Genomic DNA, 71,026 nt, shown 5'->3' with positions numbered 1-71,026 from the left:
GATGACAAAGTGAAATTGGCAAACAGTCCAAAAATCAGAAGTCATTCACTGTCCAGTTACAGTGGTCATGAATTACCAGCATTCACTCAGAGTGTTTATGTGTTGTGGGGGGAGAAAGGAGGGTGAAGGGGAACCTGGGAAGCAGCGAGGAGCTAATAATAATCACTGTGGCATCTGTTAAACTCTTACTATGGCCAGGAACTGTACTAAGTGCTGGGGTAGCTACAAGATAATTAGGTTGGACATAGTCCCTGTCTCACATAGGGCTCACAGTCTTTAATCCCCATTTGACAGATGAGGGAACTGAGGCCCAGAGAAGTGAGGTGACTTGCCCAAGGTCACACAGCAGACAAGTGGCGGAACCTGGATTAGAACCCAGGTCCTTCTGACTCCCAGGCCCAAGCTCTATCCACTAGGCGACGTTGCTTCTGGCTGTCAATGGTCAGGGGGTGCATGCTTAGACTGGGCCAACCACACCCTTGCATTCAGCCAGCATTCTTTGCAGCCTGCCAAAGTACTAGCCATGTAAGCCCAGTGAGGGCAGGGAATGTGACCGTTTATTGCAGCACTGTACTCACCCAAGCACTTAGTACAATTCTCTTCACTAAGTACTTAATAAATGCTATTGAATAAATGAATGAATGAATGAATCTGCGGGGTTTGGCTGAATGGGACTGCAATCCGTGATAGGTTTTCGGACGTTTGAAACTTGGATGTTTCATTTCTGAGGATTTGCAACAAATTCAAGCAGGGGCAGCAGACAGGCAGATTTATGCTCGTACTTCCATTCCTGGCTCCATTGGCTTCCAGGGTCCACTGGATTGTGAGTTCCTTTAAGGACAGGGATCATTGTCTACTAACTCTATCATATTCTTCCAAGCATAAGCAGCGTTGCCTAGTGGAAAGAGCACAGGCTGGGAGTCCGAGGATTTAGATTCTAATCTCTGCTCCTCCACTTGTCTGCAACCTTGGGCAAGTTACTCCATCAGTCAATCAATGGTATTTACCGAGAGCTTTCTGTGTGCAGTGCACTGTCCTAAGCACTTGGGAGAGTAGCATATGACAGTGGGTAGACATGTTTCCTGCCCACCAGGAGTTTAGAGCCTAGAGGGGCAGACATTAACAGGCATTAACATCAATAAATTAGGGATGAGTAATGCCTTCCCAGACTAAGCCCCCCGACTTTCCTCATCTCCCACTCCCTTCTGCATCACCCTACTTGCTCCCTTTGTTCTGCCCCCTTTCCAGCCCCCAGCACTTATGTATAAATCTGTAATTTATTCGTTTTGATGTCCATCTACCCACCTCTAGACCGTAAGCTCTTTGTGGTCAGGGAATGTGTCTATTATTATATTGTACTCTCTCAAGCGCTTAGTGCTCTGCACACAATAAGCGCTCGATAAATACGATTGAATGAATGAACAACAAACGGACACTTTCCTGCCCACAGTGAGCTCGTAGAGCCCTGCGCTGAGAAAATTCCGAGGAGGAAATTGTGCAGAGTCCCATATAGAATAGTACTGAGGATGTACACATAAATTGGTTCATAAGTGCTAGATTAGGATATTATACATTATTATTATTATTAGGATATTGAGAAATGAATTCGGGAAGGGTTGTTGGAGGAAGGAGAATTTTAGAAGAGCTTTGAATAGGGAGGGGACAGCAGTGTTTCTGATTTGGGGAACAACATGAATAAAGGAATAGAGCAGAAGAATTGAGCGTGAGGTACAGCTAGAAAGTTGGCTTGGACAGGGTGAAGAGAGAAGGAGCTGGGGAACAGGGAGTGAAGAGAGCACATAAATCAGGTAGTGTGAGAACTCAAACTGAGAAAAGTAATCCTTTTTAATGAGATGACACTCTCAGATAAACCTTAATGATGTCAGAGCCAGAAAAGTCCAGAGTTGCTTATTTGGCTAGAGCTTACGTGGAGACAGAAGAGTAGGCTTAGTCACGCTGCGCTGAAACTCACATTGGCCGACCAGGGGAATAATAATAATTATGATGGCATTTGTTAAATGCTTACTGTGGGCCAAGCACTGTTCTAAGTGCTGGGGTAGAGACAAGGTTATCAGGTTGTCCCCCGTGGGGCTCACATCTTAATCCCCATTTTACAGATGAAGTAACTGAGGCACAGAGAAGTGAAGCGATTTGCCCAAAGTCACACAGCTGATAAGTGGCAGAGCCGGCTCTAGAACCCACGACCTAGAAAGGATTGCTATGAGAGGCAAAGGACTAGAAAAGGTGCACTGCTGAAGATTTACGGGTAAAGCGTGCAAGTGCATGAGAGATTCTCAGACCCTCAACCCTCATGGATGCATGCCTGTCATGAGCAGTGTCCCCTTCTAAACCCAAGGCCACCTACCCAGTGAGGATACCTCTGAGGAGCGGTCTAAGAAGAGAAATAGGACCACAGACAATGAAACCATTGAATTTGCCAGCAAAATTGCTTGGATCTTAGACTTCGCCCACTTCAAATACTTATTGAAAGCACATCTCCTCCAAGAAGCCTTCCCTGACTAAGCCCTCCTCTTCTCCCACTCCCTTCTGCGCTGCTTTTACTTGTTCCTTCATTCATCCTCCCTCCCATCCCCACAGTACATATGTATATGTCTGTATGTATGAAGAAGCAGTGTGCCTCAGTGGAAAGAGCCCGGGCTTGGGAATCAGAGGTCATGGGTTTTAATCCTGACTCTGCCACTTAGCTGTGTGACTGTGGGCAAGTCACTTCACCTCTCTGTGCCTCAGTTACCTCATCTGTAAAATGGGGATGAAGACTGTGAGCCCTACGTGGGACAATCTGATGACCCTGTATCTACCCCAGCGCTTAGAACAGTGCTCTGCACATAGTAAGCGCTTAACAAATACCAACATTATTTTTATGTATCTGTCATTTATTTATCTATTTATTTATTTATATTAATGTCTGTCTCCCCCACTAGTCTGTGAGGTTCTCATGGGCAGGAATGTCTATGTTTGCAGTTATACTGTACTCTCCCAAGCGTTTAGTAAGCACTCAATAAACACAAGTGAACAAATGAATGAACTTCCATTCTGCCACAGTTATGAGCATAAATGAATGAATGGGGGGGGGGAGCATTTTTCAGATTATAGCTACCCAAGAACAAAGATGTGCTTTTAGCTACTTAATGGCAGGTAAGCTTTTTGGAGCTCAGAATTTCTCCCCCTGGCTGTGTACAAATCTGCTGTCATCAGCGTTCTGCTTTCTCCATTCATCATTCAGCAGAATTGCAGAGCCATGGGGTTTTCACATGGGGGCTGTTTTTTTTGCTTTCCTTAGGATTTGGTCCCTCCAACCACAATTTGCTTTGGGTGTGGAGGAGGAGAATTCTCTGAGTCACTTTACTTGACTCTGAGCTGATGAAGAGGCTAACCTCAAACCCAGGAAAGGGAAAGAGTGGAAGCAGGCCACGTTTCACTACTGACCTCACCGCAGAACTTACGTGCCCCTCTCCTCGTAAATTTGTGTGAGAGATGGGCGTGGGTCTAGAATTCCAAGACAGGTGTTGCTCCGAATTCTAATTTTGGACTTCCCACCGAATCGACTATATGACTATTAACTGTGCCCTCTTATCCTCTCCTTGGGAAAGGGAGGGAGATAGAGTCTAAATTGAGGTTAATCAGCCATGGTATTTACTGGGCGCTTACTGTAACAATAATAATAATAATAATGTTGGTATTTGTTAAGCGCTTACTGTGTGCAGAGCACTGTTGGAAACGCTGGGGTAGCTACAGGGTAATCAGGTTGTCCCACGTGAGGCTCACAGTCCTAATCCCCATTTTACAGATGAGGTAACTGAGGCATAGAGAAGTGAAGTGACTTGCCCACAGTCACACAGCTGACAAGTGGTAGAGGCAGGATTCAAACCCATGACCACTGACTCCCAAGCCCGTGCTCTTTCCACTGAATTATGCTGCTTCTCTAAATGTGCTCAGTACTATATGAAGCTCATGCAAGAGTACGGTACAGGTTTTTTATAGAATCAGTTTTTTAGAGAAGCAGCGAGGCTTAGTGGAAAGAGCACGGGCTTGGGAGTCAGAGAACATGGGTTCTAATTCTGGCTCAACCACTTGTTTGCTGTGTGACCTTGGGCAAGCCGCTTAACTTCTCTGCGCTTCGGTTACCTCATCTGTAAAACGGGGCTTAAGGCTGCGAGCCCCATGTGGGACAACCTGATTACCTTGGATCTACCCCAGTGTTTAGAACAGTGTTTGGAACATAGTAAGCGCTTAACAAATATCAAAAATATTATCATTATTTATATGGTATTTGTTATAGCCTTACTCCATTCCAGGCACTGTACTAATCACCGGACACAAATCCTGTCCCACATAAGACTCCCAGTCTTAATCCCCATTTTACAGATGAGAGAACTGAGGCACAGAGAAGTGAAGTGGCTTGCCCAAGGTCACACAGCAGACAAGAGGCAGAGCCAGGATTAGAACCCAGGTGCTTCTGACTCCCAGCCCCTTGCTTTATTCACTAGGCCATGCTGCTTCTCTCTACAGTCTGTTCCCGCAACCATCTTACAGTGTAATGGGCGGGAAAGGAGGACGTTCTCATTAGAAAACGATGTGAGGGAAGACAAAGGGCTTTGTTACCTAGGTGTAAACGCTGTTTGTGATCTTGGAATCACTGTACGATCTTGGACAATACATCTCCCCTACAATGGGCCTCAGTTTTTCCATCTCAAATGAGAAGACTAATAGCCATCCTCCCAGCTTGTGAAGGAATCTTAAGAATAAATGAGAAAGATTTGGGAAGGGCTGAAAACAAATATAACTGTAAATACAAAGGAATAAAAGGAGGGGGGTCGAGATCTTCATTTTGGGTATTTCAGCCTGAAGCGTTTTGCAAGATCTTCTTTAGACAGGCAGTTTCATTTTTTTTGAAATTACTATCTGGAGAGAGAAAGTAACCTCTCTCTCTATACATGTAATATTAGCTGTTTAATATTTGGGGTGTGGGATTAATAAATTTTCGTCTGTGAACTTACTGAGCTGGCTGGCTAAGGATTCTTTTTCTCCCCAAATACTCCCCAAATACTTCAATCATTTGAAATTGATTCCTGAAAACATCCCAAAGTACCATCAGCAGGAGAGCTGAAGTCAAACAGAAGTCAAACAGCCTTATTTCTAAGTCGTCACAAGAAGATAAATGATTACTTGAAAGACACAGATTGCATTGTCTCATGAAAAAAATGCATTGTTCACTCTTTCTCTTAACTGTGTTGACTTCTCACCTGTGTAGTTTCTCCAGTCCTTTAATTCAGTTTTCTGTAATCCATAAGAACTTAATGAATGCTATTACTACTTCTGTAGTCAGTGTATTTCTTTTCAAAAGGCCTCTGGATGACTAAAATGGATCCTGTTTAAAAATGAGGCGTCTTTGGACAATGTATGTCATCAACACTTCTTTAGAGAGCATGTGAATTCAATAGTCACTCCAAGTATTGCTTTTGCGAACTGTATTTCATATTACATTCTATGAATTCCTGCAATCATGCTCTTCGTTTTGAACCCTTTGAGAAGCAGCGTGGCCTAGTGGGTAGGGCACGGGCTTGGGAGTCAGAAGGACCTGGGTTCTAATCCGGATCCTCTGTTTATCCGCTGTGTGACCTTGGGCAAGTCACAGCGAGGCTTAATGGAAAGAGCACGGGCTTGGGAGTCAGATGTTGAGGGTTCTAATCCCGGCTCTGCCACTTACCAGTTGTGTGACTTTGGGCCAGTCACAACTTCTCTGTGCCTCAGTTCCCTCATCTATAAAATAGGGATTAGGACTGTGAGCCCATGTGGGACAACTTGATTACCCCAGTGCTTAGAAGAGTGCTTTGCACATAGTAAGCACTTAACAAATAACATCATCATCATCCTCTGTGCCTTAGTTACCTCATCAGTAAAAGGGGGATTAAGACTGTGGGCCCCATGTTGGCCACAGACTGTGTCCAACTGATTATCTTGCATCTAACCCAGAACTTAGTATAGTGCTTGGCACATACTAAGCGCCTAACAAAATACCATTTAAAAAAACCCAAAAGGAAGAGCAGCAACAACAACAACAAAAAAACCCTGTAATTGCCTCTGGCCGAGGGGAAAGCACACAGAATGTCAGGAGACCTGGGTTCTAATCCATGCTCTGTCACTGGAGTGCTGTGTGACTTTGGGCAAGTCACTTAACCTCTCTGTGCCTGAGCTCTCTCATCTGTATAACGAGGGAAGCAGATAAGTAGCAGAGCTGGGATTAGAACCCAGGTTTTCTGATTTCCCTGGGTGCTCTTTCTACTAAACCAAGAGTCCTTCTCCCCCTCTACATTTAGACTGTGAGCCCCACATGGGACAGGGACTGAATCGGATCTGATTATCTTGTATCTACTCTGAGCGTTTGTCACAGAGTAAGTGCTTATTTCACAGCATACCAAGCAATAGTTGTAAATGTTTTATTCAGAAATAGATTTATTTTACACCTTTAGCCAAAAGTTCACTGCATTTAGTATTTGGATATTGGACATATTACTATTTGTCTCTGGCTTTGATTCAAAAAAGTTCCTGGTTTGAAAATCCAGAACTGGAACAGGGAAGTCAAAGGACCTGACTGAAATAGTGGCTGCTTCCACCCTACCTGAGAGGCTACCCTGATAATAATAATTATGGTACTTGCTTTGTGCTTACTATATGCCAAGCACCGTTCTAAGCACTGGGGTCGATACATGGTAGTCAGGTTGGACACAATCCCTGTCCCACATAGGACTCACACTTTGAATCCCCATTTTACAGATGAAGTAACTGAGGCCCAAAGAGTTAAGTGACTTACCCAAGGTCTCACAGCAGACATGTGACAGAGCCAGGATTAGAACCCATGACCTTCTGACTCCCAGGCCCATGCTCTAGCCACTAGGCCATGCTTCTTCTCCACGTCCTTTTTCCCCAGGGACCCGCTCCAATCTTGCTTTTATCTCTGAACACAGGCTACTTTTGAAGAGGGAAGTAGCATGACTTAATGGAGAGAGCCGAGGCTTGGGCATCAGAGGATCTGGGTTCTAATCTAGACTACGCCACTTGCCTGCTGTGTGACCTTGGGCAAGTCACTTCACTTCTCCATAAAATGGGGATTAAATCACATTCCCTCCTATTTAGACTGTGAGCCCCTTGCGGGACAGGGACTGCGTTCAAACTGATTAGCTTGTATCTACCACAGCGCTTAGTACAGCGCTTGGCACAAGGGGGAAAAAAAAAGTCACATACAGAGAAAAGTCCACAGTCTGTATTTTAGCCGTTTGGGATGCCCTCCCACTGCTGTCTCAGTCTTCTTTTCCAAGGTGTGGACCATGTGGTAGGGAAATGGGGCGGACACTTTCCCCCACCCCCACTCCATTTGGTTCTGACTGTCTGGGAAAAGGCAATCTTTCTGTTTCTGCCTTCCTGTGGGCTACAGAAGTCCTTCAGGAATGCACAGAGCAAACAGAACACAAGTAAAGGAAAGTTTACCCAAGACTAATATTGATCATAAAAGAAACATTGAGCTGGAGCAGGGCAGCTCCAAGGGAGAGAGAAACAGCCAGACGCTCTCGGGGACTGCCTCGCCTCACTAAAAAACGAACTGTTTATCAAGAGGACTGTCAGACGGGCGATGGGGCATCTGCATTGGCAATAGGAGGATGGGGGGCTCTTCTGCAGCCTGTTGGGGGCCCTTGCCTTTGAAAAGCACTTAGTACAGTGCTTGACACACAGTAAGCGCTCCATAAATATGATGAAATGCCTAGATTCTTCGGCTCCATTGGGATCCATTGCCTCCAAGGATTTGGCACCGAAGGTGCGAATTCCACGGTCCCAGAAGCACCGCTGCTGAGACCTGTCCCGAGTTTACCCCTACTCGCAAAATGAAACATCGGCTTCCCCGCCTTAACTTCCCCTGCAGTGCTTGCTTCAAGTTTGTGAAATATGTGTAGTAAGGTGATATCTGGGGGCGGGGCTCAAAGCAGGATGGGAGGGAGGCCTGTGAGGGAAAGAGGAAAAGGCCAAGGGGAGTGAAAGAAAAGAGAAGGTGTTGAGAGAGGAAGAGAGGGGAAAAGGGAAGCTCCTGGGACAATGTGGGGGAGGGAGCAGGCAGAGAGGGGTCTTAGATGTGCCCTCCATCCTTGCCATTGCTTGCTGTCACATAGGCAGCAGTGAATGGCAGCAGCTGAATGCAAACGGCAAATGACAGGCTGCTAAGGCTTTCTGGCTGCTCAGTTGATGATGATGATATTTGTTAAGCACTTACTATGTGTCAAGAACTGGTCTAAGGGTAGATTCAAGCTAGTCAGGTTGGACAGGGTCCATGTCCCACATGGGGCTCACAGTCTTAATCCCCGTTTTAGAGATGAGGGGACTGAGGCACCGAGAGGTTAAGTGACTTACCCAAGGTCACCCAGCACACAAGTGGAAGAGGCGGCATTAGAATGCAGGTCCTTCTGACCCGCAGGCCTGTGCTCTACCCATTAGGCCATACTGCTTGAAAACGGTCTCCTTCAAGGAACGGGTAGGCCACGTCCAGCATGACCCAGCATTGCATTTCGGCATCATGGGAAATTCCCATCCCTCATCCAAAAGAGCAATTTCAATCATTAATCAATTGTATTTATTGAGCACTTACTATGTGCAGAGTGCTGTGCGGAGCACTTGGGAGAGCACAATACAACAGAATTAGCAAACATGTTCCCTCCCCATGTCGAGCTCACAGTCTAGAGAGTCTACAGTCATAATAATAATTATGAGATTTGTTAAGCACGTATTATGTACCAAGTGCTGTACTAAGTGCTGGGGTGAATACAAGATAAACTGGACACAATTCTTGTCCCATATGGAGCTCCTTTTCTGGTTGGATGGAGGAGAATTCAATCCTTATGTGACAGAAGTTAAGGGACTTGCCCAAGGTCACAGGGCACGCGGGTAGAAGAGCTGGGATTAGAGCCCAGGTCCTCTGAGTCCTAGGCCCGTGCTCTTTCCACTAAGCTTCCACTAGAAGCAGCATGGCATAGTGTATAATTCTCGGGCCTGGGAGTCAGAAGGTCATGAGTTTTAATACCAGCCCTGCCACTTGTCTTCGATGTGACCTTGGGCAAGTCGCTCCACTTCTCTATATCTCAGTTACCTCAACTCACAAATGGGGGTTGAGACTGTGAGCCCCATGTGGGACAGAGACTGTGACCAACCAGCACTGTGCCTCGATCTCGCCTGTCTCGCCATCGACCCCTGGCCCACGTCCTGCCTCTGGCCTCCTCAAATCCTTCAGACAATTACTCTCACCTCCCCCTTCAAAGCCTTTCTGAAGGCACATCTCCTCCAAGAGGCCTTCCCAGACTAAGCCCCATTTTTCCTCATCTCCCACCCCTTCTGCATCGCCCTGACTGGCTCCCTTTGCCCTTCCACCGCTGTCCCCAGTCCCACAGCACTTATGTATATATCTGTACTTTTATTTATTTGTATTGATGTCTGTCTCCCCCCATCTAGACTGCGAGCTCACTGTGGGCAGGGAAAGTCACTGTTTATTGCTGTATTGTACTTTCTCAAGCGCTTAGTACTGTGCTCTGCGCACAGTAAGCACTTCATAAATACAATTTAATGAATGATTGAATTTGCTTGGATCCACCCCAGCACAGTGCCTGGCACGTAGTAAGTACTTAAATACCACAATTATATTAATAAACTAAGCTGCTTCTCAGTCATGATGAAGGGCAAAGCGAGGGACTCTTAATAGATCCTGCCTTGGGCCTTTTGAGGGGCAGGCGGAGGTCCAAAGAGCAGGACCCAAATCTTGTTCTCTTTACGTGTGGCTTGGTTGTGACGTGTTAAGGGAGCAGGTTCTAAGCCCTGGGACAACAATTACCAGCAACAACTGTGGACTTTTTGGTCACGGTGGACTTTACCTCTCGCTCTCCCATGATTGAGACAAGACAAACATCTTGAACCCTGAGGATTCAGAGATTATGGAGACTTTTTTTCTGAGAGCTAGTATTTATGCTAGGGTAATAGTATAACTGCATTACCCTACACTGTAAGTTCATTGTATATTGGGACTGTGCCTATCTACCAGCTCTGTTATATTGCACTCTGCCAAGTACAGTTCTCTACGCACAGTAAGTGCTTGATAGAGAAGCGGCACGGCTTAGTGGCACAAGCCCGGGTTTGGGAGTCAGAGGTCGTGGGTTCTAATCCCCGCTCCGCCACTTGTCTGCTGTGTGACCTTGGGCCCCTTAACTTCTCTGTGTCTCAGTTACCTCATCTGTAAAATGAGGATTAAGACCGTAAGCCCCACGAGGGACAACCTGATTACCTTGTATCAGCCCTAGCGCTTAGAACTGTGCTTGGCACAGAGTAAGCGCGTAACAAATACCATCATCATTATTATTATGACTAATAGGTAATAATCATCACCGGTTTCAGAATTTGTTGAGGGCCTATTTTGGACACAGAGTACTGTAGTAGGGATCTGAGAGCATAAAAGAAGTCAAAAAGACTAGGAAGACTCCTGCTTCCTCCTGGAGTCCAAAAGTTCTTCTCCCCTGATGGATCAGGAGGGAGTGGATGGTTGAGTAGGGAAGTTGGTCTTGGAAGTATTTTGGATAATGGCCAAATTATAAAACTGTCTCTTCACCAGGTCAGGATGCCAGGGGAGAACTGCAGACACACCAAGCCGCAATAGGGGCTGCTCAGACTCCGAGGTCTGGAAGGGACCTCGAAAGACTAGCTAATCCATTCCCCTGTCTCTGTGTGGGAAAAATCAATCATTGGCATTTACTGAGCGCTTACTATGTGCACAGGACTGTACTAAGCAGTGGGAGAGTACAGCACAACAAAGTTGGCAAACATGTTCCCTGCCCACAATGAGCTCGCAGTCTAAAGGGGGAGACAGACGTTAATGTGAGTAATTTTTAATCTAATTTAAAGATCTGTGCATACATGGCTGAAAATCTTCCCAAGGAGGGACTATGTCCTTCAAACCTCGCACACTAGTTAAATTCTTCCTGAAGCCTAAGATCTGGGAAGGAGAAATTTGTAACTCAAGAAGTAATTGTCTTTTTCTTACCTGCCGGGCACTGTACTAAGCGCTGGGGTAGATACAGTCAATAGGACTGAACGAATGAAAGCAGAACCATCGGATGGGTCGCAGGGACTGTGTGTCAATCACTGTCTTAATCCCCATTTTACAGATGACATAACTGAGGTACGGAGGAGTTAAGTGACGTGCCCAAAGTCACAGAGCAGACAAGCGGTGGAGCTGGACTTAGAACTCAGGTCTTCTGACTCCCAGGCCCGGGCTCATTAGGCAACCCTGCTCTGCGGAAAGACAGCGTGGGTTCGGGATAGTGGGGAAGCCTCTTGGCCTTTCTTGATCACTTCTTCCTCCGCAGGCAGAGGTGAACCCTCAAAACAAATACGCCCTAAACATTCCCTTTCTAAATCTTTGTTTCAACAGCCTCCCCGCCCCGGGGGCCTTACGCAAGGCGTGTGCTAATGAAATGGGCTTCGTTTTCACCACTGGCCTTGCACAAATTGTTCCTCTGGGCCGGAGGCAGAATGGGTACAAAACTGCCGAGGTGGAGAGACCTTTGCCAAGGCGTGGGAAACTGTCAGCTAAACTTTAAGCAATAATAATAATAATGTTGGTATTTGTTAAGCGCTTATTCCGTGCAGAGCACTGTTCTAAGCGCTGGGGTAATAATAATAATGTTGGTATTTGTTAAGCGCTTACTATGTGCCGAGCACTGTTCTAAGCGCTGGGTTAGACATAGGGGAATCAGGTTGTCCCACGTGGGGCTCAGAGTCTTAATCCCCATTTTACAGATGAGGGAACTGAGGCACAGAGAAGTTAAGTGACTTGCCCACAGTCACACAGCCGACAAGTGGCAGAGCTGGGATTCGAACTCATGAGCCCTGACTCCAAAGCCCATGCTCTTTCCACTGGGCCACGCTAGATACATGGTAATCAGGTTGTCCCATGTGAAGCTCATAGTTAATCCCCATTTTACAGATGAGGTAACTGAGGCCCAGAGAATAATAATAATGTTGGTATTTGTTAAGCGCTTACTATGTGCAGGGCACTGTTCTAAGCGCTGGGGGAGATACAGGGTAATCAGGTCGTCCCACGTGAGGCTCACAGTTAATCCCTATTTTACAGATGAGGTAACTGAGGCCCAGAGAAGTTAAGTGACTTGCCCACACTCACACAGTTGACAAGTGGCAGAGCCAGGAGCGAACCCATGATCTCTGACTCTGAAGCCCAGGCTCTTTCCACTGAGCCACGAAGTGACTTGCCCACAGTCACACAGCTGACAAGTGGCAGAGCCGGGAGTGGAACCCATGAATTCTGAAGCCGAGGCTCTTTCCACTGAGCCATGAAGCAAGAGGAGCAGCGTGGCACAGAGGAGCAGCGTGGCTCAGTGGAAAGAGCATGGGCTTGGGAGTCAGAGGTCATGGGTTCTAATCCCGGCTCTGCCACTTGTCAGCTGTGTGACTCTGGGCAAGTCACTTCACTTCTCTGTGCCTCAGTTCCCTCATCTGTAAAATGGGGATTAAGACTGTGAGCCCCATGTGGGACAACGTGATTAGCCTGTATCTCCCCCAGCGCTTAGAACAATGCTCCACACATAGTAAGCGCTTAACTAATACCAACATTATTAAGAGGGAGGCCTGCTTTCCCAGGTGCAGACGAGCAGCACACATGGCCACCGCCCTTCTCCACCCCTGTCAACAAGGGCTGCTATGTGCCAACTGCAGGGCAACAGGATGATGAAACGAGCAGCGGAGTCTGCACCAGCCTGCACCCGCCCAGCTGCAGTGACCAGGTGCCCTGTGGCTCAGTGGAAAGAGCACAGGCTTGGGTGACCGAGGTCATGAGTTTGAATCCTGGACCTGTGTGACTGTGGGCAAGTCACTTCACTTCTCTGTGCCTCAGTGACCTCATCTGTAAAATGGGGATTAACAGTGAGCCTCAACCTGATGACCCTGTATCTACCCCAGCGCTTAGAACAGTGGTCTGCACATAGTTAGCGCTTAACAAATACCAACATTATGAGATGTTCATCCCCCCTTGATTCTATTTATTGCTATTGTTCTTGTCTGTCCGTCTCTCCCGATTAGACTGTAAGCCCATCAATGGGCAGAGACTGTCTCTATCTGTTACCAATTTGTCCATTCCAAGCGCTTAGTGCAGTGCTCTGCACCTAGTAAGCGCTCAATAAATACTACTGAAGCAGCGTGGCTCAGTGGAAAGAGCCCGGGCTTGGGAGTCCGAGGTCATGGGTTCGAATCCCGGCTCTGCCTCTTGTCAGCTGTGTGACTGTGGGCAAGTCACTTAACTTATTTGGGCCCCAGTGACCTCATCTGTAAAATGGGGATTAACTGTGAGCCTCATGTGGGGCAACCTGATTCCCCTGTATCTCCCCCAGCGCTTAGAACAGTGCTCTGCACATAGTAAGCGCTTAACAAATACCAACATTATTATTACCCAAAGCGCTGCGCATCCATGCCTTCTATTTATTGCCATTGTTCTTGTCTGTCCGTCTCCCCCGATTAGACTGTAAGCCCGTCAATGGGCAGGGACTGTCTCTATCTGTTACCGATTTGTCCATTCCAAGCGCTTAGTCCAGTGCTCTGCACCTAGTAAGCGCTCAATAAATCCTATTGAATGAATGAATGAAAAGGGCAGGACCTGAGACAGGCTGGGAGGGCCGCTACCAACTCAGTCGTAGGGGGGGGGACAGGCTGGACGGGACGGCTCCCCTGCTGCCCGGATAATGGTCCCGCCCCCGCGTGGCCCGATGGGAGTTGTAGTCCTTTCCGCCCTTCGCCCCCGCGCCGACAGGGGGCGGGGGAACTACGAGTCCCAGGGGGCGGCGCGGGGACCAGCTGGGGGATGCAGTTGCCGCTGGCGACGGAGCAGGGCTGAGCTGGTGGAGCAGAGCGTGGTGCAGCTGCCCCGCTCCGAGCATGAGGGTCGAGCCGGCCGCCGGGCGCTGACCGGCTCGGAGATGCTCGGGGTGCACGGAGGCTTGCAGAAGACAGGCGGCTCCCCGCTGGCCCCCGTCTGCTCATTGCATTCTCTGCGGATCTTGCAGCCGAGCTCGTCGCCCGCGGGATGCACCGAGCCGCGGCGCTGGGCGGGCGGCTGCCCCGGGCGCTGCCCCGCCTGCGGGGTCGGGAGCGGAGCGGCGCGGCGGCCAAGCTGGGCCGGGAGCGCATCCTCACCCCCGAGTCCATGAACCCGCAGGTCAAGGCGGTGGAGTACGCCGTCCGCGGGCCCATCGTCCTCAAAGCCGGCGAGATCGAGCTGGAGCTGCAGCGGGTGAGGCCCCGCCGCGCTTTCTTTTCTCCCCCCCCCCGCAGCCGGGAACGGGAAAGCCGGGCGGCCTGGGCTCAGCGAGCTCATTTATTGTGTGCGGAGCACTGGGCTAAGCCCTGGGGATGGACGGCTCGGCCACCGGTCCTGCCCAGCGACGCGCTCGCAGTCTGAGCGGGGGGGAGACAGCCAAGCCAAAGAGAAGAAAGCAAGCCTCGTCGACGTAAATAGAATCAAGGACATCTCCATCTCATTAGCAAAATATATAGGTTAATAAATCATATGTACAAATGAGCACAGAGCTGGAGGGAAGAGGAAAAGGGGGAAGACAATATCTAGGGTGATAAATCATATATACGAATGAGCACAGAATGGAGGGGAGCAGCGCGTTGCATTCTCCCCAGCGCTTAGGACAGGGTGATGAGCCTCTCACTGGGCAGGGATTATCGCTATCAGTTGCCCGATTGGCCATTCCAAGCGCTTAGTACAGTGCTCTGCACAGAGCGCTCAGTAAATACTATTGAATGATGAAGGGAGGTCAGCGCTCGATGAGGGATCCATCCCCCAGAGCCCTGCTCGGGGTCGACCCCGGAGAAGATGCTTTTTCCTCCATCACACCCTGCCTTCCTTGCTTCAGTCGTATTTATTGGGCGCTGACTGTGTGCAGAGCACTGGGCTAAGCCCTTGGGATGAGCAGCTCGGCGACTGGTCCTGCCCAGCGAAGGGCTCACAGTCTAAGCCGGCGGGGGGAGACAGACAGCCAAGCCAAAGAGAACGAAACAAGCCTCGTCAACGTAATTAGAAGCAAGGACATCTACATCTCATTAGCAAAATATCTAGGATGATAAATCATATAAATCATATATACAAATGAGCACAGAGCTGGAGGGAAGGGGGAAGAGCAGAGGGCGGGGGGAGCAGTGCATTGCATTCTCCCCAGTGCTTAGGACAGGACGGTGAGCCCCTCATTGGGCAGGGATTCTCTCTATCTGTTGCCCAATTGTCCATTCCGAGCGCTTAGTACAGTGCTCTGCACATAGTAAGCGCTCGATAAATACTATAGAATGAAGGGAGGTCAGCGTTCAGTGAGCCATCCATCCCCCAGAGCCCTCCTCGGGGTGGACTCCGGAGAAAATGCTTTTTCCTCCATCACACCCTTCCTGCCTTCAGTTGTATTTATTGAGCGCTGACTGTGCAGAGCACTATACCAAGCACTTGGAAAGTACAATTCGGCAACAATTCCTACCCAACCACGGACTCACAGTCTAGAAGGGGGGAGACAGACAACAAAACAAGGAGACAGGCATCAGTAGAATAGACAGGCATCACTGGGAATTTTTGGTGCAGTGATCCATATCTGTGTTCCTAGGTGGAGGATGATGATATTGATGGTATTTATTAAGCGCTTACCATAATAGTAACATTGGTATTTGTTACCAAAGGGCCCAAAACTGTTCTAAACACTGGGGTAGATACAAGGTAATGAGATTGTCCCACATAGGGCTCACTGTCTTCATCCCCATTTTACAGATGAGGTAACTGAGACACAGAGAAGTTGAGTGACTTGCCCAAGGTCACACAGCCGACAAGGGGCGGAGCAGGGATTAGAACCCTTGACCTCTGACTCCCAAGCCCGGGCTCTTGGCAGTAAGCCATCCTGCTTTTACTATGTGCCCAGCAACCGTTCTAAGCGCTTCTTTGGAGGCTCAGATGGAAAACCACCCTCTCCTTCTGGCAGGACCGATTTGGTTTCCAGCTCACTTTGCCCCATTTTATCCTGATCCCACCTTTCCACCCTCTCATTCATTCATTCATTCGAGTTTAGTGAGTGCTTACTGAGTGCAGAGTGCTGTATTACTAATAATAATGGTATTTGTTAAGCATTTAGTATGTGCCAAGCACTCTTCTAAGCCCTGGGGTAATAATAATAGTTACAGGGTGATCAGGTTGACCCACTTAGGGCTCACAGTCTTAATCCCCATTTTACAAGTGAGAAAACTGAGGCACAGAGAAGTTAAGTGACTGCCCAAAGTCACCAGATCCCTTTTCCCCAATTTATCCTGATCCCACCTTTCCACATTCTCATTCATTGTCATGTTTAGTAAGTGCTTACTGAGTGCAGAGCACTGTACTATTCATAATGATAATGATGGTATATGTTAAGCACTTACTATGTGCCGAGCACTGTTCTAAGCACTGGGGTAAATATAAGGTAATCAGGTTGTCCCACTTGGGGCTCACGGTCTTCATCCCCATTTTACAGATGAGGGAATTGAGGCATAGAGAAGTGAAGTGACTTGCCCAAAGTCACACAGCTGGTGAGTGGCGGAGCTGGAATTAGAACCCACAACCTCTGACTCCCAAGCCTGGGCTCTTGACACTAAGACATGCTGCTGCTTTTTTTATTAAGCGCTCGGAAAGTATAATACAGCAAGAAAGAGAGACAGCACCTGCCCACAATGGGTATACAGTGTAGAGGGGGGAGACAGACAACAAAGCAAGTAAACAGGCAGGATCTCCTGCCGGGATCAATTTAGTTTCCAGCTCGTGTCTCCTTTTACCCCATTTCATCCCAATCCCACTTTTTTCAGGTGGGTCGGTTGGTTGGCTGATAAAAGGTTCCAAGCATGCAACCTGTGGGAGTGTTGGCCTGAGTTTCTTTTCTTCAGGGGACAGGCAGCAGGACTAGCACCTCAAAAAGTTGGCTAGTCCTGAACCATCTGCTAAAACTCAAACAGTCCCACTAGCCCAGAACGATCCGCTCCAAAAGGATTCCCATTTTAGAGTTTCTTTCGTCCGGAAACGGGGGCCAATAGGCACAGGGTGTACAGCTTCCCGTTCTGTTTTCTTGCTCCCCAAAACTGGGGTCGATAGGAGTGGATTCAGTCATATTTATTGAGCGTTTACTGTGTGCAAAGCTCTGTAGGAAGCGTTTGGGAGAGTACACTCTAGCAGTAGGCACATTCCCTGCTTACAACGCGCTTACTGTCTACAGAGAGAATATAGCCTCCCTCCTATTTCAGTAGTTCTCCACTCCCAACTTTTCCCATTCCCTCCTATTTTTTGATTCTTAACTTCCCGGTACACCCAGTCCCCAGGGAAAAGTATCCCATATTGCTCCTTGGGATGATAAAAACGGAGGCTGGATGTCCTGTAATCAGTCAGTGGTATTGACTGATCATTTACCCTGTGCAGAGTGCCCTACTAAACACATGGGATAGTACAATATAGCAGAGACTGTAGACACTCCCTGCGCTCAGGGAGTCTAAATGGGTGTGGGGGGACAGACGTTGAAATAAATTACAGAAATGCCGAGGGGTTGAGTGCAAGGGTGATGCAGGAGGGAGTTGAGGAAATGAAGGCTTAGTGGGGAAAAGCTTCTTGGAGGAGATGTGATTTTAATACAGCTGTAAATCGGTGATTCTTAACTCCCTTCCTCCTCGGGCTAGTGAGATGGTGATTCCAGAGGTGTCAGGAAGTTACACTCTTCCAAGTGAAGGAAGTATCCACAGTGAAGTCAGTTTTGCTCCTTGGGAGGTCTAGGTTCATGGCTCAGTGGAAAGAGCACGGGCTTTGGAGTCAGGGTTCATGAGTTCGAATCCCAGCTCTGCCACTTGGCAGCTGTGTGACTGTGGGCAAGTCACTTAACTTCTCTGTGCCTCAGTTCCCGCATCTGTAAAATGGGGATTAAGACTGTGAGCCCCACGTGGGACAACTTGATTCCCCTGTGTCTACCCCAGCGCTTAGAACAGTGCTCAGCACATAGTAAGCGCTTAACAAATACCAACATTATTATTATTATTATTAGGTTGTAAGCTCCTCAAAGATAGGAAACCTTGTCTTTTTATCCTGTTGCATGTTCCCGTGCACCCAGGACAGTGCCCTGCACACAGTTGGTACTCAGTACATGCCCTTGATGGTGATAATGGGTTCCCCTGTTCTTACCTGTGGGCTTTAGGGAAGATCGGATCCTGGTGTTGGTGGGGCTGGGTAGAGATGAGTGCATTGCACCGGCCACACCTCTTCTTTCAAAACTCAGGAACTTCTGTTGAGTACAAATGGATATTCAAATGTTTTGTGAGATTGGGTTTTGTTTTTCCCTCCCACCGCACTCAGATGATGTAATCTCCTTCTGGGCAGGGAATGGGTCTACCAACTCTGTTATGTTCTCCCAGGCGTTTAGTTCAGTGCTCTTCACACAGTAAAGGCTCAGTAAATACCACCAATTGCTGTTGGAAGAGTTCCCTGGATTGGAGCCAGTCCCAAAGTAAAGATAAATTAATGCTAGGGACAACCTAAGAGACAGCATTTTGCATTTTCACAGGCTTCAGGACCACTGGCTCTTAGAAAGAGGTAGGAGGTTGAGACAGAGGGTGCTTAAAGCACCCTAGCCCTCAGTCTATCAATCCTATTTATTGAGCTCTTACTGTCAGCACAGCCCTGTACTAAGCTCCTGGGAGAGTACAATGCATTAAAATTGGTAAACATGATCCCTGCCCTCAGGCAGCTTACAAACATTAAAATAAATCACATTCATTCATTCATTCAGTAGTATTTATTGAGCGCTTACATGCAGAGCACTGTACTAAGCGCTTGGAATGTACAAATCGGCAACAGATAGAGACAGGCCCTGCCCATTGATGGGTTTACAGTCTAATCGGGGGAGGCAGACAAAAACAATAGCAATAAATAGAATCAAGGGGATGTACATCTCATTAAAACAATAGCAATAAATAGAATCAAGGTGATGTACATCTCATTAACAAAATAAATAGGGTGATAAAAATATATACAATTGAGTGGAGGAGCACCAGTGTGGAGGGGAAGGGAGAGGGGGAGAAGCAGAGGAAAGGGGACTTAGCTGAGGGGAGGTGAAGGGGGGGTGGAGGGGCAGCAGAGGGAGCAGAGGGAAAAGGGGAAGCTCAGTCCTGGAAGGCCTCTTGGAGGAGGTGAGCTCTAAGTAGGGCTTTGAAGAGGGGAAGAGAATGAATTTGGCAGAGGTGAGGAGGGAGGGCATTCCAGGGCAGCGAGAGGACGTGGCCCAGGGGTCGACGGTGGGATAGGCGAAAAAGGGGGACGGTGAGGAGCTGTGTGGCAGAGGAGCGGAGACTACAGGGTGGGCAGTAGAAGGAGAGAAGGGAGGAGAGGTAGGAGGGGGCAAGGTGATGGAGAGCCTCGAGGCCTAGAGTGAGAAGTTTTTGTTTCGTGCGGAGGTTGATAGGCAACCACTGGAGGTTTTTAAGAAGGGGAGTGACATGCCCAGAGTCGGGCAGCGGAATGAAGAATAGTCTGGAGCGGGGAGAGACGGGAGGAAGGGAGATCAGAGAGAAGGCTGACACAATAATCCAGCAGGGATATTATGAGAGCCCATACCAGTAAGGTTGCCGTTTGGGTGGAGAGGAAAGGGTGGATCTTGGCGATATAAAGTTGAGACCGGCAGGTCTCGGTGACGGATCGGATGTGTGGGGTGAACGAGAGAGCCGAGTCAAAGATGACACCGAGGTTGCGGGCCTCAGAGACGGGAAGGATGGTCGTACCATCCACAGTGATAGGGAAGTCAGGAAGAGGACAGGGCTTGGGAGGGAAGATAAGGAGCTCAGTTTTGGCACAGACAGGGGCAGTAGCAGAGTATAAGGATATGTACTTAATACTGTGGGGGTGGGGTGATTATAATAATAATTGTGGTATTTATTAAGCACTTCTTAGATGCCAAGCAGTGTACCCAAGGTCACATAGCAGACAAGTGTCAGAGCTGGATTAGAACCTAGATCCCCTGATTCCCAGGCCTGTGCTCTTTCCACCAGGCTACACAGCTGTATTTATTTATTCAGTCGTATTTATTGAACACTTGCTGTGTGCAGAGCATTGTACTCAGCGCTTGTTGTATCAAAGTACTTGAGGGCTACAGACGCTGCAGATGACAGAACCAGATCAGAAATGAGCTCTAGGGCCAGGACTAGAGCATTGGTTAAATTTGAGAAGCAGCGTGGTGTAGTGGAAAGAGTGAGGGCCTGGGAGTCAGAAGACCTGGGTTCTAATTCTGGCTTTACCACCTGTCTGCTGTGTGGCCTTTGGCAAGTCACTTCACTTCTCTGTGCCTCAGGGGATTAAGTGTGAGAGCCCCAGGTGGGACAGCGACTGGGTCCAGTCTTGTTATCTAGTATCTACCCCAGTGCTTATCACAGTGCCCGGTACAAAGTAAGTGCTTAACAACAACAACTACAAAAAAGTGGGTGGCGGGGAGGAGATCGGGTGTCCAGAGAAAATTTTTTACGCGTAGAAGCCCAGGGAGGCTGTGAAGATTCTGAAACACTGTGGGGAGGGAGGGGGAATGCTTGGAAGAGATTCCCTTTTTCACACTTGGATCAACTGAGTAAACATTTCTAGATTCCCAGGACTGCAGGTTTAAGTCTAGTGAAGAGAAGATGGTGTTTTTGTGAATCGCATCTATTTTTATGTCCTTCTGGACTAGCACAAAGAAACCATTTTCTTCCTCCTTCTCTTTTTCCTCCTCCTCTCCTTCTTTGGAAATTTGGCGTGGCCCAAGCTCTCTAATAGGCCAAGCAATTGCTGATTTTTATCAATCCCTTGGGGAAACTACCACCGACGTGGGTTGGGCCATCCCCGGCCCCAGGGGCTAAAGACCTCCAGAAAACCATCCCATCCTCCAGATATTCAGTGCTCTTTGCCCACTGACAAAAATATGCTGATCATTTATAGAGGGGCAAACTCATTCTTCTTGGAAAGGGATAGGTAGCCAAGCCTCCTGCAGATATTGTCCTTGCTGCTGTTGCCCACAAATAATAATAATAACTATTATTATGGTACTTGTTAAGCCCCTGCTATGTGCCAAGCATTGTTTAAGCACTGGGGTAGATACAAGTTCATCAGGTTGGGCACAGTCCCTGACTTACATGACGCTCACAGTCCAAGTAGGAGGGAGTAGGATTGAATCTCCATTTTACGGATGAGTTAACTGAGGCACAGAGAAAAGTGAAATGATTTGCCAAGGTCACATAGGCACTCGGCAGAGCCGGGATTAGAACCCAGGTCCCCCGTCTCCCAGGCCTGTGCTCTTTCCATTAGGCCATGCTGCTTTTCAAGATGCAGGGAGAAGCACAGCGTGGGCCTTCTGGGGCGACATGAGAAAGTTAAATGGGTCTGAATGGGAGGAGAATTCTCCCTGCCTCTTTGCTTTCTTCCCCACACAAGTTTTATGTAATCCCCACACTGAATCCTTGTTTTCCGCTGATTGCTTTGCAGAAAGGAACTTCTCCAAGTCTTAGCCAGAGTTGCCCTAGGAACTGGGTGAACAGTTGTTCCTCGTAACATGTGGCTTAGCGGAAAGAGCATGGGCCTGGGAGTCAGGGAAACTGGGTTCCAATCTCATCTCTGCTACCTCCCTGCTGTGGGCCCTGGGAGAGTCACTTAACTTCGCTGGGCCTCAGTTTCTTCATCTGTAAAATGGGGATTAAATACCCATTCTTCCCCTTTAGACATTGAGCACCATGTGGAATTGGAACAATATTCCACCTATCTTGTATCTACCCCAAAAAGAAGTACGTGCTTAAGCACTTAAGTACTGTAAAAATAATTTTATTTTTAGGAGCGTCTCTTATTATGGTCATGATTATTTGTTTTAGGAGCTTCTCCTGTTAACAATAATGATAATTATTACTATTATTATCATTGTTAATGAGAAACGCCCAAAGATCTCCCAGTGTGGCCCTTCTCTGAATAGTATCATTTTGGGGGGCTTATTCCATGTGACAGCCAACAGGCTGGGTGAGACAAACACTTGCATATAGGTCAGCCAGAGACTGTGGAAATGATTTGACTTTTTTTTTCTTTCTAAAACTTGAATTCAGTGGAGACACAAAGTCTTTCTGTGTGGCCTAGGCTGGGCTCCACATACCTAAGGAAGCAAGCTTGTCCTGTGCCATTTTTTTCAATCTCAGCTAGAGGTTACCCTACTTTATGGATCTGAGAGGTAACACCTCTCAGAAAGAGTCAAGATGAAACCTTCCTTAGAACTGAGAATAATTTCTCTTGATTTTCCCTCCCCACGTGTCTGAAGCAAACTGGTCTAGGCTCCCAAGCCTTTAGGGAAGTTGCTCAAGCAACAATTGCTCTTGTCTTCCAGGCTGCCGCCCCCTTCCAAATTTGAGGCATGTGCCAGGGTTGCCCCCGCTAACACTCGGCTTCCTGCCCCACCTTCTCTGGGGGCCGAAGTTGGAGGAGGTGCAGCCGTGGTCAAGGTGGAAGTGGAAATGGGCATAGTGAGTGTGGCAGGCCACCCCAGAGGCACTCCACACTGTAGATGATGCTCAGCTAGGTCTCGCCTCAATGGCCCTTTTGCTTTCTGGGGCAGGTCGATTTTCTGGAGAGAGCGATCCCAGTTTGGGGTGCTCAGTGCCCACTGGCCCCTCGATGCCCAGGCCTGTAATCTCCTGCTAATTACCCAAACGGCCTATTGCTGTCATCCTGTCCTGGAGGGGGATTATATAACCAAAGTTTTTGCCTCTCCTTTGATTTGCTTTCTGCTTCTCCACATGTCCAGATTTCTAGGCATATGGGTCCTTGGGCCAGGAGCAGGGGAGTTGAAACAGAAACACTTGAGGGACAGGAGGAGAGTGCATTGGTGAAATAGCTGAAGAGGGATCCCCTCTGGTTGGGTTTGTGAAACAGAAAGGAGTCATTTCCTCGGCCTTCTGCAGTCAGGTCCTGGGAGGATCCTTGCCCTCCCCTCCTCCCCAAACATTTCCCTTCCTGATGTTACCCTCCAGAAGGTCTTAAAACAATCTGGACCTTTTCCTTTCAACTGATCTGAGCCGCCCTCTTTAACCCCACCTCGTTGAGACATCTGCACTGGCGAAGAGACAATTCTGTGTGGGGTTTTCTCTCCCTCCAACCCTAGGTCACCTCCTCAGTTATCTATGGGTCCTTTTAGCCTCTGCTCCGCCACCCAGCATTTACTCATTCATTCAATGTATGTATTGAGCACTTACTGTGTGCAAAGCACTGTGCTAGCATGTGGAAGAGTACAGTATAACATTAGACATATTCCCTGCTCACAGCAAGCTTGCAGTCAGCATTTTTGTCAATCAGTCAGAGAAGCAGCATGGCCTCATGGATAGAGAATGGGCCTGGGAGTCAGAAGGTCATGAGCTCCAATCCTGGCTGTGCCACTTTGCTGTGGGACCGTGGAAAAATCGCTTCACTTCTCTGTGCCTCAGTTACCTCATATTTAAAATGGGGATTGAGAATGCAAGCTCCATGTGAGACAGGGACTATGTCCAACCTGATTTGCTTGTATCCATCCCAACATTTAGTACGGTGCCTAGCACATAGTAAATACTTAACAGAGTCCACAATTATTAATTATTATTCTGGCTTGGCTGCTTGCTCTCTCCATGCCTATGCAAGGCCCATCTTGGAGAAAGCAGAACAAAATTAGATAAATAGGGTAGGAGTCCAGACCGAGTGGAAGAACATGATGTATGTGTCCCAGAGTCTTTTGAACAGGTCAGTATTTCTCTGGAAGGCAACCCTGCTGATCTTGTGTGAGTTAGTCTGTTGCGGCTGCAATTTTGGTGTCATCTTTGAGCTGGACACGGAAGGAAGGAAAGAGCATCGTTAAATATAATTAGCCCGGACCAGGAAATCCAACTGGGTTTGGTCCTGTGTTCCTTTAATTTATGAAGGTGACGTCTTTGCGTTTGGGGGCAAGTTTTGGGATGGAATATTCTTTCCTTTCTCTTCTCCTCCCTCTGTCAAAAAGCAAGTCTGTTGCACACAGTTCTCCCATGACATGGGAATTGCCTTCCTGCAGAATCCCATGTTGAGAAAGCTCCCACAGCTGTTTTTTCTGACCCCCGATTACCTTGTGTCTACCCCAGCGCTTAGTACAGTGCCTGGCAATAGGAAGGGCTTAACAAATACTATTTCTGAAAAAACAAACGAACCCTGAGGCACCAGGCAGACTTGCGAAGTCAGAGGGACCTTCTCTAATTCCCTAACGAGTTCTAGTCAAATCAGGGAGGGAAAAACCCATGCGATAGCAAAATGGACTGTATTTAGGAAAGACAGCCTCTTTGCATCTTGTACCACCCCCTTCCCAAACAGAGCTGGGGCCGCCGAATGGGGAACTTCCTGGCTCATCCCCTGGGGGGGGTCAATGGTGCTTCTGGCCCAGTTGATGACCAGGAGTCAGAATGTCTCGAGGAGCTCTGGACACCAGATAAACAAAAACCTGAAATTCCCAAGATCCTGACAAAGCCGGCCTTTTGAGTTTAAGGAGCAGCGTAGCGTGGTAAACGAACTACAGAAAAAGGAAGGAAAGAAATCGGGGCTTGGGTCCAAGTGTTATTCTTCCTCGAATAATAGGCTTGCAGTGAAGTCCCACAGCTGTGCTTTGGCTCCTTGCTGTCACCGTAGCGACCGGTTTGTTTCTTTCCAGGGAATAGATGGAGTTTGAGCCCCAGCCGTTGGCTTCAGTTGATGGCTCTGGGAGTCGCAGCGAGTCCGTGAGGCTGACAGTGGGCCCTTTATGCCAGGCCTCTGGGCACATTTCCTAGGATCCTTGGGGTGGACGTCTCCATCCCTGTTAACCTCTTCCCTCACGATGGCCTTTGGATCCTGACAGTGTTACTCGGAACATTATATTAATTTATTCATTCATTCAGTCGTATCTATTGAGCTCTTACTATGTGCAAAGCTGGGAGAATATAGTATAACAACAGACACATTCCTGCCCAGAATGAGCTCACAGTCTAAAGGAGACAGACAATAATATAAATAAATGACAGATATATACAGACATATACATACGTGCTGTGGGGTTGGAAGGGAAGATGAATGGAGGAGCAAGTAAGAGCGGCGCAGAAGGGAGTGGGAGAAGAGGAGAAGAGGTCTTAGAGAAGGCTTCTTGGAGGAGAAGTGCCTTCAATAAGGTTTTAAGAGGGAGAGAGCAATTATCTGACTGATATGAGGAGGGAGGATGTTCCAGGCCAGAGGTAGGATGTGGTTGAGAGGTCTGCGGTGAGATAGACGAGATCGAGGTTCAGTGAAAAGGTTAGCATTAGAGAAACGAAGTGTGCGGGCTGGATTGTAGCAGAAGAGTAGTGAGGTGAGGTAGGAGGGAGCAAGGTGATTAAGTACTTTAAAGCCCAAAGCGAGGAATTTTTGTTTGATGCAGAGGTGGATGGGCAACCACTGGACTTTCTTGAGGAGTGGGGAAATATGGTCTGAACGTTTTTGAAGGAAAATGATTTGGGCAGCAGAATGGAGTCTGAGCTGGAGTGGGGAGAGACAGGAGGCAGGGAGGTCAGCAAGGAGACTGATACAGTAATCAAGGGGGAAATAGGACAAGTGCTTGCATTAATGCAGTAGCAGTTTAGATGGAGAGGAAGGGGTGATTTTGGCAATGTGAAGTAGAACTGAGAGGATTTAGTGATGACTCCAATATGTGGGTGGAAAGTGAGAGAGGAGTGAAGGATAATGCCAAGGTTATGGGCTAGTGAGACAGGAAGGATGGTGGTGCCATGAACAGTGATGCAAAAATGAGTTGGAGGACAGGGTTTGGATGGGAAGATAAGTTCAGTTTTAGCCATATTAAGTTTGAGGTGACAGGAAAACATCCAAGTAGAGATGACTTGAAGGCAGGAGGAACTGCAAGGCTGCAGAGTGGGAGAGAGATTGGGGCTGGAGATGTAGATTTGGGTGTCATCAGCATAGAGGCAATAGCTGAATCTGTGTGAGGGAATGAGTTTTCCAAGGGAGTGGGTGTAGATGGAGAAAAGAAGGGCACCCAGAGCTGAACCTTGGGGGACACCCAGAGTTCAGTGATGGGAGGCAGAGGAGGTGCTCTCAAAAGAGACCCAGAAAGAGTGGCCGGAGAGAGAGGAGGAGAACCAGGAGAGGACAGTGTCAGTGAAGCTGAGGTTGGATAATGTTTCCAGGAGAAGGGAATGGTTGACAGTGAAAGGCAGTCGAGAGGTCGAGGAGGGTTAGAATGGAGTAGAAACCGATGGATTTGATTAGGAGGAGATCATTGGTGACCTCTGAGAGGGTGGCTTCTGTGGTGTGAAGTGGACAGAAGCCAGATTGGAGGGGGTCAAGGAGAGAATTGGAGGAGAGGAACTTGAGGCAGCGGGTATAGACAGCTTGTTCAAGGAGTTTGGAGAGGAATGGTAGGAGGGAGATAGGACAGTAGCTGGAGGGAGCCGTGGACTCGAGGGAGGGTTTTTTTAGGATAGACTTTTCCCCTTCGATCAATCAATAATACTTCTTGACCCCTTACTGTGTCAATCAATTGGTGGTATTTATTGAGGGCTTACTGCGTGCAGAGCACTGTACTAAACACTTGGGAAAGTACAGGACAGTACAGTTGGTAAGTGCAGTTCTTTCCCACAAGAAGCTTACAGTTTACAGGGAAAGACAGACATTAAAGTAGATTAGGAATAGGGAAAATAGTAGAGTATAAGGATTTGGACACGTGAGGAACTAGGGTGAGTATCAGAGTGCTTAAGGGGTACACAGACAAGTGCATAGTCGGTGCAGAGGGATAATATTCATTCATTCATTCATTAGTATTTATTTAGTGCTTACTATGTGCAGAGCACTGTACTAAGCGCTTGGAATGAACAAGTCGGCAACAGATAGAGACGGTCCCTGCTGTTTGACGGGCTTACGGTCTAATCGGGGGAGACGGACAGATAAGAACAATGGCAATAATTAGAGTCAAGGGGAAGAACATCTCACAAAAACAATGGCAACTAATAGAATCGAGGCGATGTACAATTCTTTAACAAAATAAATAGGATAATAAATATATACAGTTGAGCAGACGAGTACAGTGCTGAGGGGATGGGAAGGGAGAGGAGGAGGAGCAGAGGGAAATGGGGGGAAAAGAGGGTTAAGCTGCGGAGAGGTGAAGGGGGGGCGGTAGAGGGAGTAGAAGGAGAAGGGGAGCTCAGTCTGGGAAGGCCTCTTGGAGGAGGTGAGTTTTAAGTAGGGTTTTGAAGAGGAGAAGAGAATCAGTTTGGCGGAGGTGAGGAGGGAGGGCGTTCCAGGACCGCGGGAGGACGCGGCCCGGGGGTCGACGGCGCGATGGGCGAGACCGAGGGACGGTGAGGAGGTGGGCGGCGGAGGAGCGGAGCGTGCGGGGTGGGCGGTAGAAAGAGAGAAGGGAGGAGAGGTAGGAAGGGGCAAGGTGATGGAGAGCCTTGAAGCCTAGAGTGAGGAGTTTTTGTTTGGAGCGGAGGTCGATAGGCAACCACTGGAGTTGTTTAAGAAGGGGAGTGACAGGCCTAGATCGTTTCTGCAGGAAGATGAGCCGGGCAGCAGAGTGAAGAATAGACCGGAGCGGGGCGAGAGAGGAGGAAGGGAGGTCAGAGAGAAGGCTGACACGGTAGTCTAGCCGGGATATAACGAGAGCCCGTAGCAGTAAGGTAGCCGTCTGGGTGGAGAGGAAAGGGCGGATCTTGGTGATATCGTAAAGGCAAAACCGGCAGGTCTCGGTAACGGACAGGATGCGTGGGGTGAACGAGAGAGACGAGTCAAGGATGACACCGAGATCGCGGGCCCGAGAGACGGGAAGGATGGTCGTGCCATCCACGGTGATAGGGAAGTCTGGGAGAGGACCGGGTTTGGGAGGGAAGATGAGGAGCTCAGTCTTGCAGATGAGGAGCTCAGTCTTGAGCGCACACTGTGAATTGAGAAAACGTGTGGCCCAATGGATAGAGCAAGGCCCTGGTTCCAATCCCGACCACCACTCATCTGCTGTGTGACCTTGGGTTAGTCGTTTAACTTCTCTGTGCCTCAGTTGCCTCATCTGTAAAATGGGGATTAAGACCGGGAGTCCCATGCGGGACATGTACTGCGTCTAACCCGATTCGCTTGTAACTATCCCAGTGCTTAGTGCAGTGCTTGGCACATAGCGAGGGCTTAACAAATACCATAAAAAATGAAAAAAGTACTTGGGAGAGTGCAATAGAGTTATGACACAGTCCTCAAGAAATTTACAATCTCGCAGAGAGGGCAGGTAGACAAATTATAGGAGGAAGAAGAAACTGGAAAGATGAATATGTGAATGATTAAGTGCTTAGAACATAAGTGCTAGAGCGAATCTATACATCGATTTGTTCAGGAGCGCTTTGAGTTGGGAGTGCAAGAGCGCTGAGCTGATAGCTTTCTGCTGACCTGCAGGTTTGTCTCCTGCCAAATGTCCCCACAAGAGCGACCCACTCTCCCACTTTAGGCGTGCTAAGTGGCTCTGTCTTCTCAGGGAATTTTTGTCATTGTTGTTGGTTTTTGAATTTATTTTTTTAAATAGTATTTAAACCCTTACTATGTGTCAAACACTGTTCTGAGCACTGGGGTAGATACAAGTTAATCGGGCCAGATACAGTCCCTGTCCCACATGGGGTCACAGTCTAAGGAGGAGAGAAAACAGATACCTGTTTTTTAGGTATTGTTTTCTCCATTTTGCAGTTGAGGAAACTGAGACACAGAGAAGCTAAGTGATTTGTCCAAGGTCACACAACAGACAAATGGCAGAGCTAGGATTAGATCTCAGGACCTCCGGCTTCCATGCCGTGCTCTATCCACGAGGTTATGCTGTGCCCCTCTTCTCCTGAGCACCCGTGGATGGGCCGGCCTTCCGACTCCCTGGCGCCTGAAGAACCAAGGAGTGGGTATTTTCACGTCACCGAGTTAGCCAAATTATTGGTGCTATTTATTGAGTGCCTACTGAGCACTATGCACTGGGGGAGGTGCAGCAGAGGTAACAGACATGTTCCCTACTCACAAGGAGTGTACAATCTAATGACCTTTAACGGCAGCCAGAGTTAGAGATGGGAAGAACTTCTGCACTGGCCAGGCTTCTGGGTGGTGGTGGAGATATTTAAGAAGAAAACAGGTGCTTGTCAGTCATGATAGTTTATAGGCAGATGTCTGATTGGAGGCAGGGGACTGGACTCTTGAGATCCTTTCCAACTCCAGGATTCTGGGAACTCCCTTAGGCCTGAAATCTAGTCAACTCTCGTGGGAGATTTTATTCATTCATTCAATAGTATTTATTGAGCGCTTACTATGTGCAGAGCACTGTACTAAGCGCTTGGGATGAACAAGTCGGCAACAGATAGAGACAGTCCCTGCCGTTTGACGGGCTTACAGTCTAATCGGGGGAGACGGACAGACAAGAACAATGGCACTAAACAGCGTCAAGGGGAAGAACATCTCATAAAAACCGATGGCAACTAAATAGAATCAAGGCGATGTACAATTCATTAACAAAATAAATAGGGTAATGAAAATATATACAGTTGAGCGGACGGGTACAGTGCTGTGGGGATGGGAAGGGAGAGGTGGAGGAGCAGAGGGAAAAGGGGAAAATGAGGCTTTAGCTGCGGAGAGGTAAAGGGGGGATGGCAGAGGGAGTAGAGGGGGAAGAGGAGCTCAGTCTGGGAAGGCCTCTTGGAGGAGGTGATTTTTAAGTAAGGTTTTGAAGAGGGAAAGAGAATCAGTTTGGCGGAGGTGAGGAGGGAGGGCGTTCCAGGACCGCGGGAGGACGTGACCCAGGGGTCGACGGCGGGATAGGCGAGACCGAGGGACGGCGAGGAGGTGGGCGGCGGAGGAGCGGAGCGTGCGGGGTGGGCGGTAGAAAGAGAGAAGGGAGGAGAGGTAGGAAGGGGCAAGGTGATGGAGAGCCTTGAAGCCTAGAGTGAGGAGTTTTTGTTTGGAGCGGAGGTCGATAGGCAACCACTGGAGTTGTTTAAGAAGGGGAGTGACAGGCCTAGATCGTTTCTGCAGGAAGATGAGCTGGGCAGCGGAGTGAAGAATAGACCGGAGCGGGGCGAGAGAGGAGGAAGGGAGGTCAGAGAGAAGGCTGACACAGTAGTCTAGCCGGGATATAACGAGAGCCCGTAATAGTAAGGTAGCCGTTTGGGTGGAGAGGAAAGGGCGGATCTTGGCGATATTGTAGAGGTGAAACCGGCAGGTCTCGGTAACGGATAGGATGTGTGGGGTGAACGAGAGGGACGAGTTAAGGATGACACCGAGATTGCGGGCCTGCGGGACGGGAAGGATGGTCGTGCCATCCACGGTGATGGAGAAGTCTGGGAGCGGACCGGGCTTGGGAGGGAAGATGAGGAGCTCAGTCTTGCTCATGTTGAGTTTTAGGTGGCGGGCCGACATACAGGTGGAGACGTCCCGGAGGCAGGAGGAGATGCGAGCCCGAAGGGAGGGGGAGAGGACAGGGGCGGAGATGTAGATCTGCGTGTCATCTGCGTAGAGATGGTAGTCAAAGCCGTGAGAGCGGATGAGTTCACCGAGGGAGTGAGTGTAAATGGAGAACAGAAGAGGGCCAAGAACTGACCCTTGAGGAACTCCAACAGTTAAAGGATGGGAGGGGGAGGAGGCTCCAGCGTAGGAGACCGAGAATGATCGGCCAGAGAGGTAAGAGGAGAACCGGGAGAGGACAGAGTCCGTGAAGCCAAGGTGAGATAAGGTACGGAGGAGGAGGGGATGGTCAACAGTGTCAAAGGCAGCAGAGAGGTCAAGGAGGATCAGAATGGAGTAGGAGCCATTGGATTTGGCAAGAAGGAGGTCATGGGTGACCTTAGAGAGAGCAGTCTCGGTAGAGTGGAGGGGACGGAGCTCTCGTGGGAGATTTTATGGGTGCTGGAAAGAGTCAAGGGAATCTGGAGTGAAAAAGGGCCCGCTCTGCTGTGAGCAGCGAGAAACTTGGAGCAGAGGAGTGTGGTATCCCTTTCCCAACTGACCCCTGCCCTGTTGGAAAATGTCCCTGCTTCTGGTCTGGTGTGTGTCTATCGGCACGTTCCTCTGGCTTGGGCTGAGGAGGCCGTGTATAGGATTCTCATGGCGGAAAGGTAACTTTGCAGCCATCATTCCCCTGCAGCTTATTCAGATATGCTGCTCAGGGGGCCATTTTTTGGGGTGGGGGTTCACTGTTCAGGTACCCCTACGTTGGTGGTCCCTCTTATGAGTAGCTCCTGGGGAGCCAGGGCCCTGGTTGGAGAAACGCACAACGGTCAGATATAGCCTGTTCAATCCTACTGTGGTTTAGAGTACTCTTTCACTCGGGCGGGTAGCCAAGAAACGTCCCCAGAAACGGCTCCCTAAGAAACATTAAGCTGGAGAGTCGGAAGCGCCTTTATTCAAGCAGCGTAGCCCTGCCTGCAGGATAGCAGCTGATGATCAACTTGAAAAATTTCACCGGCAATTTAGTTCCCTTCCTCGGCCTTCTGAGGGTTTCATGGTTTGGGCCTAATATGCCCCCCTCCCACCAGCAACCACTGAACCTCTGCTGAGCCATGCTGATGCTACTGTGTGCTCTCCTCAGTGCTTAGTACAGTGCTCTGCACACAGTAAGCACTCAGTAAATATGACTGAATGAGTATTTGGCGAATGTAGGTAGAATTTCTCCTCAGCTAGTGGTTCCTCAGGAAGAACATACTTGATCTTGCTACCCAGTGTTAAGCATGTGACCTTATTTCCCTCCCTCTGATTTTGGCGAGCTGTTTATGTGAGCCCCACGAGGGACGGGGACTGTGGCCGACCTGATTAACTTGTATCTACTACAGGGCTTAGAAAAGTGCTTGACACATAGTAAGCGCTTAAAATGCCATAATAATAATTATACCCCAGATTTAGCCTCTTAGGCCTTTTCATGCCTATTTTTTTAACTTAAAATCAGCATCCACTGTTTTTCTTTGGCTTTGGGAGGAGAAGTTCAGATTTCTGGTAGTACCCTGTGTGTACTCTGCTGTTAGAGTAGTTTCTCTCTTAGAAAAGAAGACTGGCTGAGGTTTCCCAGCTGTTCAATCCTGAGAGGTAAAGTGTGAGCCTGAAGTGAATGTTGCCCAAGTGTGACTTTTCCCCAGGCTCTGTAGGGTGAGGGTTATAGGAAGTCTCTGATTCTTCCTCCTTTCCTCCCCACTTCCTTTTTATTGAGGTGAACAGTTCACGGGCACTGCTTTGTTCTTGGCTTGTTAATCTCCTTGCTGCCCCCCTATTGTCCTTTGCAGAAGGTTTATGGAGAAAAAGTAGCAAGCTGGAGAGGAATCAAAGCTCTTTTGAACTTTAAAAATGAATTCTCCTGGGTGCTTCCGGTCTCTCTACAAAGTCATCAAATACCATTTGAGGTCATTACGTTCTGTTGGAGAGAAACCTTTTCTAGGGACTGGTCTCTGCTGAACCAGATCACTTAGCCTGCTTGTCTTAAATTAGGGCACTTAGCAGTTCATATATAACCATCCCCATTTGTGTCCTCTCTCCTCAGGGCATTAAAAAACCTTTCACAGAAGTCATCAAAGCCAACATTGGAGATGCACATGCCATGGGACAGCAACCAATCACCTTCCTCCGTCAGGTAAGAGTTCAGGGATGGGATGTTTCGAGCAAGAAAGGTCAGTTGTCTCTGGGGAGGGAAGAGTTGGCCCACTAAACCCTCAGGAGGACTATTATCTTTTGCTTTACACTCCGCCTCCCATCTCTCACAGCAAGCTTCCACCTCAGTGAGCTTCTCCCCACACCACTTCCCCTCATTGGCTCTACCTATTTGCTCTCCTTGAACAGAAACTTTCCAAAACTTTATGTATTATATTTATAATAGAATGGATATTTTTTTTTCTGATGGATTTTGGAGCAGAAGACTTCCCCAAAGTCTGCAGATGAATTTTCAGTGACGATAAGGCCTGGACCGAGCCCAGCTGCTGCGAGAGGAGGGGAAAGCAGAGAGGGGGCTAGTGGTGAATGTGGAGGCAGTGAAAACCACAGGGGAAGCAGCCACCAAAGGGTAGCGACCTCCCTCAGGCAAGATGGGGCCTGCAGCAGTAAGATTGTCCAGTGAGAGCTGGCAAACACATCAGATAAGTACCCATGAAGGTTAAAAAGATAGAGGAGAAACAACAGGGAGATGGCAATATAAGAATGACTTTTGTGCAGTTATCTTGAATGGAGGGATTTCTACATGGGTTTTTCCTCACATTCTGCTTGTATACCCCAGAACAGCAGGATGTGAAAATTACTCAGATAAATATTGTTAGTAACCCAGAGATAAGTCAAGGTAGTGAATCACATTTGATGCAACCGGTGGAATGTGTCCGGGTCAACAGAAGAAGCTTGTGCAAAGAGCAGTAAATACTGTCCGAATTATTTTAGTCTTGTAAACAAATACCAAGAATCTAGCAATCCCCCGCATGTTTATTTCACCCTAAGCAGCCTGTCATCCTCCATGGGGAACATTGGGAATATAATGAATGAAAAGGCCATCCTGAAATTTTTGACTCACCTGGCATAAGTTGACATTCACTCTGGGCGCTTAGGGGAGTGGCAGAGTCTTGACACCGGAGCCCGGGGTGTCAGACCTTGCCCTTGGTCCTGAGGAACCAAGACTGAGGGTATTTCTGCCTGTGGAGGAGTCTCAGCAGAGCAGCTCACGAAGAGAGCGAGGGAGCACATGCCTATTTTTCAAGTCGCCGTAACACCCAGACAATATCCAGAGCAGAGCAGGGAAGCCACTTCTCTTGGGGAGTGGAGTAGGGGAAGGTAGAGGCTTGGGGAATAAGGAAGGAAAAAGAAGAAGGATGGGAAGGGAAAAGATCAGGATAGGAAAGAGAATGAGAGGCAGAAAAGAGGAATATGGCAGGTGGCAGTGAGGCATGGGAGTAGAACCAGAATAAGACTGGGTTAGTTTGGGGAAAATAGAACAAAAGATAAACAACCAAGGGGACATGGAAATTTTAAAGGGCAAAGGAAACTAAGATGGAAAAGATGAGAAGAGGCATCAGATGAGCAAGCAGCATCGTCTAGTGGATAGAGCATGGACCTGCAAGTCAGAGGACCTGGGTTCTAATCCCGGCTCTGCACCATGTCTGCTGTTTGATCTTGGGCAAGTCACTTGACTTCTCTGTGCCTCATTTCCCTTATCTGTAAAATGGGAATTAAGCCTATGAGCCCCATGTGGGCCGTGGACTGCGTCCAACCTGCGTCCAACATTGTATCTACTCCAGTGCTTAGTAGAGTGCCTGGCACATAGAAGGCCCTTAAATACTGAAAAAAAGAAACAGAGGGGAGGGGTGGACTCTCAGGGAGAGATTGGCTGGACGGAAGAAGGGGAGAGTCTAGATACTTGGGAAGAAAAGCAGGGCAGGAATGGAAGGCTGCGTTGGGGGGAGAGGAGCAGGATGGGGTTCAAAGGGTCCGTGGGTTCTCAGCACTTAGTGTGATCCCTAATTGGATGGTCCAGAAACTGCCCCTTCCCTAAGGCCTGGACCAAATGAGAGCACCTGAGTGCGCTTTTTTCCTATATTCTTTTATATTTATGTGCTTATTATCTGTCAAACACTGTTCTAAGCTCTGAGATAAATACAAGTGAATTAGGTTGGACACAATTCTTGTCCTGCATGGGTCTTACAGTCTGAGTAACAGGGAAAAACAGGAGAACCGAGACCGGGAGAAGTTAAGTGGCTTGCCCAAGCTCACACAGCGAGCATTTGGCAGAGTCCTCTGGCTCCCAGGCCCATGCTTTTTCCACTAGGCCATGCTGTCTCCCTGGAAAAAGCCCTTTCTGGGGAAGAGTCCCTCCCTTCTCCCAGCCAGAAGCAACTTCTGGTGGCCAATTGCTGGATCAGTTTGCCAAACACCCCCTCCACTTAGCTCAGCCTTGGGGTGTGGCAGATCATTGGAGAAGGATTTATCTAGAAAAACCAAGACTCTGCAGGAGGGAAAAAAGAGGTGGGTGGGGAAAAGTCAGAGGCCCCTTGTTTCTGGGTCCAGTGGGACTGAAAAAAATAATTTCAGAGATTATGTAAACTGCTTCACCCTCGCTCCCCTCCTGGAACACCCTCATCTGAACCTGCACATTGGCAGTGGGGGAGAATACAGGGCAGAGTCGAAAAACTGCCTCGGCTTTCTTTGCATCAGGCAAATCCTTCGCAAATGTTACTCCCCTCCCTGAGCTGTTTCCTCTTCTGGCTAATGGCGGAGGGCCGTGTGGAGGAAGGAGAATAATAATAATTGTGGTATTTGTTAAGCGCTTACTGTGTGCCCTGCACTGTACTAAGCGCTGGGGTGGATACAGGCAAATGGGGTTGGAATGCAGGTGTGGCTTGGGGCTGGGGTGGAGGGCGGGGGTGAGGGTCGCAGCGGGGGGGACAATGGAGAGGTGGGAGAACATCCCTCCTGGAACTTATGTCCGTTCCCAACGTCCACACCACTCCTTTCGCCAACCGAGCACCTGCCTCAGGGGTGACTGGGCAGAACGAATGCCCAGCAATTGCCCTTTTGCCCATTTTCTTCCCCAAAGTGACTAGTTGAGGCTTTGTGAAATCGAGCTCAGAATGTCCAGGGGTGGCTCTGGGGCCCAGAGCCACAGGTGTCTCTTCCCTTCGGAGTCTAGGTGGTGGCTCTCTGCACGTACCCAAACCTGCTGGACAGCCCGAACTTCCCAGAAGACACCAAAAATCGAGCACGGCGGATCTTGCAGGGCTGCGGCGGAAACAGCTTGGGTAAGGCGCCTGCGTGGCTCGGCCTTATTGGGGATTACTTGACAATTGTGGGTGCAAACTGGGCATGTGCCCTTGGTCCTGGGCACCCCCTGGCCCTAGGAGGAAGAGAGACTGCAGGCTAAGGGGTCCTGAGTATTACTGACCACTCATCCCAAACATGTCTCCTCACTTTTGTCATCACAAATAGCCCACGCCAGGAGCTAATAATTGGCCAGTGGCTTCCAAACAGAGGAGATCTGACCTTCCATATTGTGTTGGCTGTTATATTGTCTTCTCCCAAGTGCTTAGTATTCATTCATTCAATAGTATTTATTGAGCGCTTACTATGTGCAGAGCACTGTACTAAGCGCTTGGGATGAACAAGTCGGCAACAGATAGAGACAGTCCCTGCCATTTGACGGGCTTACGGTCTAATCGGGGGAGATGGACAGACAAGAACAATGGCAATAAATAGAGTCGAGGGGAAGAACATCTCGTAAAAACAATGGCAACTAAATAGAATCAAGGCGATGTACAATTCATTAACAAAGTAAATAGGGTAATGAAAGTATATACAGTTGAGCGGGCGAGTACAGTGCTGTGGGGATGGGAAGGGAGAGGTGGAGGAGCAGAGGGAAAAGGGGAAAAAGGGGGTTTAGCTGCAGAGAGGTAAAGGGGGGGTGCCAGAGGGAGTAGAGGGAGAAGAGGAGCTCAGTCTGGGAAGGCCTCTTGGAGGAGGTGAGTTTTAAGTAGGGTTTTGAAGAGGAGAAGAGAATCAGTTTGGCGGAGGTGAGGAGGGAGGGCGTTCCAGGACCGTGGGAGGACGTGGCCCGGGGGTCGACGGCGGGATGGGCGAGACCGAGGGAGGGTGAGGAGGTGGGCGGCGGAGGAGCAGAGCGTGCGGGGTGGGCGGTAGAAAGAGAGAAGGGAGGAGAGGTAGGAAGGGGCAAGGTGATGGAGAGCCTCGAAGCCTAGAGTGAGGAGTTTCTGTTTGGAGCGGAGGTCGATAGGCAACCACTGGAGTTGTTTAAGAAGGGGAGTGACAGGCCCAGATCGTTTCTGCGGGAAGATGAGCCGGGCAGCGGAGTGAAGAATAGACCGGAGTGGGGCGAGAGAGGAGGAAGGGAGGTCAGAGAGAAGGCTGACACAGTAGTCTAGCCGGGATATAACGAGAGCCCGTAACAGTAAGGTAGCCGTTTGGGTGGAGAGGAAGGGACGGATCTTGGTGATATTGTAAAGGTGAAACTGTCAGGTCTTGGTAACGGATAGGATGTGTGGGGTGCTTTGCACACAGTAAGTGCTCAGTAAATACGATTACAACAACAGCTTAGGGAACACTTGTATGTCAGACTCACAGGGTCTTTGAAGGAGTCCTGTGATTGTGGAGAATTGCCAGCCACCAGAATGCATACATGCAGTCACACACACTCATCATCATCATTATCATTAATGGTATTTATTGAGCACTTATTGGGTGCCGAACACTGTACTAAGCGCTAGGAGAGCACAGTACAACGGAGTTGGTTAGACACATTCCCTGCCCAACCATGGACTCACAATCTAGGCAGGGAGACAGATGTTAATATAATGTATAATATAATATTTATAGATATGTACATAAGTGCTGTGGGGCGATTGTGATTGCTAGAGGTATTACTGAAGTGACAGTCATTAGCATGCTTTAGAAGGTTAATGTCCTGAAGACCGGGTCTCCTTTTAGGATTTGGTCTTTTTTCTGGCTTCACCTTTCCAACCTTTCTTTCCCTTTGCGGGGTTAGGTGGTACTCTGCTGGCTGATTGATTCTTCAACCAGGAATGGTTGGCCCAAAGCCTGTTCTCTGAGGCAAGTAGGTGGGGTGAGACACACTGACTCTACAGAAGAATGGGAATCTGGTTCAGGAAATTGTTGAAGCAGAGATGGTATCTTGCTTCCTGTTTTCTCCCAGAGAGGCAGATAGATGTCTTGGGGCCTGTTTGCTCTTTTATTTATTGATCCTGGCTGAATCCAAGGAGGAGGAGGAGGAGGCCACCCCTCTCCCCTCCCCTTTTGGATCCAGCTGGCGGCTGAATTCTGGAACCTCTGCAACATCATTTGAACTCAACCCCATAGCCTGCAGAGAGGACCGACCTCTTGTTTCAGAGTAAGGTTAAGGGTAACTTCCTCAGGAAAGTGAAACTGCACTATTGCAGGCCTCCGGCACCTCTGTGTGCTGCTGACTCCCTGCTTAAACTTGAGTCAGGAGCCTGTTTCCCCTGTGTAAAGTCACACCCTGCTTCCCGTGGTTAGGAAATGATTTTGCTTTCTATTGTTCCTCTGGCCTCCCTCTCATCTCCCCCTCCTAGCTCTTTTTTATACTTTCCTCCTACCCCCAGAGTCTGTAATCTTGTGAGATCCGTGCTGACCTTGTGTACTGTATTGGTGTCCAAGCCACAGGGTAAAGGAGAATTTTGTGCTGCTTTGAGGCTCTGGGAGTGAGAAAGTGGAATGCATTATTTCTCTTTCTTTCTCCCTTTCTTTCTCTCTTTCTTTCTCCCTCTGCCTCCTTCACTCCCAAGTTTCCTAAAGGTCAGATTGTCCTGTGGGAGTTGACAATTTCCCAGGGAGGGTTAGAGATACCTGTAACCTCGGCCCTACAAAATACTTTCTTCTTTTATTTCAATTGCAATTCAGTCATATTTATTGAACGATTACTGTGAGCAAAACACTGAACTAAGCACTTGGGAGAGTACAATACAACAATAGGCAGACACATTCCCTGCAGACAATGAGGTTACAGTCTAGTCTACAGTCTAGAATTACAAATATTCTTATCCCTGTACCTACCTGTTTTTTGTTTGTTTTGATGTTTTAATGGTAATTGTTTAGATGCTTACTATGTGCCGGTCAATGAACTAAGCATTCAGGTAGAAACAAGCTAATCAGGTAGGACACAGTCCCTCTCCCACGTAAGGGCTACCAGTCTTTACCCCCATTTTACAGATGAGGGAACTGAGGCACAGAGAAGTGAAGTAACTTGCCCAAGGTTGCACACCAGACAAGTGTGGAGCTGAGATTAGAACCTTCTGAATCCCATGCCTGTGTTCTATCCACTAGGCCACCCTGCTTCTCCATTCTGGGGGAGACTCAATTATCTGAGAGCTTGGAGATATGCTACTTATTCCTGTGCTCCTTGCATTCTGAGCCTTGCAGGATGTAGGCTGTCTCCCCGAAGGATGGGTGGGTGAGTGGTTGAGAATACAGGTACCGCTTTGTGGCCTTGGCAGGAAGGGGTGAAGTGGACTGAAGACTCATCCTGTGGAGACCCCCAAACTGGACACAGGTACCTCCAAAAACCTTGCAAACATTTGGCCAGAGCTTCACAGACCAGCCCTGAATGCGGGCAGAGCCCCACCCCCGACCCCTGTGGACTGGACAAAGAGCTGGTGACTGATGTTATTTCTTCTGGGGGCACAGAACCCCTCCCCATAAACTCTGGCCTGAGGGAAAGCCCAAGACTGAAGAGAGAGATTGTGTAAGACTAGAATGTAGATTAGGGGCTATTCGTGCTAACACATGAAGCCACCGATCCCTTACCTGCAGAACAAAAACCTGAGATTGCAGATGGGCAGTTACAAAGGGTGTGTGCATATCAAAGCCAGTGGGTGTAATAATAATAATAATAATTAATAATTAACTGTGGTATTTGTTAAGCATTTACTATATGCCAGGCACTGTACTAAGCGCTGGGGTAGGTGCAAGGTAATTAGGTTGGATACAGTCCCTGTCCCACATGGGGCTCATAGTCTTAATCCCCATTTTCCAGATGAAGTAACTGAGGCCCAGAGAAGTGCAGTGACTTGGCCAAGGTCACTGCAGACAAATGGTGGGGCTAGGATTAGAACCCAGCTCCTTCTGACCCCCAGACCAGTGCTCTAACCACTAAGCAATGCTGCTAATAATAAGAACTGTTGTATTTAAGTGCTTACTATGTGCCTTGCACTGTATAAAGCACTGGGGTAGATGCAAGATAATAATTGTGGTTCTTGTTAAACGCTTACGTTGTCCTAAGCGCTGGGGTAGATGAAAGTTAAGTTAGACACAGTCCCTGTCCCAGATGGAGTTTACACTCATAATCCCCATTTTACAGATGAGGTAACTGAGGCACAGAGAAGTTAAGTGACGTACCCAAGGTCACACAGAAAAGTGGCTGAGCCGGGATTAGAACCCACATTCTTCTGACTCCCAGGCCCATGCTCTGTCCACTAAACCATTTTCAAGTCCCACAAGGGGCTCATGGCCTAAGGAGGAGGGAAAACAAATACTGAATCCCCATTTTGTAGGTGAGGGAACTGAGGTGCAGAGAAGTGAAGTGACTTTCAAGGTCACCCAGCAAGTATGTCACAGAGCCAGGATCCACGTGGCAAGCTGAGGTGGGCTCCTTGGTTTAATGCTCTCACTCTCTTGCTGCTTTAACTTGACCTCTTGCTCTGGTTTAGTGCTCTTATTCGGATGTGCCTTGCCTCCTCCTCTGGTTGCCCACCTGAGGGGGACATCCACACGGTAAGCCTGCTTCTGTAGGCGCGAGGCCCACTAGCCGGCCGAGAATCCTTTCCGTAACCCTTCTGGGACTAACTGCCGACCGAGTCTGAGCGTTGGAGAACCACACCGTGGGTGAGGAATCTTCCCCCGGGAAGCGAGTAGGGATCGGGGCAGTCTGCTATGAGCCTGGATTGGCCTGCTTCTAACCTGTAGCTGTTCGTTAGTGAAGGAACTTGAATTCCAGGCACCTGCTTTCCAGGTCAGAGAGGGGGAAATCTATTCTGTAAGCTTCTGGATAGCCCTTTCCCCAAGCTGAAGGACTACTGATTTTTCTTCCTGGTCAAGGGAGCCAGTTGGTTATTTCTGGATAGCTTTGCCCCCATCTGTCCACCTGTCCACCTTTTTTTTCATGGTATTCATTAAGCACTTACTTTGTGCCAGCCACTATACTAAGTGCTGGAGTAGATAGTGTGTAATCAGGTTGGACACAGTCCCTGTCCCATATGGGACTCCTAGTCTCCCCATTTTACAGATGAGGTAACTGAGGTCTAGAGCAGTTAAGGGACTTGCCCAAGGTCGCACAATAGTCAAGTGACGGAGCCAGAATTAGGATCCATGACCTTGTTTCTCCCAGGCCAGTTCTGTAGTCTCATGCAGGATTTGGACTGTGTCCGACCTGATTAGCTTGTATCTACCCCAGCACTTAAGCACAGTACCTTGGCACATAGCACGTAACAAAACGTCATTTAAATCAATTCCTAAAAATTGACAAGATAATTTTGTCTGCTGTTTAAGTAACGTGTAAATATGTCAGTTGGTTAAGGAACTTTCTGATTAGTATGATGTGTTCCATCTCTCCACCTGCAATCCCCAGGGAGAGATGCAGTCAGGGGGTTGGGGAGAAACCAACGGGGTATCCCCCCTGACCCATCAGCTCTCTGCAGTTGTGCCTTTCTGTGGTTCTGAGATGGGCTTATGGGGCGAGACCTTTTCTCCATACATTCAGCTCTCTCACCCTAAGCCCTCCTTTTTTCTTCTCCCACTCCTTTCTGCATTACTCTTATTTGCTCTCTTTATTTATCCCCCTCTCCCACCCCTAAAGCCCTTACGTATATATCTGTAATTCATTTATTTATATTAATGTCTGTCTCCCCTGCACCCCATACTGTAAGCTCGTTGTGGAATAGAGACTGTGTCCATTTACTGTTGTATTATACTTTTCCAATAGCTAAGTATAGTGCTCTGCACCCAATAAGTGCTCAATAAGTACGACTGACTGACTGACAGTTTCTATCCCACATCTCCTTCCTAGGCTTCCTTGGGCCTGCTCTTTCTGATTTCTTCAGCTCCCTCCTGATGTCGCACAGATCCTCCAAGTAATAATTATGAACATCTCACATATGGAGTTCTTTGTGATAAAATCAGGTCATCGGCCAGATGCTAAGAATAGTCTCCACTGGTGATGGCTTAATTAATCACTGTGATTAACTGCCTCCCTTGCCAGTAAGAGAACTAGGGTGGCTGCCGGCACTCATCGTGTGACGTGAGCCCACGGGGTGTCCATTTTGTCTTCCAGGGTCTTACAGCGCCAGCCAGGGTGTCCATTGCATCCGCGAAGATGTCGCTTCTTATATCGAGAGGAGAGATGGAGGGGTCCCCGCTGATCCCGACAACATTTACCTGACCACTGGAGCTAGCGACGGCATCGCTGTAGGTGCTTTTTATTCAAGTGGTATCTGTTAGCGCTTACTTTGTGCCAGGCACTGTTTTAAGCAGTGGAGTAGATACAAGATAATCAAGTTGGGCACAGTCGCTGTCCCACGTAAGGCTCACAGTCATAATCCCCCTTTTACAGGCACAGAGAAGGTGACTTGCCCAGGGTCATACAGCAGAAAAATGGAGCCAGGATTAGAACCCAGGTCCTCAGACTCCCACGCCTGTGCTCTTTCCACTAGACTACACGGTCCTTTTTTTTTTTTGGTATGGTATTTGCTAAACGCTTACTAAGTGCCAGGCACCATTCTAAGCGCTGGGTTAGATACAAGGTAATCAGGTTTGACACAGTCCCTGTCCCACATGGGGCTCACATTCTTAATCCCCGTTTTACCAGTGAGGCACGGAGAAATGAATTGACTTGCCCAAGGGCACACGGCAGACAAATGGCGGAGGCAGGATTAGATCCCAGGCCCATGCTCTATCCATTAGGCCATGCTTGTTCTTTGTGCGTTTGTGCTTTTGGGGAGCGAAAGGGTTAGCCCTGTCTCCCCTCCTGCCAGGGCCTGTGCTGGAACAGGCTGGCATGTGGTGGATTATCTCTTTGCTGGTGGGAATCTAGCCAGGGCCTGTGCTAAAATAGTATCTAAATGGGGCATGTTTAAACCTTCACCAGCAGGGAGCTGGTCAACCTTCTCCAAAGCTGAGACACTCACACTGTCCCCTGACTGGGCCACATTCTAGAGTCTCCAGCCTGCACCGGCAAAAGACACTTACTGGTCACGAGAGTGTTGACCAAGACTTGGCTTGGTCCTAGCTAGGATGGGTTCTAAGGACATATCGCTGGCCCTTCTATAGCTCAGGGCTCACCCATGCTCAGAAGCCCCTCTGATGTGAACTGTAATTCCCAGCAGCCCCAATGTGTCTGATTACTTGGCATTCTTAAACTTATCGCTTGGCAAATCCACGCATGGAAGTCCTCTCCCATCTCTCAGAAGCGGTCAGGTTTGGCCTATTCAAAGATGCATTTAGGTTGGGGGGGGCGACCCCAGTACCTGACCCCAGAATTTCAGCCTGTGCCCTTCCCCAAGATCCTGACCGTCCCTTGATTCTGTGCCCCCTGAGGCTCAAGCCTCCTTCTCCTCCAGTAGCACCCATCATCTCTGAGGTGAGACATGATGGGTGAAAAGTTACACTCGGTATTTGAGCATCTTGCCTGGATTTGTTTCCAAAATGTGTACCTGCGGGAGAATTTTGTATCTAAAGAAAGAACGGATCACTTTGTTCTGAAAGCCACCCAATGCCCTTCGATTTGCCATTGACTAAAAGTAAATGTATTATTTTTATTATTAATAATAATAACGATAACGATATTTGTTAATTGCTTACTATGTGCCAGGCACCGTACTAAGCGCTGGGGTGGATACAAGCAAATCAGGTTGGACACAGTCCCTGCCCCACTTAGGGCTCATAGCTTCAATCCCCATTTTCTAGATGAGGTAACTGAGGCCCAGAGAAGTGAAGTGATTTGCCCAAGGTCACACAGGAGACACGTGGCAGAGCCGGGATCAGAACCCATGACCTTCTGACTCCCAGGCCATTGCAGTGTCTACCACATCTCGCTGCCTGTTTGGCCTTCCAGCCCTTGGATTTTATCTGGGGGGTCAACTCATCCGTCCCCTTGCTTCCATGCTGGAGGAGATGGCATCTCATCAACATGCCCTGTATCCAAATTTTCCAGGCACCTTCTGCCCTTACCAGTTGGATAATGCGTTTGCTAAATTGCCCTCTGGTGGCCCGTGAGGGGACTATCAGGCATGAATTTGTTGCAGTTCTTCCCTTTTTTTCTAAAATGATATTTAATTCATTCATTCAATCATATTTATTGAGCACTTACTGTGTGCAGAGCACTGTACTAAGCACTTAGAAAGTACAATCGGCAGCAGAGACAATCCCTTCCCAATTTTGCGGGGGGCAAACTGGTACCCAAAGTGTTCGGAGCCAAACCCGTAAGGCAAAGACTGTGGGGGCAAACCTCCAAGGCAAAGGCTGTGGGGCCCAAACTGGAACCAGAAGCGTTCAGGGACAAACATGCAAGGCCAAGTCTGCGGGGCCCAAACTAGAACCAAAAGCATAGAACCAAAACCAAAACCAAAATTGACGGGCTCACAGTCTAGAAGGGGGGAGACAGGCAACAAAACAAGGAGACAGGCATGAATATAAATAAATAGAATACACATACACATCATTTATAAGATGAATAGAAAAATATGTACATATATACACAAGTGCTGTGGGGCCGAGAGTGGGGGAGAGCAGAGGGAAGGAGTAGGGGCGATGGGGAGGAGGAGCAGAGGAAAAGGGGGGCTCAGTCTGGGAAGGCCTCCTGGAGGAGGTGAGCTCTCAGTGGGGTTTTGAAGGGGGGAAGTGTGCTAGTTTGGCAGATGGGACAAGGGAAGGCGTTCCAGGCCAGAGGCCGGACGTGGGTCAGGGTTCAACGGCGGGACAGGTGATGTTTACTATGTGTCAGGCCATGAACTAAGATCTGGGATAGATTCAAGTTAATGAGGTTGGACACAGTCCCTGTCCCATCTAGGGTTCACAGTATTACTCCCCATTTTACAAATGAGGTAACTGAGGCACAGAGAAGTTAAGGGAATTGCCCAGGGTCACACAGCAGATAAGCATCAGTGCCGGGATTAGTCATCAACTTGGTCTCTGTTCTCTTCCTGAAGAGGAAAGAATAAATGAAAAAGGATCCCTCTTTCCCTTTGGGGTGTATGACAGGAGAGGATCTCCTTTCTCTGGATTCCTCTCAGGTGTGGGAAATGATATTACCTTGGAATACGAAAGATGGTGGTTTATGCTACTGATCGAGCCCTAGGAGGAGCATAATCTAGTGGAAAGAGCACGGACCTGAAAGTTTGAGACCAAGGGTTCTAATCCCGGCTCTGCCATTTGTCTGCTGTGTGACCTTGGGTAATTCAGTTAACTTTTTTTGCCTCAACTACCTCACCTGTAAAATGAGGATGAAACTCCCTTTCTACCTCCTATGTCAACTCTGAGCCCCATGTGGGAGGGACAAGGACTGTATCTGAACTTATTATCTTGTATCTACCCCAGCATTTAGTACAGTCCGTGGCACATAATAAGCACTTAATATATGCCACAGTTGTTATTAGAAGGTGCTGGGTGAATACTTGTTGATTGACCAAGGCTTGGGTTTTATTTTTCATGTTCACCTCCCCGCAAAAAGGGTAAGGAATCAGCATGGCGTAGTGGATAGAGCCCGGGGCTGGGAGTCAGAAAGACCTGGATTCTAATCCTGACTCCATCACTTGTCTGCTGTGTGACCTTGGGCACGTCACTTAACTTCCCTGTTCCAAAGCTACCTCATCTGTCAAATGGGGCGGAAGACTGTGAGCCCCATGTGTGAAATGGATTGTGTCCATCCTGATGAGCTAATGTCTACTCCAATGCTTGGTATAGTGCTTGGCATATAGTAAGCACTTAACAAATACCATTAAAAAAAAAAAAGGAATGGCAAGGGATTCTGTGTGGTATCTGATCGCCCTCCTGTTTTTGCAGACCATCCTCAAGATCCTCGTCTCGGGTGGGGGGAAGTCCCGGACTGGAGTGATGATTCCCATACCCCAGTACCCCCTCTACTCAGCCGTCATCTCGGAGCTGGATGCCGTCCAGGTGAACTATTACCTGGACGAAGAGAACTGCTGGGCCCTGGATGTGAACGAACTCCGGCGGGCTGTGAACGAAGCCAAGGAATATTGTAACCCGAAGGTCCTTTGCATCATCAACCCGGGAAATCCCACAGGTCTGTGCTCCCCTTATAACCTCCCATTTCTTTATTTAAAGTCGGTCAGAAATTCTTTACCCCTTCTCTCTTTTTATGACATTTGCTTACTTTGTACCTGGCACTGTGCTAAGCGCTGGAGTGGATACAAGCAAATGGGGTTGGGCACAGTCCCTGCCCTACATGGGACTCACGATCTCAATCCCCATTTTGCAGTTGAGGTAACTGAGGCACATAAAAGTAAAGTGACTTGCCCAAGTTCATCAGCAGACAAGTGGCGGAGCCGGAATTAGAACCAATGACCTTCTGACTCCCAGGCCCGTGCTCCATCCACTACATCAAGATTCAAGCTAATCCGGTCGGACACAGTCCGTGTCCCACTTGGGGCTCATAGTCTCTATCCCATTTTTCAGATGAGGTAACTGAGGCACAGAGAAGTGAAGTGACTTGCCCAGAGTCATATAGCAGGCAAGTGGTAGAGCAGGGATTAGAACCCAAGTCCTTCTGATTCCCAGACCCATGGGCTGCCCAGTAGGTTTTTAAAATTTCAATCAGTCAGTGAGTCTGTAGTATTTATTGGGCCCCTGTTGAGTGCTAGGCACCGTGCCAAGAACTGGGGAGACGGCACCATTTGCAAGGCAAGATTAGTTCATATGACGCCGTCAAAGACTATACATGTTTAACATGTTAGAGACAAAGGATGAGAAAACTCAAGACTGGGTATTTTTAGATGCCAAATTGTGATATGTAAGGCTGATTTTTATTTTTCTTCTATTTCCATTAGTTTGTAAGTTCTTTGAGGGTCAGAAATATGTGTTTGGTTTACTTCCCAAACAGTGTTCTACACTCAGTCCCTCAATAAATACCACTGATTGATTCTACAGATTTGAGAAGAGTGTCAATCCTCTGATCAGATAGAACGTATTGCCTCTGTTAAACCTCCTTTGTCTATGTCATTTATATCTTGCTGTTTTTCTAAGCCAGTGTTCATGTGCTCATGTGGGTTTATTTGTGCTTGTATGATTGGGTATCTAAGAACTTGGACTTCTGCTTTTGGAAGTGAGTATGTGGGGACTTGGATTTGTGGGACTGTGTGTGTTTTCCATTCATTCGGTCGTATTTATTGAGCATTTACTGTGTGCAGAGCACTGTACTAAGCACTTGGGGTACAATACAACAGTAGAAAGAGACATTCCTTGCCCACAGTGAGCTTACAGTCTAGAATGGGGGAGGCTGACATTAATATAAAGTGAAATTACAGATGTGTACTGAAGTGCCATGGGGTTGGAAGGGAGGAAGAACAAAGGGAACGAGTGAGGGCGACGCAGAAGGGAGTGGGAGAAGAGGAAAGAGGAGCTTAGGGAAAGCCTCTTAGAGATGTGCCTTCAATAAGACTTTGAAGGGGTGCAGAGTAATTGCCTCTTGGATCTGAGGAGGAAGGGTGATCCAGGCCAGAGGCAGGATGAGGGGTCGGCAGCGAGATAGACGAGATCGAGGCATGGCATTTGGTGGTGTCCAAGACCACTTACCTTAATGAGAAGTGTCACTTGAGACACTCAGCTTTCCGGAAGTTGAAAGCGCCCCACTGATTTTGCACAATTTTTTTTTTTCCCCCCAACTGCCTATTTTGAGTATTTCCATCCTGCTGACTCCGCATTTACTTTATTCCTCTTGAAATCAACAGAACAAGGGCTGCTCTCTCTCTTCCTTTGTTGCGCTAAAATGAGTGTTCTGCCAAAAAAGCCTCCTGTTTGATTGTGGAATCTGTTCCTCGGTAGAACAGGGTGCAGCTTCAATCACCAGAAAGCTGCCTTTTGAATTCCTGATGGTGGAAATTTGATGCAGCTGGTTTTCAACTCTCTGATTACTTTAATAATCATTTTGTTCATAGACAGTTCCCAGAGAGAAAGGCGGTCGGGGGGTGAGGGGTGGCAGGGAGAGGGAGGTCTTTGGGCTTTGATGCCTCAGAAAAATAGCTTTCGAAACCATTAGACACAACCCCTCAGAACCAGGGATGCCCATTATATTCGGTCATCGGTGCCAGGCGCACATGCCCAGCAAGCAACAGTTACCTGATTTTGTCGAAGAGGCCTTCTTCGGTTCAAAGACGATGCTGCTGAAGGGGAGACTGTAGTCATAAGCCCGAGAGAATGCCTTGTGCGTACCGTGATGGCGCCCTGCTGTTCGGATGAGCATCGGCCGGACCTCGGTAGTTAGGCCGGGGACAAGCCTGCACCACCAGCGAGATCTATATACTTGAGCTGTTTCTGCCATAGTGGTGGTGACTTGCACCGAACCGTCCGCACTCTCGCCCGGTCCTCTTGGCCCAACTGCACACATCGCAAGGGAGCCAGTGAGGGGAACAGGTGTGGTCTCAGAACAGGGCAGTCACACAGGCCCAGCAGGCAGCAGTTATCTGATTATGTTGAAGAGTTGTTCTTCGGTTCAAAGACGATGCTGCCAACGGGGAGACTGTATTTGTGAGCGAGAGTGTCAGAGAGAACATGCCATGCCTCACAGCATTCAGTAGCCATCAAATTTCAACAGCAGAGGCACCCTAAGAACCTCTCACCTATTTGGTAAGCCCTCCCTGAGTATGATTCTCAGCTTAATGAGAGTTACAGATCTTTTCCACTTTCTAGCAAAGCCTGTGGGAAAGCAAAAAAGCTAAAAATCTGTCTATGTATATTGTGTTATTACTGCTTTCACTATTTCAGCATTGGGTCAGGGTAGACGGTTAGAATTCTCTGCAGCTCTGCAAGCTGGACCTTCTCTGACCTGACCTAGGGGCATCAGGAGCTGGTTTTTTTGTGTGTGGTTGTTTTTTGGTTGAGGGGAGAAGGGGGTTGATGATATTTAAGCACTAATGCCAGGCACTGTACTAAGTGTTCAGGTAGTTATTAATGATGTGTATATATCTATAATTCTATGTATTTACTTTGATGACATTGATGCCTGTTTACTTATTTTGATGTCTGTCTCCCCGCTTCTAGACTGTGAGCCCGTTGTAAGCAGGGACGGTCTCTATTTGATGCTGAATTATATTTTCCAAGAGCTCAGTACAGTACTTTGCACACAATAAGCGCTCAATAAATACTATTGAATGAAAGAATACAAGCTAAACAGTTCGGACACAATCCTTGTCTCACATGGAGCTCAAGGTCTTAATCGCCATTTTATGGATGAGGTAACTGAGGCACAGAGAATTATGATCTGCTCAAGGTCCCACAACAGACGGTTGGGATGGGAAGGGTACCCAGCTGGGTTTCTCCCAGCCCTGGCTTCTGCCACCTGGGCCCCAGGTTCTAGGGGCCCATGTATGCTAAAACACACTCCATGTGTCCCGGGATCAGTAATGTGGCTCCAGGGGTGGGGGGGGCGGAGAGAGGGCAAAGGCCAGCCTGAAGGTCAGTTGGATTCGGATCAATGGCTTGCCCTGTGCAGGCCCTTCTAACCCGTGCCACAAAATGTAACTCTCCACTCAAGGGAGAGGGAACAGAAGTAGTGTTTGTTCTCTGCGGACCGAGTTTAGTCAGTCGACTGGTGATTCTCCAAGAGAATGGAACCCGGGGACAGAGTGGAACAGGGAAATCTGAAGGTAACAAAAGCCCTCCTCTCCGATAGTAAAAGCAATATCCTCCTCCAGAATCCAGGCAGGGAGCAGAAATGACTGGTTGGGTTTCATCTCCGTATGGTTCCCCTGCCCACCCTTGGGATGGGGGTGCTAACAAGCCATAAAAAAATCCCTAAAATAAGGAACAAGTAGGAGGGCATGAGTTAGTTATGGCATTTTTTTAAATGCTTACTATGAGCTAATTCCTGGGGTAGACACATGCTAATCAGATTGGACGTAGTCCCTGTGCTACACGGGGCCCACGATCTGCGTGGAGGAGGACAGACACACAAAAAAAGAGAAATAAATCACAAGCAACAAAATTGCAGATGATGGAAGCCTGTAGAAAATGCCAGACTGAAACTTTGAGGGCAAAGATAGGAAGCGGAATGGCTTTGGAAGGAAACGTCCTGATGGTCCCTTCAGCTCTAGGAGGGAGATGTCAAGGTTCGGGAATAATCCTCAAATTTATGGGATTTGATAAATGCTTACTATGTGCCAGGCACTGTATTAAGCATTGGAATAGATACAACCCGGTCAGATTGGACATAGTCCACGTCCCGCATGGGGTTCACAGTCTTAGTTCCCATTTAACAGATGAGGATACTGAGGCACAGAAAAGGTAATGGACTTGCCCAAAGTCACACAGCAGGTACGTGGCAGAGCCAGGATTAGAACTCAGTTCTTTCTGACTCCCAGGCCCGGACTCTATTCAGTAGGCCATGCTGCTTTCCTGCCAGAATCCCAAATTTAAAACTCCCCTGCTTCAGAGTGAGGGTCTGAACCCGGAGAGCTGGGAGAATTTTTGGCTCTGGTGGCAACATCGGGCAAGGAATTTATAATTTCCATAACCAGATCAGTGGTTGACCAAATATATTGCCAAAGCAGAAGCTCTTGTTAATTAGTCCTTTTGCTAAGTTTCTCTTTTTTTTAAAGCACCCTCCCACCGAAAAATCTTGGACCATGTTTCCTATGGCTTTCAAAGTAGAGATAAACTACGGGCTGAAAACTTTTTGATCAGGTGGCCCATATTGGGGGTGGCAGGGGAGAGAGAGAAGAACATCATGGCGTAGTGATGAGGGCACGGGCCTGGGAGGCAGAAGGACCCAAGTTCTAATCCTGGCTCTGCCAATTGCTTGCCCCAGGGTCCTCAAATGTAAACTGGCGATACCTGTTCCCCTCCTATAGGAAGCAGCATAGCATAGTGGATAGAGGATGGACCTGGGAGTCAGAAGGCCATGGGTTCTAATCCTGGCTCCACCTCATGCCTGCTGTGTGACCTTGGGCAAGTCATTTCACTTCTGTGGATCTCAGTAACCTTATCTCTAAAATGGGGATCGAGACTGTGAGCCCCACATGGGACCGGGACTCGTCCAACCCGATTTGCTTGGATCCACCCCACCGCTTCGTAAGTACCTAGTACATAGTAGATGTTTAACAAATACCATAATTGTTATTATTATTATTACTTGGGCTGTTTGCCCCATGCAGGACAGGGATTGTGTCAGACCTAATTAACTAGTACCTACCCCAGTGCTTAGAACAGTATTTGATGCTTAGTAAGAGAGAGAGAGACAATATGAATATATAGAAATGAGAACTTGTCTTCAGTCTTCTTTGGGTTTTGAAATCCCATGTCTATGGCTGGATTTTTGTTTGATACTAAGGCTTTGGGAAGGGCCTCCTTAGCTTGCTGGTATCTCTTGAAAGCTATCTGTTACCCCTGTTATCTCTACCTGCCTGAGGTGAACTCTGCCTGTTCTTTGTTCCATGTTCAGGGGATTGCATAGAGTTTACAGCCTGTTTTTCTTCTCCCCGTTTAATATTCTCATCTGATCAGGAGGTCACCGGAGCCTTGACTTCCAGACCCAAGTCTATATTTTGCCATTCCTTCAGACCACCCAACCATAGACTTCTCAGCTCCTAGAAGACACAGGGCTCCTTCCTTGAGAAATAGCCCCGCATTCCTGGGGCGACCACTACCCTGTCAGGGAAAATCAAAAAGCTCTCAATAATAATTATGGTATTTGTTAAGCACTATGTGCCAAGCATGTCTGGTTTCTCATCTCGGCTCTGCCACTAGCCTGCTGTGTGACCTTAGGCAAGTCACTTAACTTCTTGGTGCCTTAGTTACCTCATCTGTAAAATGGGGGTTAAGACTGGGAGTCCGGTGTGGGACAAGGACTGTGTCCTACCTGATTAATTGGTATCTACCGCAGTGCTTAGTACGGTGTCTGGCATATAAGAAGCATTTAAATACCATAAAAAAAGTTGCTGTTCCAATAAGAATTTCCTGTCTATCCTTCATGTTCACACTTAATAATGTTGGTATTTGTTAAGCGCTTACTATGTGCCGAGCACTGTTCTAAGCGCTGGGGTAGACATAGGGGAATTAGGTTGTCCCACGTGGGGCTCAGAGTCTTAATCCCCATTTTACAGATGAGGGAACTGAGGCACAGAGAAGTTAAGTGACTTGCCCACAGTCACACAGCCGACAAGTGGCAGAGCTGGGATTCGAACTCATGAGCCCTGACTCCAAAGCCCGTGCTCTTTCCACTGAACCACGCTGCTTCTCACTTTGATCCCAGCTCTGCCACTTGTCAGTTGTGTGACTGTGGGCAAGTCGCTTAACTTCTCTGTGCCTCAGTTACCTCATCTGTAAAATGGGGATTAACTGTGAGCCTCATGTGGGACAACCTGATCACCTTGTATCCTCCCTAGCGCTTAGAACAGTGCTCTGCACATGGTAAGCGCTTAACAAATACCAACATTATTATTATTATTACCTCTGGGTTTGGGAAAGATGGTAGGCCTTGCTGATTACCAGTACAAACTGGCTCTTGGGCCAGCTTGACCTTCCGTGTAGCTCTGATTATTGGTTCTGCTTGTTTTGGGGACTTTTCCAGGTCAGGTGCAAAGCAGGAAGTGCATCGAAGACGTGATCCACTTTGCTTGGGAAGAGAAACTTTTCCTTTTGGCCGATGAGGTAGGAAGACCTTTGTGGCGAGGGGGGAGGGAGTCCCCGGGGAGGCTGCTCCGGGGTCTGGTCTTTGCCATGCTGGCAGAGGGCTGCGGGTGTGGGGGGGCCAGAGCCAGGGAGGCCAGGAGACTGGGGGTTCTTGCCCCAGCCCCTCTCATCCATTCATTCACTGAATAATGGGGAGCGTCCTTGGGATTCATTGAAGTGGGGATGAGAAAGGCAGTTGGCCTAGACTTGGGTCAGCCTGTATGGAAGCAGCGTGGCTCAGTGGAAAGAGCATGGGCTTGGGAGTCAGAGGTCATGGGTTCTTTTCCCAGCTCTGCCGCTTGTCAGCTGTGTGACTGTGGGCAAGTCACTTCACTTCGCTGGGCCTCAGTTCCCTCGTCTGTAAAATGGGGATTAAGACTGTGAGCCTCGCGTGGGACAACCTGATTACCCTGTGTCTACCCCAGCGCTTAGAACAGTGCTCTGCACATAGTAAGTGCATAACAAATACCAACATTATTATTATCATTATTTTTATGAGTGACCTGAAACCCTGTCTGGGTTAGGGTCCCTTTAATGTCTCCTCCAGGCCATGTAACAGTAGTTTCGAGTGAGTGAGTCGTGCAAGTTCTGGTGGGCTCACTTGCGTCCCACCCATGCATGACCCCCTACCCTCTGAGCCCCCTCACTGGGCCTGATCAGGAGTTTGTGAGAAGCAGCATAGCCTAGTGGCAAGAACATGGGCTAATAATAATAATAATAATGTTGGTATTTGTTAAGCGCTTACTATGTGCAGAGCACTGTTCTAAGCGCTGGGGTAAACACAGGGGAATCAGGTTGTCCCACGTGGGGCTCACAGGCTTAATCCCCATTTTACAGATGAGGGAACTGAGGCACAGAGAAGTGAAGTGACTTGCCCAAAGTCACACAGCTGACAAGCGGCAGAGCTGGGATTCGAACTCATGAGCCCTGACTCCAAAGCCCGTGCTCTTTCCACTGCGCCACGGGCTAGGGAGTCATAGGATGTGGGTTCTAATCCTGGCTCCACCACTTGTCTTGGGCAAATTGCTTAACTTCTCTGGGCCTCAGATAACCTAATCTGGAAAATGGGGTTTAAGGCTGTGAGCCCATGTGAGACAGGGACTGCGTCCAACCTGATTACCTTGTATCTATCATTATTATTATTATTATTATTATTATTATTAAGCTGTGCCAAGTCATGCCCAGTCATGCCAGACAATGCCAGATCTTTCCAACCTTTGCATTTTGGCCCCTGTAGCAGCACTCTGGAACAAAATCCCGTTCTCCCTTCCGAGTTTGAACAGTGCTGTAGTGCAATTAAGGAGGATACCTGGAAGGGCTTTGAGCTCTTTAGAAGGGATTAAACTCTCAGATGATTTATCGTTCTTGGCATTTGGCCCGTTTCCCCATTTGCCAGATGGGAAAAATTAAGGTTCAGCATGCACAGATCAATCAGTCAATCGTATGTATTGAGCACTGACTGTGCAGAAGGCTGTACTAAGTGCTTGGGAGAGTACAGCGCAGCAAAATTAGTGGACACATTCTAGAGGATGAAGAGAACTCAGGGCACATGTGTTAAAGTAACAAGCCATCGGCCTTTTAGGGATTAAAAAGGAAAAAAAAAGAATCACCATCACCAGCTAAGTATGTTCTGCATAACTAAAACTCCCTAGGTTCTGCATGTGAATCCCGAAAATAGCCGCTCATTGCTTCCTGGACTGTCCTTCAGAGTCAGTAACTAAATAATTACTGATTGCAAGGCTACACAGAAGATCCTTTGTTTTCCCCTCAAATTCACTTTTACCAGAAATTCCAGGATCCTTGGGGGCAGAGAATATGTCTACCAACACTGCTGTCTTGTACTCTCCCAAGTGTTTAGTACAGTGCCCTCCACACAGTAAGTTCTCAAAAAATGCAATCGATTGATTTTTCCGTTTGTTTTAATTTAAAGAAAATAAATTTGAAGATTTTTTCACCTGAATGCTGGAATGAAAATCAGAAGGCCACCAGATTGTTTTTTTTGGGAAATCTGGGAATTCTGGGTAAAATCGATTCTGACTCCCACGTAATAATAATAACAGTAATTATGGTGTTCGTTAAGTGCTTGCTATGTGCCAGGCAGTGAACCAGGCGCTGGGGTAGATACTTCATTCATTCAATAGTATTTATTGAGTGCTTACTATGTGCAGAGCACTGTACTAAGCGCTTGGAATGGACAAATCGGCAACAGATAGAGACAGTCCCTGCCCTTTGATGGGCTTACAGTCTAATCGGGGGGATACAAGCATATCAGGTTGGTCAAGGTCACTGTCCCACTCACAGTCTCAATGCCATTTTACAGATGAGGTAACTGAGGCCCAGAGAAGTAAAGTGACTTGCCCAAGATCACACAGCAGGATTACAATCCATGACCTTCTAACTTCCAGGCCCGTGCCCTATCCACTAGACCACTCTGCTTTCCCCCATCCCCCTTGGTGGCCCAAACCTCATCCTGCAGAGGGAGAACAGCAGCCTTGCCTGCTGGAGAGAAGGAACCTGGGGGTCTCCAGCACTGCAGCCCACTGGCAGTGGCATTGCAGGAACTGGGCAGAGCTGCATCACTGCATCCCGGGACCCTGGGATTGAGGCCTGGGCAGAGGTGGGTGTTAGGGGCGTGGGTAGAGTCAATACTGTTGGTGATAATTATGGCATTTATTCATTCACTCATTCGAATCTATCGAGCATTTAACTGTGTGTGGACCACTGTACTAAGCGCTTGGAAGAGTAATAATAATAATAATGTTGGTATTTGTTAAGCGCTTACTATGTGCCGAGCACTGTTCTAAGCGCTGGGGTAGACACAGGGGAATCAGGTTGTCCCATGTGGGGCTCACAGTCTTAATCCCCATTTTACAGATGAGGGAACTGAGGCCCAGAGAAGTTAAGTGACTTGCTCACAGTCACACAGCTGACAAGTGGCAGATCTGGGATTCGAACTCATGAGCCCTGACTCCAAAGCCCGTGCTCTTTCCAATGAGCCACGCTGCTTCCACAGCGTACAATAGAACAATAAACAACACATTTTTCCCTGCCCCAAATAATTTCTTGAACCCTAACGCCAAGCGCTGGGATAGGTACAAGGTAATCAGAGCGCATCTCTGACCCACAATCTAAGAGGGAGAGAGAGCAGGAATTTTATCCCCGTTTCAAAGGGAACTGAGAGGGTCAGCAGCAGGTCAGCAGCAGAATGGGAACTAAACTCTTGAGTCTCTTCAGTCAATCAGTGGTATTTGTTGAACACTTACTGTGTGCAGAGCATTCATTCATTGTCATGTTTATTGATTGCTTTCTGAGTGCAGAGCATTGTACTAAGTGCTCAGGAGAGTACAACAATAAATGGACACATTCCCCGCCCATGATGTGCTTTCAGCTTAGAACACTGCATTAAGTACTTGGGAAGAGTATAATAGAGTTGGTAAATCCATTCCCTGCCCACAACGAGCTTACAGTCTAGAGCACTGTACTAGACAGTTGGGAAAGGATAATATAACAGAGTTGGTAGACACGTTTCCTGCCCACAATGAGCTTACAGTCCAGAGGGCTTCTGGATTCCCAGATCCATCATCTGCCTTCCCTGAAGCCATTTGTAGCATAAGAACCAAGCAGGAAGGGTGAGGAGGGTGGGATGCCCACCGGGGCCATACGTGCTGTAGCCGGGGGCCCCGGAATTAAGGAGGACGGGAGATCATTCAGTCGTATTTCTTCAGTGCTTATGTGTGCAGAGCTCTGTACTAAGCACTTGGGAGAGTACAGTACAACAATAAACACATTCCCTGCCCTCACCGAGCTTATAGTCTAGAGTTGGGAGACAGACGTTAATATAAAGTACAGATGTATACATAAGTGCTGTGGGGCTGGGAGCGGGGATGAACGAAGGGATCGAGTCAGGGCGACGCAGAAGGGAGTGGGAGAAGAGAAAAGGGGGGCTTAGGGAAGGCCTCTTGGAGGAGACGGGCCTTCAGAAAAGAGTTCGAAGGAGGGGAGAGTCATTGTCTGGCGGATCTGAGGAGGGAGGGCTTTCCAGGCCAGAGGCAGGATGTGGGCAAGGGGTCGGCGGCAAGGTAGACAAGATGGAGGCACACCCCTCCCCACGTTGAAAACCACCTGCAAGTGCGAGCGGAGGGAGCACGCTTCCTCCCTGCTCCAGTTGAGGGAACGGAGGCGCGGACAGGCCGGGACAGGATCTGTTATGCACACAGTTACCTGTGCCGTGGTGCCCCTCCCATCCTCTCCCCTCCCTCTTTCTGCCCCGGGGGCTAGGGCACAGGATGGGGGGGGGGGCGGGCACGAGGGAGCCCGGGACCCTCACCTCACCTCACCTCAGTCTCGCCCGCTCTCGCGTTTCCTGGGATAGGCCTCCCCGGGCTGAGGAAGCGAGGGAGCACGAAGGGCCGAAGGAGCGGCAGAACCGGGTACTTGAGAAGGCCTCGGTCTCGCCGGAGCCGAGATTGAATAATGGTCTTCCCTCCTCCACCCCCCTCACCCCCTTTCTTTCTTTTGCCGGTCCGCTTAGGTGTACCAAGATAACGTGTACTCAGAGGACTGCCAGTTTTATTCGTTCAAAAAGGTGCTGTACGAAATGGGGCCCGAGTACTACAGCAATGTGGAGCTGGCTTCTTTCCACTCAACCTCCAAAGGATACATGGGCGAGTATGTCTGCCTGCATCCCCCTGGGAATCTTGCCTCCTCCTTAGCTCTTTTCCTGAGGATGCTACTGTCCCCATCACCTCACAGCTGACCTCCTGGATGGCTGGTCTGAAAATAATTGCCCAAGGGAACAGTCTCCTTTTTGTTTTTAATGGTATTGGTACGCGCCAGGCACTGTACTAAGTGTTGGGGTAGATACAGGCTAATCAGGTGGGACAGTCATGTCCCATTTTACAAATGAGATAACTGAGGCACAGAGAAGGAAAGTAACTTGCCCAGGGTCACATAGAAGACAGGTGGCAGAGCTGGGATTAGAACCTGGGTCCTTCTGACTCCCAGACGGTGCTCTGTCCTCTAAGCTACACCGCTTCTACAGAAGCAAGTTAAGCCAAGGGTCGTGTAAACTCGTTTTGGGCAGGGGATGTGTTTACCAAATCTGTTATATTGTATTCTCGCAAGCGGTTAGTACAGTGCTGTGCACACAATAAGCGTTCAGTAAATACCACTGATTGGGAAGAACCAGACCTAATGCCATACTAATCGGATTGCTAATCCCCCTGCAGGGAAGTGTTTGTTTAGAAATGGAAACTAGTTCTGAACCTCTCCAGACTCTCTCTGCCAGTCATCCAATATCCTCTGAAGCCCACAAGGCCCTTAGCTGCATGGCTGAGAGTCCGTGTAAAGAAAATATTGAGACGCGGCATGGCCTAGTGGATAGAGCATGGGCCTGGGAGTCAGAAGGACCTGGGTTCTAATGCTAGTTCTGCCACTTGTCTGTTGTGTGACCTTGGGCAAGTAACTTTACTTCGCCATGCCTCGGTTACCTCATCTGTATAATGGGGATTAAGACTGTGAGCCCCAACGGGGACGGGGACTGTGTCCAACCTGATTTGCTTGTATCTACCCCAGCACTTAATTCAGTGCCTGGCACATAGTAAGCTCTTAACAAATACCATAAAAAAAGACACGGTCACTGCTCCCAAGAAGCTGATCAACTCAAAAAGGAGACGAGACTGACAATACCCAGCCAGCTCTGTGCCAAGCACTGTATTAAGCACTGAGGTTGATAACATAGGTTCCACATGGGGCTCATACTAGTATGTTTGGCTGATCCCCTGTTGTCAGGTTTTCAGACCGCCAGCTGGTAGGTTGGGGCCGGGCAAGTAGATGAATTCCAAACACTGACTCCAAGGCTGTGATAGAGGTGGGTTTCCCGGCAGCCAGAGGGAACCCAAGGGGGCAATTAGAATGATGGTTAGCCTTTCTGAGAATCTCCCAGCTCGAGGGTGGCACCCCGCTGAGTGAAATGGAAAGCCCCTTTAATGAGGGAGAAGGAAAGCAGCATGGCCTCGTAGCTACAGCATGGGCCTGGGAGTTGGAAGGTCCTGGGTTCTAATCCCGGCTCCACCATTTGTCTGTTGTGTGACCTTGAGCGAGTCTCTTAACTTCTCCGCGCCTCAGGTACCTCATCTGTAAAATGGGGTTGGAGACTGTGAGCCCAATGGAGGACAGGGACTGTATTCAACCCAATTACCTTGTATCTACCCCAGCGCTTAGTACAGTGCCTGACACGTAGTAAGGGCTTAACAAATACCCCAGTTGTTGTTATTATTATTAATAATAATAATGTTGGTATTTGTTAAGCGCTTACTATGTGCAGAACACTGTTCTAAGCGCTGGGGGAGATACAGGGTCATCAGGTTGTCCCACATGAGGCGCACAGTTTTCATCCCCATTTTACAGATGAGGTAACTGAGGCCCAGAGAAGTGAAGTGACTTGCCCACAGTCACACAGCTGACAAGTGGCAGAGCCGGCATTCGAACCCATGGCCTCTGACTACCAAGCCCGGGCTCTTTCCACTGAGCCACGCTGCTTAGTGGGCTGCCTCTATGGGACTAGGCTCTTGCAGACCCCACTGTGGAAGTTTGAAACCCTGAAGTTTCAAGCTCCTTTACCTGCTTCTGCTCCCTTTCAGAAGTTACAGCTGTCTGAGAGGGATTGTTTAGCAGGCATGAGGAAAGCTCAAAGGATTCCAGCTGGTTTAGCCTGGAAAAGAGGTGTGGGACTGAATAGCTGGCTTCAGTTTGAGAAGCAGCATGGCCTAGTGGATAGAGCATGAGCCTGGGAATGAGAAGGATTTGGGTTCTAATAGCGGCTTTGCCTCTTGCCTCCTGTGTGACCGTGGGCAAGTCACTTCTCTGTGCCTCAGGTACCTCATCTGGAAGATGGGAATCAAGGCTGTGAGCCCGATGTGGGACAAGGAGTGTGTCCAACTTGATTAGCTTATATAATAATAATGTTGGTATTTGTTAAGCGCTTACTATGTGCAGACCACTGTTCTAAGCGCTGGGGTAGATATAGGGTAATCACGTTGTCCTGCATGAGGCTCACAGTCTTCATCCCCATTTTACAGATGAGGTAACTGAGGCACAGAGAAGTCAAGTGACTTGCCCACAGTCACACAGCTGACAAGTGGCAGAGCTGGGATTCGAACTCATGGCCTCTGACTCCCAAGCCCAGGCTCTTTCCACTAAGCCATGCCCAGTGCTTAGTACAGTGTCTGGCACATAATATGTGCCTAACAAATGCCATTAAAAAAAAAATTATGAAGCATTTTTATGCTGCCCGACTGTTCTCTGCTGTCTCTAAGACTTGAGAGCAGTTGTGTTTTTGTGGGGGTTTTTTTGATGGTATTTAAGTTCTTACGTAACACTAAAAAAAAGAGAAAGGTGTTGTATTTGTTAAGCCTTGCTATATGCCAGCCACTGTACTAAGCGCTGGGATGGATACAAGCAAATGGGCTTGGACACAGTCCCTGTCCCACATGGAATTCACAGTCTTAATCCCTATTTTACAGATGAGGAAACAGGCACAGAGAAATGAAGTGACTTGCTCAAGATCACATAATAAATGGCAGAGCCAGGAGTAGAACTCACGTCCTTCTGACTCCACTAGGCCATGCTGCTTCTGCTAGGGTTGATAAAAAGCTAATCAGGCTGGGCACAGTCCGTGTCCCATATGGAGCTCACGGTCTGAATCTCCATTTTATAGATGAGATGACTGAGGCACAGAGAAATTAAGTGAGTTGCCCAAGCTCACACAGCAGACAGGTGGCGGGGCCAGAATTAGAACCCAGGTCCCCCAACCACAGGCCCCTGCTCTTTCCACTAGGCCTCGCGGCTTCTCGTTTGATTAGATATAAGGACGATCTTCCGACAGAATGGTCAAATGCTGGAGCAGACTATTGAGGGAAATGGTCAGACCTCCTGTCCCGGTGATCTTAAACCATCTGCCCTTGGTGGTCCAACCAGTTAACTTGCTTGGAAGCAGGGGCCTGGACCTCATGATCTCTTGGGATCTCTTTCAACTCTGGGACTCTTTTGTTGTCCACACCATGGTTTAATTTTAGAAGGTCCAAAACCTCACCTAGGAGCAAGAAAACCCCCGAGTAATAATCGGGGTATTTACTCTGTGCCAAGCATTGTACTAAGAGCTGGGGTAGAAACAAGATAATCAGCTTCCACAAGGGGTTCACAGTCTAAGTAGGAGGGAGCACAGGTGTACCTCGACCTATGTTGGTCACTGTGATGTCGGGGTCGGAAGTTCCAATCTGTTTATTTCTCCCCTCCGCTCCCAGGTGTGGCTACCGAGGAGGCTACATGGAGGTGGTCAACCTGCACCCGGAGATCAAAGGTCAACTGGTTAAGCTGCTGTCGGTTCGCCTCTGCCCTCCCGTTTCGGGGCAATTAGCTATGGACATTGTCGTGAACCCCCCCATCCCTGGGGAAGAATCTTTCGAACAGTTCAACAGGGTGAGTGGAAACCGGGGTCTTTCCCCGGAGCGTCGTTCCTCCCGTCTCTTTGGGAGCGATCGACGGGTCTCGATCCGTCGCCTGATTTGTGACGGCCTTTCTGAGTCAGGGCATTCCCTTCAACCTACCTCGTTACCCATGAGTAGCTCTAGCTCCCTGTCGGGCACTCCCGAGGGAGACTTGCCCACCCCCAAAAGGGCCAGTCTGCCCAGGTGCCCCTTAGGTCTTCAGCATTTTTCCTGGTCTCCCTTGGGCAACCGAAGACCCGCGGGGCCATTTAAAGTCTGGTTCTTGGGCTGATTTCCTGTGACTGAGAGGTGGCCCGTGATAGCGGTCAGGCACGTTAGCCCACAGGACCGGGGCCTGGAAGAAATTAGTCCGAGGTTTAAAAGGAACAAGGCAAACGCCCGTGGTTGAAGCCGGTGGTTCTGAGAGCGGGGAACGGTCTTCCGAGCAACCCCAACTCTGACGTTCTGCGGATGGAGGTGGGTTTTGGCAGTGGCTCATCGGCACTGTGCATCGCATTGTGCGAGTCCTCGCCTTGCTCCGGGTTTGAGGGGGTTTGGGTCAGGGGTAGGAGAAGGACTGTGCTCCCGGAGTCCCTCCCTTTGGGATCTGGGAAGGCTAGGAGATCATGGTGGGATCTCGCCTGGGAACGGGCCGAAAGGGCTGTGGTATCTGTTGTGCTGCCTTTTCAGTGTCCTCCCTGAGACAGCCAGGCCGTGGATCTCTAGACTGCAGGATGGAACAGCCAGAACTACTCCGGGTGGGCTGTTCACCACCCCCACCGCCACCTGATACGATATGCCCGCCTGTCATCCAGTTCTCGGGGCTCTGGGGAGGGGTAGAAAAGGGAAAAGCCCAAGACCGATTCCTGGGAAGAAGCATGTTCTAGTGGATCGACCATGGGTTCTAATCCCGGCTCAACCACTTGGCTGCTCTGTGACCTTGGGCAAGTCGCTTTGCTTCGCTGGGCCTCAGTTACCTCAGCTGTAAAATGGGGATTAAGATTACGAACCCCATGTGGGACAGGGACTGCGTCCTATCTGATTAGCTTGCATCTGCTCCAGTGCCTGGCATTCGTTCATTGTCGTATTTTTCATTCAGTTGTATGCAGAACCCTGTACTGAGTGCTTGGGAGAGTACACTACAACACGTTGAACAACCTGATCACCTTGTATCCCCCAGTGCTTAGAACAGTGCTCTGCACATAGTAAGCACTTAAATACCAACATTATTATTAAACAGATGCATTCCCTGCCCACAGTGAGCTTACAGGCTAGAGAAGAGCTAACAATCTAAAGGCACATAGTAAGCTCTAACAAATACCATAAACAAAACCTTCCGCGTGCCTTAGTTCCTTCATTGGCAAAATGGGGATTCAGTACCTATAATCCCTCCTTACCTAGTGGTGAGGGCACGGGCTTGGGAGTCAGAGGTTGTGCGTTCTAATTCAGGCTCCGCCACTTGTCTGCTGGTGACCTTGAGCAAGTCACTTAACTTTTCTCTGCCTCAGTTACCTCATCTATAAAATGGGGATTAAGAGCGTGAGCCTCATGTGGGACAGGGACTGTGTCCAATCTGATTTCCTTGTATCTACCCCAGTGCTTGGCCCACAGTAAGCGCATAACAGGTACCGTAATTATTATTATGTGGGACTTGACTCTCCTGTATCTACCTCAGTACAGTGCTTGGCAAACAGTAAATAATAAACGCTTAGCAGATAGTGTCACGTTTCTTTCCGTTGGGTGTCTGAGCTCTTCCCGGTTACTCAAGTGTTCCCTCAAGCTGATTCTACGTCAGGTCTGTCGGCATTTACTCGCCCCCCAGGGTTTACCCAGATGACCTGCTGCATCCTGAACCTAGTTCAAAGGCACGAGTCACACCACGGTTTCCCCAGGAGCTCTTAACCTCTCTTTCTCTCTGTCTCTCCGTTTCTCGCTAGGAGAAGCAGTTTGTCTTGAGCAACCTAGCCAAGAAGGCCAAGTTGACGGAGGACCTGTTCAACCAGGTGCCAGGAATTCACTGCAACCCTCTGCAAGGAGCCATGTATGCCTTCCCCCGGATCTTCCTTCCGACCAAAGCCGTCGAAGCTGCCAAGGTGGGGCTCTGCCGCCTGGAACCACCCAGGCCCTCTCTGCCTGGAGCAGGACTTTTGGTGGTGCCCATCTTTGGCCTTGGGGCTTGGGATGCGGTTCTGGGGCCCCACTTCGCGTCCTTGGCTATCACTGAACAGATTTTGTGCTTAACTGATGCCAGAGCAGTCAATCGGTCATATTTATCGAGCACTTACTGTGTGCAGAGCACTGTACTAAGCACTTGGGAGAGTACAATGTAACAATAATAATAATAATAATGTTGGTATTTGTTAAGCACTTACTATGTGCAGAGCACAGTTCTAAGTGCTGGGGTAGATACAGGTTAATCGGGTGGTCCCACGTGAGGCTCACAGTTAATCCCCATTTGACAGATGAGGTAACAGGCACCGAGAAGTCAAGTGACTTGTCCACAGTCACACGGCTGACAAGTGGCAGAGCGGGAATTCGAACCTATGACCTCTCACTCCCAAGTCCGGGCTCTTTCCACTGAGCCCGTGTAACACACATTCCCTGCCCACAGTGAGCTTACGGTCTAGAGCACTGTGCTAAGTGCTGGCTGATGTAGATACAAAATAATGAGAGAAGCGGTGATGGCCCAGTGGAAAGAGCACAGGCCTAGGAGTCAGAAGACCTGGGTTCTAATCCCAGCCTTCTGTGTGGCCTTGGACAAGTCGCTTTACTTCTCTGGGTCTCAGTTACCTCATCTGTAAAATGGAGAGTCAATACGTAGTCTCCCTCCTACTTAGATTGTGAGCCCTGTGTAGGACAGGGACTGTGATCTGATTATCTTGTACCTACTGCAGGACTCAGAATAGTGCTGGACACATAGTAAGTGTTTAATAAATACCACAGTTATTATTAGGTAGGCTAAAGCCCCTATCCCGTCCGAGCTGGGAGAAGCAGCGCGGCTCAGTGGAAAGAGCCCAGGCTTGGGAGTCAGAGGAGTGGGTTCGAATCCCGACTCCGCCACTTGTCAGCCGTGTGACTGTGGGCAAGTCACTTAACTTCTCTGTGCCTCAGTTACCTCATCTGTAAAATGGGGATTCAAACTGTGAGCCCCACGTGGGACAACCTGATCACCTTGTATCCCCCAGCGCTTAGAACAGTGCTCTGCACATAGTAAGCGCTTAGCAAATACCAACATTATTAGCGGTGGGGAGAGAGAGCGCATATCATATCTCCATTTTGCAGATGAAGGGACCGAGGTCCAGAGAGGTCAAGAATTGTTTATCTGATGTAAGATGCTGGAAATTAATTGGGGAAAACATATCAGGGACTGAGGAGTTTCAGGAGAAATTTGGATTATTTTTGCTCTCTCTGCTATCCCTATTCCCCATTTTCCTGGAGAGTTAAGAATTGGCTGCACTTCCTATGTTACGTGTCGGTACAGATACTGTAGAAGAGGCAGGATGTGGAACACCATTTTGTGGGTAGGTTAATTTTCTGTATTTACCTGAGCTTTTTCCTCTGGGGCAAATTTCTGCTCAGTCAACAGAGGTGATTATTCAGTAGAAACAAAGAAGGTGACTCTTAAAAGATGAGAGTCCAGCAAAACACGAGCTGCTGTTTACGGGCCACATGTGCCCAAGATAATCCTGGCTCCTGGTTTCGAAGAGTCAAGACCGTAAAATCAGGGAAAAGGCAGAAGTAAAGGAAGGTCATAGAGCAAGAATTTCCGAGAAAAGGAAGAGGCCACGGATGATGTGACGTCATCACATCATACGGAGGCCCCGGAGGGAGATACCTTTCAGGTATTGAGACTTTGGGGGGTTATTTTTGTTGGTATTTTTATTGACAGTGGGCTGGGGATCAAATAATGAATCCTGAACTCTGATCCATTCCCTCAGGCTCATAAAATGGCCCCAGACATGTTCTACTGCATGAAGCTACTGGAAGAAACTGGAATCTGTGTTGTTCCTGGCAGTGGATTTGGCCAGCGAGAAGGCACTTACCACTTCAGGTGAAGTATCTCCTCAGTGCCAAGCAAGGCAGAGGCTGGGTGGGGAAGCCTGAATTTCAACCCGATTTGTTTAATGCTGCGTGGGCAAGAGAAAGTTAGGCTGAAATTACAGAGTGTGGGGAGGGGGGTGTCTCCTGAGGAAAGACTCCCAGCTGTTCCTTTTCTAGGACTGCATTCCTTTGGGCAATCTTCCTTCATAGTTTGTGGAGAGGTGCCGCTCTCCGGCCTGTGAGTGTGGGAAACTGTGACCTCTGCGTTTCTGCTGGAAGGTTTGGTTCACACCTGCCCTCCTTTGGTTGGGTAGCATGCTTCCGGTGATTCCCCATCAAAGCCACAGGGACCTAGCACATTTTTTAATAGGTTGATAAGATTGTTCTGTCCAGCGGATGGGAACTAGGCCCAGAGTCAGGGTGTCTGAGGGCTGATCATTCATTCGTTCATTCATTCATTCAATAGTATTTATTGAGCGCTTACTATGTGCAGAGCACTGTACTAAGCACTTGGAATGTACAGATCGGCAACAGATAGAGACAGTCCCTGCCCATTGACAGGCTTACAGTCTAATTGGGGGAGATGGACAGATAGAAACAATAGCAATAAATAGAATCAAGGGGATGTACATCTCATTAAAACAATAGCAGTAAGTAGAATCAAGGTGATGTACATCTCATTAACAAAATAAATAGGGTAATAAAAATATCTACAAATGAGCAGACGAGCACAGTGTTGAGGGGAGGGGAAGGGAGAGGGGGAGGAGCAGAGGGAAAAGGAGGCTTAGCTGAGGGAAGGTGAAGGAGGGGCAGCAAGGGAGCAGAGGGAAAAGGGGAAGCTCAGTCTGGAAAGGCCTCTTGGAGGAGGTGAGCTCTCAGTAGGGTTTTGAAGAGGGGAAGAGAATTAGTTTGGCGGAGGTGAGGAGGGAGGGCATTCCAGGACAGCGAGAGGACGTGGCCCAGGGGTCGACGACGGGATAGGCGAGAATGGGGGACAGTGAGGAGGTGGGCGGCAGAGGAACGGAGCGTGAGGGGTGGGCAGTAGAAAGAGAGAAGGGAGGAGAGGTAGGAGGGGGCATGGGGATGGAGAGCCTCGTAGCCTAGAGTGAGAAGTTTTTGTTTCGTGCGGAGGTCGATGGGCAACCACTGGAGGTGTTTAAGAAGGGGAGTGACAGGCCCAGAGCATTTCTGCAGGAAGATGAGCCGGGCAGCGGAATGAAGAATAGACTGGAGCGGGGAGAGACAGGAGGAAGGGAGATCAGAGAGAAGGCTGACGCAATAATCCAGTCGGGATATTATGAGACCCCGTACCAGTAGGATAGCCATTTGGGTGGAGAGGAAAGGGTGAATCTTGGCGATATTATAAAGGTGAGACCGGCAGGTCTCGGTGACGGATCGGATGGGTGGGGTGAACGAGAGAGCCGAGTCAAAGATGACACCGAAGTTGCAGGCTAGAGAGACGGGAAGGATGGTCGTACCATCTACAGTGAAGTCAGGGTGAGGACAGGGCTTGGGAGGGAAGATAAGGAGCTCAGTTTTGGACATGTTGAGTTTTAGGTGGCGGGCAGACATCCCAGTAGAGACGTCCCGGAGGCAGGAGGAGATACGACCTGAAGGGAGGGGGAGAGACAAGGGGCAGAGATGTAGATTTGTGTGTCATCTGCATAGAGATCAGAAGGGCGTGGGTTCTAATCCAGACTCTGCCACTTGTCTGCTCTGTGTGACCTCGGGCAAGTCACTTTACTTATCTGTACCTCCGTTATCTCACGTGTAAAATCGGGGTTGAGACTCTGAGCCCCACAAAGGACAGGGACTGTTGTTCAACCTGATTTTCTCTATTCGTTGCTGAATTGTACTTTCCAAACGCTTAGTATAGTGCTCTGCACACAGGCAGTGCTCAGTAGATACCATTGAATGAATTAATTTGCTTAAATCCACCCCAGCGCTTAGTAAAATACCTGGCACATAGTAAGCATTTAACAATACCATCATCATTATTCTGGTTTTGGACAACTTCTACTTCTCTGCACCTCAGCTTTTCCACCTCTAAAGTGGGAATGATGACCCCTCCCCCGTCCCACTCCCCGTCCCCCAAGTTCCCTCCATCCTGATCCAGTAGGAACCAAGAGAGGATGAAAGAGATGGAAAATGTGAAGCAGTTGAGGCTAGGGAAGGAATTGAGGATCAGCAGGGATAGGCAGAGTGGGTGTCCAAGTGGCCCTGGGTTGGAGCGGGGCCGGATTAACCCTGGGAGCATTTGCTCAGATAAATTATTTAAATGAAGAAGAGGCTTTTGCCTCCCAAAATGCATATTGGTGAAGAAATAGTGAAAATTAGATATTTTGAGACTTCGTTCTGTTCCGTCAGTAGGGTACCAACAAATGTCAGGTATTTCTCTACAAGCCAGGACTCTCTAATACTTGTTAGCTAAGTTCTTCAGGCACTAAAATATTTAGTCCTAGTAAATCGTCCCTCGACAGAGAATTCAGTAAAAAAAAATTCATTGCTGTCCTAGAAATGTTTACCTTCTGAGGGCTTTGTGATATTAGAAAGTTAAGCTTTGCTGAATTTTATAATTCCTAGGGGTTTGATCATGAAGTAGGGGACCCTCTCCCCATTTTAAAAGTCCTACTAAAATCTCCTTAACCTTTAACCCTTAAACACTTTGATATTCACCCCACCCCATTATGTACATACCCTTATACTCTGTTTCATATATCTGTACTTTAATATCCCTCTGCACTTGACTCTGCTCTCCTTGAAGGCAGAAATCACACCTTCCAACTCTATTGTAGTATACTCCCCCAAACATGTAGTATACTGTTCTACACACAATAGGAGTTTCAGTGCTTAGTGCAATGCCTAGCACATAGTAAGGACTGAGCAAATGCCATTAAAAAAAAAGTGCTCAATAATTAGTTTATTGAGCACTGAAAAATAGTAAGCACTGAACAAATACCATAAAAAAGCACTCAGTGAATACTTTCAGTCATATTTATTGAGTGCTTATTGTGTGCAAAGCACTATACTGTGCGCTTGAAAGAGTACAGTATAACAAACGGACGCATTCCCTGCCCACAGTGAGCTTACAGTCTAGGGGGGAGACAGACATTAAAATTTATTAAAAAATACCATCAATCGATTGACCACCCTGAAGTTGGCAGCCCTGGTACTCCAACTCTGGTCAGTTTGCTTTCTGTCCATCAAATTTCTTTGTTCTCTGTCCAGAATGACGATCCTCCCTCCTGTGGAGAAGCTGAAGATCGTCTTGGAGAAGATTAAGGACTTTCACATAAAGTTCCTGGAAAAGTACGCCTGAGAAGAGTGTTGGGACGACCAAGGGGATCATGGTTTCCCAGGAAACAGGTATCTCCAGTGTCGGGACCCTGGACCACCATATCTCCGGCCAGCAGTACAACAGACTTGTCCTCCCTACACCATTCCTTGGGGGGGTGGGCGGAGTGACAGATGGGGTCCCGTTCGTTTTTAGTTTTGCTCTAGAAGACGTTTTTGTGCCTTGACGAGGAAGAAGACTTCTGTTCTTGACCTCCGTTCCTGATCAGATACGTTTTCACCGCCCCGTTTTTCTGTCGGTTTACAGCGGACTGTTCTGGTGCTGTAGAAGATGAACCTGCCGACCGAAGGGGACTGATGGTCTCTGGCTTTGCTTTTGAAATTTAAATAAATGTTAAAAAGCAACTACTTCTCGAGTGAGGATTCTGAGCCAAGAAACGGGCAGGGGTTAGAGAATGCGAGGCGGGACTCAATGAAGTAGGTATTTGAGTGGCATTAGAAGCTCAGCTTTCACCTCCTCTGGAAAATAAAGCACTGGAAAAAAGGAGTCCGAAGCTCACTTAGGGGGCAATGGAAGCTCACAGGCTGTTTTTTGAGGTCAGGAGGCTGTCTTAAAGGAGCCTGCTGTTGAGATAACCCTGTCAGACAAAGTTTCAGGTTTACTAAACTAAGAGAATTAGTGACAGTGGGCAGATAACTTGTCCACGTGTTCTACCACAGAAGCCCACACTGAGATAATTCTACTTAGAAGACTTATAGAACAGGTACGTATGTTATTCCACACTTTGTTTGTGCAGTTAAATCCTTCAAGCGGACTTTATTTCATTGTTTTATGATATTTTTTAAGCACTTGGTATGTGTCAAGCACTGTTCTAAGCGCTGGGACAGATACAAATTTATCAGTTTGGACACACAATCTGTGTCACATAGGATTCACAGCCTAAGTAGGAGGGAGTAAGATTTAGTCCCCATCTTGCAGTTGAGGAAACTGAGGTATAGGGAAGTTAAATGACTTGCCCAAGGTCACACAGCAAGCAGGAGGCAGAGCGGGGAATAGAATCCAGGCCCTCTGAATTTCAAGGCCACGGTGCTTTGGATGCTGTTTGAGGGCCAAAAGCAGAATCCAGAGAAACCACTGCTGAAAGATCTTTTGGTCCCGTGGCCTCTGACAACCATCCTGGAGGAGAGTGGGGATTTGGGTTTGGGTGGTGGGTGAAAGGGATTCCGGGCTATACCCGGTTGGCGGAGCAGCCATCCTGGGGAAGAGACCGGAGGAGCGGAAGCTGTGAACAGCCCCCTCCTGCTGTTCCTGCTCTTTAGCCTCTGAAGTAAAGCTAAGCTGTCACTGAACTCCTGAGTGCCTGGAGCTTTTTGCTACAAAATGCAATTTATGGTTTTGTGGTTTTTTTTAAGGAAATGTCACCACAGCCATCATTCCTTAGCTTCTGTGCCTCAACTCAGAAGCCATTAGCGTCATGGTTGTTGCGTCTAAACCCTTTCAGGCGGAAGGGTGGCCTGGAGACAGTTTAAAGGGTGAACAAGGAAATAGGGGAAGACTCTGGCTCTTTTATTCAGAGTGAGAATGGAAGGGTGTTTTAAGAGGCCAACCTGCGTCAGACGCCAAGAGGCTGTTGACAAGGCCCAAAATATTTTCCTCCCATAGAGGGCCTAAGCAAATGAGAATGACCTTGTAAACACCAGCCAATTTCTCCTGTTGGCGATCACAAAGCCACCACATCTTTTTGTCTTTACCCTTCCTTCTGAATCCTAGAAATGGAAGAGACCTTAAGAATTAATTTGGGTCGGGCCTCAGGTGTTTCTGTTCTCTCTCCCGCTGCCCTTCTCTCTCTCTCCCTCCTCCCCCCACCCCGTAGGAGTACAGACTCCTTAAGAATATGGACAATCCAATGCATAGATGCTAAGAATGAAATGAACTCCAGGCTCTGAATTCCCATTTCTCCCATCCCTCTTCAAAACTATATGGCTGCTGTGGAATCAGAGCCGGGAAAGGAATTTTAACTACACCAATCTTCTCCTTGTGCCTGGGCAGAGATTAGGGGATTTCAAATCTGTCACTGCTCATAATAAGCATTCATTTCATCTGGAAGAATGAAGAAAAATCCTTAAAGAGGTAAAGGGCGTGATTTTAATAAAAGAAATGGCACACGTGTTTGCTGCCCAGAAGTGGTGTGTGAGACTTTTGGTGTCGGTGATGGAGAGGAGCCTCTGCCTTGATTCTGCAGTGTTCGAAGTAAGAAGTTAGACTGAGGAAACCAGCATATTTTATATATTTTTGTAACGATTGCTTTTTTCAAGGGTCGTGGCGGGGGGTGGGAGTGGAGGGAATCCGCTGTTTGTAATCTTCAGTCGATTGTTTTTATGACCCCATCAAATTTTGCCAAGTTTACATGATTTTTTAAAGATACTGTACAGGGATTTGCTCCAAAAACAAAATGGTTAGTTGTTTGCAGAGGCTGATTCGCACCAAAACTCTCTCCCTTGGGTTGTGTCTTCTAGGCATTCTATTAAAGAATTTGTGTTTGTGGCACTAAAGGGAAAGGAAGGGTTTACTGTTTGGACGGCACACGTCGTCCACCTGGAGCAGACGTTTCCCACTATTTATACATCCTCTTTGTGTGTCCTAAACAGGCAGGATTCCTGTCGGAATTAACCACCTGGGGGCCAGTGTGGT

At 48.4% G+C, this 71,026-nt stretch overlaps 1 protein-coding gene across 2 annotated transcripts; it reads left to right on the top strand.

Annotated features, from left to right (window-relative positions):
* Window positions 1–13,909: 13,909 nt before the first annotated feature.
* On the top strand, window positions 13,910–68,742 carry GPT2 (glutamic--pyruvic transaminase 2). 2 transcript variants are annotated; one of them, XM_029075850.2, is made up of 12 exons: window positions 13,910–14,344; window positions 32,643–32,732; window positions 35,763–35,871; window positions 41,946–42,079; window positions 45,671–45,914; window positions 52,413–52,492; window positions 57,045–57,181; window positions 60,817–60,991; window positions 62,937–63,092; window positions 64,938–65,050; window positions 68,269–68,406; window positions 68,642–68,742. In XM_029075850.2, the coding sequence occupies exons 1-11, from the start codon at window positions 14,138–14,140 to the stop codon at window positions 68,357–68,359; spliced, it is 1,536 nt and encodes a 511-aa protein (XP_028931683.1). In that variant the 5' UTR covers window positions 13,910–14,137; the 3' UTR covers window positions 68,360–68,406; window positions 68,642–68,742. The 2 variants fall into 2 exon arrangements, with proteins under 2 accessions (XP_028931683.1, XP_028931682.1); XM_029075849.2 differs by having other exon boundaries at window positions 68,269–68,742.
* Window positions 68,743–71,026: the final 2,284 nt, after the last annotated feature.

Source organism: Ornithorhynchus anatinus, chromosome 11, assembly GCF_004115215.2.
Source record: "Ornithorhynchus anatinus isolate Pmale09 chromosome 11, mOrnAna1.pri.v4, whole genome shotgun sequence".
In the NCBI taxonomy this organism is placed as follows: domain Eukaryota; kingdom Metazoa; phylum Chordata; class Mammalia; order Monotremata; family Ornithorhynchidae; genus Ornithorhynchus; species Ornithorhynchus anatinus.
This window is presented reverse-complemented; position numbering and strand designations above follow the sequence as displayed.

Bases quoted from the DNA above. Each gene is read 5' to 3' on its own strand.
- GPT2 (XM_029075850.2), top strand. From the start codon at position 14,138: ATGCACCGAGCCGCGGCGCTGGGCGGGCGGCTGCCCCGGGCGCTGCCC. The intron at 32,733-35,762 runs GTAAGAGTTCAG...TTCGGAGTCTAG, and splicing joins CAATCACCTTCCTCCGTCAG to GTGGTGGCTCTCTGCACGTA. The intron at 57,182-60,816 runs GTATGTCTGCCT...CTCCGCTCCCAG, and splicing joins TCCAAAGGATACATGGGCGA to GTGTGGCTACCGAGGAGGCT.